The following is a 72089-nucleotide window of genomic DNA, read 5'->3' as shown; positions in this document are numbered from 1 at the left end:
TGTATGTCTTCTTCGGTGAGGTGTCTGTTCAAATCTTTTGCTCATTTTTAAATTGGGTTGTTTGTTTTCTTATTATTAAGTTTTAAGAAATTTTTTGTATATTTTGGATACAAGTCCTTTATCAAATATGTGTTTTGCTAATTTTTATTTCCAGTCCATGACTTGTTTTCTCATCCTCATGACAGCACTTTTCACAATGTAGAAGTTTTTAATTTTAATAAGATTCAACTTACCAATTTTTTCTTCTATGCATTGTACTTTCGATGTTTTACCTAAAAATCCATCACCAAATCCAAGGTTCTCTAGATTTTCTCCTGTTATCATCTAAAAGTTTTATAGCTTTTGCATTTAACATTTAGGTATATGTTGGATTCAGTTGCTAACATTTTGTTAAGGATTTCTATATCCCAGTTTTTTTTTCTTTCTTGTAACCATTTACCTGGCTTTGGCATTTGGGTAATATTGGCCTCATAGAATGAGTTTCCTTCTCTCTGCTTACATTATCCATCTAGCTGTTCTTGCAGGTTGTCTACTTTTTGCATTAGAGACCTTCACATATTAGTTATATTTAAATTCCCATTTGATATTTCAAAATCTATGTCATATCTGAGTCTGATTCTCATGCCTGCCTTTTCTTTTCAGATTATGTTTTTTTCTTACCATCTATTATGACTTGTAATTTTTTTATGAAAGGCAGCTATAACGTATTGGGTAAGAGGAACTGAGGTAACTAGGCTTTTAATATGAGGTTATATGTTAGTCTGGCTAGGAGCTGACCATGTTTAATGTTTGCTGTGGCTATGGGTGCCAGAGGCTTCTGTTTCCTCTAGTTCCCTTGTTTATTTCTTTCCTCTGTTGTCTTTGGATTTCCTATGAACTCCTTAAACAGAGTCTGTGTCTCACAGTTTTCTCAGTTGTAATCCACTGTCCATAATAGAGTCCTGTGGATGTGGTGTTAAGATGCTGGGACAGGGAAGTGTTCTATAATGATTAAATCTCAATATTTTAGTGGACCTGAGTCCTTGTGTTTGATCATCAGAAGTCTTTCTTAGCCATTTTTTCTCTCTCCTTTGTGATACAAGAAAGGTGGGAGGTGGAGGTGAAGGTGGAGGCTAGACTTGTCTAATTGTCATTTCCTCAGGTCAGATAAGGCTATAGTAAAGTTGTTTCAAAGAACTACTTTGGTGAATACTCTGTGTGTATTTCAAGATGGCTACTTTTAATAGGGGCATATTTCAAAAAGATTACTTTCCCCTTCTTCCTGAAACAGGAAGGGATTTTTCTCTGATCTTCACCAGAGAGCATGGTGCGATTCCTGGAGGTAAAACCCAAAAGAGTGTGGGGCTTCACTAAGATTGGAACCCCAGGAGTTTTTAACTCTTAAGCTAGACAACACTCAGCGTCCTGGAATTTGTCAAAATTACCATTTAATATTTCCGTTAGTTACTCACCAGCTTCTGCTCCCTCCTAGTAAACTGAACTTGGCTGTGATTTTATTTGTTTGTTTTTCTAGCTTTGTGGAGGTAGCTTGCCTTGTGACCTCAGTTCTCTGACAGATCTAAGAAAAGTCATTGATTTTCTGTTTGTTCAGCTTTTCTCTTGTGAGAATGAGAGTGATGACTCCCAAGCACTTTACACATTGAAACTGAAACAGGAGGTTGCCTTTCTTTTCTTCTCTTCTCTTCTTTTCTTTTCCTGTCATTTCCTTCTTTTCTTTCTTTTTTTCTCTCTCTCTTTTTTTTTTCCTTTTTTTTTTATTATTATACTTTGAGTTCTAGGGTACATGTGCATAACGTGCAGGTTTGTTACATATGTATACTTGAGCCATGTTGGTGTGCTGCAACCATCAACTCGTCAGCACCCATCAACTCGTCATTTACATCAGGTATAACTCCCAATGCAATCCCTCCCCCCTCTCCCCTCCCCATGATAGGCCCCGGTGTGTGATGTTCCCCTTCCCGAGTCCAAGTGATCTCATTGTTCAGTTCCCACCTATGAGTGAGAACATGCGGTGTTTGGTTTTCTGTTCTTGTGATAGTTTGCTGAGAATGATGGTTTCCAGCTGCATCCATGTCCCTACAAAGGACACAAACTCATCCTTTTTTATGGCTGCATAGTATTCCATGGTGTATATGTGCCACATTTTCTTAATCCAGTCTGTCACTGATGGACATTTGGGTTGATTCCAAGTCTTTGCTATTGTGAATAGTGCTGCAATAAACATACGTGTGCATGTGTCTTTATAGCAGCATGATTTATAATCCTTTGGGTATATCCCCAGTAATGGGATGGCTGGGTCATATGGTACATCTAGTTCTAGATCCTTGAGGAATCGCCATACTGTTTTCCATAATGGTTGAACTAGTTTACAATCCCACCAACAGTGTAAAAGTGTTCCTATTTCTCCACATCCTCTCCAGCACCTGTTGTTTCCTGACTTTTTAATGATTGCCATTCTAACTGGTGTGAGATGGTATCTCATTGTGGTTTTGATTTGCATTTCTCTGATGGCCAGTGATGATGAGCATTTTTTCATGTGCCTGTTGGCTGTATGAATGTCTTCTTTTGAGAAATGTCTGTTCATATCCTTTGCCCACTTTTTGATGGGGTTGTTTGTTTTTTTCTTGTAAATTTGTTTGAGTTCTTTGTAGGTTCTGGATATTAGCCCTTTGTCAGATGAGTAGACTGCAAAAATTTTCTCCCATTCTGTAGGTTGCCTGTTCACTCTGATGGTAGTTTCTTTTGCTGTGCAGAAGTTCTTTAGTTTAATGAGATCCCATTTGTCAATTTTGGCTTTTGCTGCCGTTGCTTTTGGTGTTTTAGACATGAAGTCTTTGCCCATGCCTATGTCCTGAATGGTACTACCTAGGTTTTCCTCTACGATTTTTATGGTGTTAGGTCTAACATTTAAGTCTCTAATCCATCTTGAATTAATTTTCGTATAAGGAGTAAGGAAAGGATCCAGTTTCAGCTTTCTACTTATGGCTAGTCAATTTTCCCAACACCATTTATTAAATAGGGAATCTTTTCCCCATTTCTTGTTTCTCTCAGGTTTGTCAAAGATCAGATGGCTGTAGATGTGTGGTATTATTTCTGAGGACTCTGTTCTGTTCCATTGGTCTATATCTCTGTTTTGGTACCAGTACCATGCTGTTTTGGTTACTGTAGCCTTGTAGTATAGTTTGAAGTCAGGTAGCGTGATGCCTCCAGCTTTGTTCTTTTGACTTAGGATTGTCTTGGAGATGCGGGCTCTTTTTTGGTTCCATATGAACTTTAAAGTAGTTTTTTCCAATTCTGTGAAGAAACTCATTGGTAGCTTGATGGGGATGGCATTGAATCTATAAATTACCTTGGGCAGTATGGCCATTTTCACAATATTGATTCTTCCTATCCATGAGCATGGTATGTTCTTCCATTTGTTTGTGTCCTCTTTTATTTCACTGAGCAGTGGTTTGTAGTTCTCCTTGAAGAGGTCCTTTACATCCCTTGTAAGTTGGATTCCTAGGTATTTTATTCTCTTTGAAGCAATTGTGAATGGAAGTTCATTCATGATTTGGCTGTCTGTTTGTCTGTTACTGGTGTATAAGAATGCTTGTGATTTTTGCACATTAATTTTGTATCCTGAGACTTTGCTGAAGTTGCTTATCAGCTTAAGGAGATTTTGGGCTGAGACAATGGGGTTTTCTAAATATACAATCATGTCATCTGCAAACAGGGACAATTTGACTTCTTCTTTTCCTAACTGAATACCCTTGATTTCTTTCTCTTGCCTGATTGCCCTAGCCAGAACTTCCAACACTATGTTGAATAGGAGTGGTGAGAGAGGGCATCCCTGTCTTGTGCCAGTTTTCAAAGGGAATTTTTCCAGTTTTTGCCCATTCAGTATGATATTGGCTGTGGGTTTGTCATAAATAGCTCTTATTATTTTGAGGTACGTTCCATCAATACCGAATTTATTGAGCGTTTTTAGCATGAAGGGCTGTTGAATTTTGTCAAAAGCCTTTTCTGCATCTATTGAGATAATCATGTGGTTCTTGTCTTTGGTTCTGTTTATATGCTGGATTATGTTTATTGATTTGCGAATGTTGAACCAGCCTTGCATCCCAGGGATGAAGCCCACTTGATCATGGTGGATAAGCTTTTTGATGTGTTGCTGAATCCGGTTTGCCAGTATTTTATTGAGGATTTTTGCATCGATGTTCATCAGGGATATTGGTCTAAAATTCTCTTTTTTTGTTGTGTCTCTGCCAGGCTTTGGTATCAGGATGATGTGGGCTTCATAAAATGAGTTAGGGAGGATTCCCTCTTTTTCTATTGATTGGAATAGTTTCAGAAGGAATGGTATCAGCTCCTCCTTGTACCTCTGGTAGAATTCAGCTGTGAATCCATCTGGGCCTGGACTTTTTTTGGTTGGTAGGCTATTAATTATTGCCTCAATTTCAGAGCCTGCTATTGGTCTATTCAGGGATTCAACTTCTTCCTGGTTTAGTCTTGGGAGAGTGTAAGTGTCCAGGAAATTATCCATTTCTTCTAGATTTTCCAGTTTATTTGCATAGAGGTGTTTATAGTATTCTCTGATGGTAGTTTGTATTTCTGTGGGGTCAGTGGTGATATCCCCTTTATCATTTTTTATTGCATCAATTTGATTCTTCTCTCTTTTCTTCTTTATTAGTCTTGCTAGCGGTCTGTCAATTTTGTTGATCTTTTCAAAAAACCAACTCCTGGATTCATTGATTTTTTGGAGAGTTTTTTGTGTCTCTATCTCCTTCAGTTCTGCTCTGATCTTAGTTATTTCTTGCCTTCTGCTAGCTTTTGAATGCGTTTGCTCTTGCTTCTCTAGTTCTTTTAATTGCGATGTTAGAGTGTCAATTTTAGATCTTTCCTGCTTTCTCTTGTGGGCATTTAGTGCTATAAATTTCCCTCTACACACTGCTTTAAATGTGTCCCAGAGATTCTGGTATGTTGTATCTTTGTTCTCATTGGTTTCAAAGAACTTCTTTATTTCTGCCTTCATTTTGTTATGTACCCAGTAGCCATTCAGGAGCAGGTTGTTCAGTTTCCATGTAGTTGAGCGGTTTTGATTGAGTTTCTTAGTCCTGAGTTCTAGTTTGATTGCACTGTGGTCTGAGAGACAGTTTGTTATAATTTCTGTTCTTGTACATTTGCTGAGGAGTGCTTTACTTCCAATTATGTGGTCAATTTTGGAGTAAGTGTGATGTGGTGCTGAGAAGAATGTATATTCTGTTGATTTGGGGTGGAGAGTTCTATAGATGTCTATTAGGTCTGCTTGCTGCAGACATGAGTTCAATTCCTGGATATCCTTGTTAACTTTCTGTCTTGTTGATCTGTCTAATGTTGACAGTGGAGTGTTGAAGTCTCCCATTATTATTGTATGAGAGTCTAAGTCTCTTTGTAAGTCTCTAAGGACTTGCTTTATGAATCTGGGTCTCCTGTATTGGGTGCATATATATTTAGGATAGTTATCTCTTCCTGTTGAATTGATCCCTTTACCATTATGTAATGGCCTTCTTTGTCTCTTTTGATCTTTGATGGTTTAAAGTCTGTTTTATCAGAGACTCGTATTGCAACCCCTGCTTTTTTTTGTTCTCCATTTGCTTGGTAAATCTTCCTCCATCCCTTTATTTTGAGCCTATGTATGTCTCTGCATGTGAGATGGGTCTCCTGAATACAGCAGACTGATGGGTCTTGACTCTTTATCCAGTTTGCCAGTCTGTGTCTTTTAGTTGGAGCATTTAGTCCATTTACATTTAAGGTTAAGATTGTTATGTGTGAACTTGATCCTGCATTTATGATATTAACTGGTTATTTAGCTTGTTAGTTGATGCAGTTTCTTCCTAGCCTCGATGGTCTTTACATTTTGGCATGTTTTTGCAATGGCTGGTTCCGGTTGTTCCTTTCCATGTTTAGTGCTTCCTTCAGGGTCTCTTGTAAGGCAGGCCTAGTGGTGACAAAATCTCTAAGCATTTGCTTATCTGTAAAGGATTTTATTTCTCCTTCACTTATGAAACTTAGTTTGGCTGGATATGAAATTCTGGGTTTAAAATTCTTTTCTTTAAGAATGTTGAATATTGGCCCCCACTCTCTTCTGGCTTGGAGAGTTTCTGCCAAGAGATCTGCTGTTAGTCTGATAGTCTTCCCTTTGTGGGTGACCCGACCTTTCTCTCTGGCTGCCCTTAAGATTTTTTCCTTCATTTCAACTTTGGTGAATCTGGCAATTATGTGTCTTGGAGTTGCTCTTCTCGAGGAGTATCTTTGTGGCGTTCTCTGTATTTCCTGGATTTGAATGTTGGCCTGCCCTACTAGGTTGGGGAAGTTCTCCTGGATGATATCCTGCAGAGTGTTTTCCAACTTGGTTCCATTTTCCCCCTCACTTTCAGGCACCCCAATCAGACGTAGATTTGGTCTTTTTACATAATCCCATACTTCTTGCAGGCTTTGTTCATTTCTTTTTCTTCTTTTTTCTTTTGGTTTCTCTTCTTGCTTCATTTCGTTCATTTGATCCTCAATTGCTGATACTCTTTCTTCCAGTTGATCGAGTTGGTTACCGAAGCTTGTGCATTTGTCACGTATTTCTCGTGTCATGGTTTTCATCTCTTTCATTTCGTTTATGACCTTCTCTGCATTAATTACTCTAGCCATCAATTCTTCCACTTTTTTTTCAAGATTTTTAGTTTCTTTGCACTGGGTATGTAATTCCTCCTTTAGCTCTGAGAAGTTTGATGGACTGAAGCCTTCTTCTCTCATCTCGTCGAAGTCATTCTCCATCCAGCTTTGATCCATTGCTGGTGATGAGCTGCGCTCCTTTGCCGGGGGAGATGTGCTCTTATTTTTTGAATTTCCAGCTTTTCTGCCCTGCTTTTTCCCCATCTTTGTGGTTTTATCTGCCTCTGGTCTTTGATGATGGTGACGTACTGATGGGGATTTGGTGTAGGTGTCCTTCCTGTTTGATAGTTTTCCTTCTAACAGTCAGGACCCTCAGCTGTGGGTCTGTTGGAGATTGCTTGAGGTCCACTCCAGACCCTGTTTGCCTGGGTATCAGCAGCAGAGGCTGCAGAAGATAGAATATTGCTGAACAGTGAGTGTACCTGTCTGATTCTTGCTTTGGAAGCTTCCTCTCAGGGGGGTACTTCATCCTGTGAGGTGTGGGGTGTCAGACTGCCCCTAGTGGGGGATGTCTCCCAGTTAGGCTACTCAGGGGTCAGGGACCCACTTGAGCAGGCAGTCTGTCCCTTCTCAGCTCTCAACCTCCGTGTTGGGAGATCCACTGCTCTCTTCAAAGCTGTCAGACAGAGTCGTTTGCGTCTGCAGAGGTTTCTGCTGCGTTTGTTATTGTTTACTGTGCCCTGTCCCCAGAGGTGGAGTCTACAGAGACAGGCAGGTTTCCTTGAGCTGCTGTGAGCTCCACCCAGTTCGAGCTTCCCAGCGGCTTTGTTTACCTACTTAAGCCTCAGTAATGGCGGGCGCCCCTCCCCCAGCCTTGCTGCTGCCTTGCCGGTAGATCACAGACTGCTGTGCTAGCAATGAGGGAGGCTGCGTGGGCGTGGGACCCTCCCAGCCAGGTGTGGGATATAATCTCCTGGTGTGCCCGTTAGCTTAAAGCACAGTATTGGGGTGGGAGTTACCCGATTTTCCAGGTGTTGTGTGTCTCAGTTCTCCTGGCTAGGAAAAGGGATTCCCTTCCCCCTTGCGCTTCCCAGGTGAGGCAATGCCTCGCCCTGCTTCAGCTCTCACTGGTGGGGCTGCAGCAGCTGACCAGCACTGATTGTCTGGCACTCCCTAGTGAGATGAACCCAGTACCTCAGTTGAAAATGCAGAAATCACCGGTCTTCTGTGTCGCTCGCGCTGGGAGTTGGAGACTGGAGCTTTTCCTATTTGGCCATCTTGCTCCGCCCCCCTCTCTCTCTCTTTCTTTCTTTCTTTCTTTCTTTCTCTTTCTTTCTCTCTTTCTTTCTTTCTCTTTCTTTCTCTCTCTCTTTCTTTCTTTCTTTCTCTTTCTTTCTTCCTTCCTTTCTTCTCCCTTCTCTTCCCTTCTTTCTATTCTTCCTTCTTCCTTCTTTTTGAAGCAAATATAGCAAACTATTAATGTCTGTTCAATCTCAATGATTCATATTCTCCTAAATTCAGGCTAGAGGCAATGGTAGTGACATTCTTTTGAAGACAATCCGTGTTCATTGATAAGTGAATTTACATTCCAGTCTTACTTTACAACTACTGAGATAAAATGGGCTTCAGTTTTTATAACAATATCTACTCAGCCAAATCAGCAAGAGAGCACACAGACCTCCAGAGCTCATTACTAGTTCTTTGGAGCCTTAGAAAAGCATTTTAAGGCATTTGATTATCTAACACTGAAGTGTCTTTGGTGGGAAGACAGTTCTTCGAAAGCCATTCCCCGTGTGTCCTATTCACCTGCCTTCCTTCCAGGAAGCAGCCAGTAAAGTTAATGAGAGTTTTCAATGAGTTAGACTTGGAGAAAAAGGCCCCTAGTTAACTAATCATGTCTACACAGTGTTCAAGTTGAAGCACCCTATTAAATCAACACACCCAGATTTTTAATTTAAGATTTTTCTTATCACTATTATTCAACATTATGATAATAGTGACAATAACTAAGTTAGCCTCTTCAGCATATAATTCTAATAATGTTTGGTTTTATGTATAAATGGTTTAACCACACCTACTGCTAAAATTTTTATTTTATCTTATTCATAAGGAAAATTTATGTTTTATTAATGATTTACATCTTGCTAGGATCCTGTAGACTAACTTTGCATTCACAATATTTGGTTTTTGACCAAATAGTTTGCCATGAGTTTAGATTTCCCTAAAAATAAGTTACCTTCCAGCTACAGCTGCTACTGAATGTTAGATTTCTCTCCTTGCAGTGGCCAGATTTTGCCATATGCCCTTCAGCTAGAAGTGGGATAGGATTTGGTGCCCTTATTAGTTTTCTAGAGCTGCCATAACAAAGTGCCACAGACTGACTGGCTTAAACAACGACATTTATTTACTCAAAATTCTGAAAGCTATGTGTCCAAGATGAAGGTGTCAGCAAGGTTGCTTTCTGCTGAGGCCTCTCTCCTTGGCTTGCAGATGACCATCTTCCCCCTGTGTCTTCACTTGGTCTTCTGTCTGTGTGTTTGTGCCCTAATCTCTCCTTGTAAGGACACCTGTCATATTGGAATTGGGCTCATTCTAATGATCTAGGTTTAACTTAGAGACCCAATCTCCAAATATAGTCACATTCTGAAATACTGGGGGTTAGGACTTCAACATACAAATTGTGAGTACGGAGACACTATTCAGCCCATAAAGTTGCTGGAGGCAGTGAAGAGTGGAAAAGAATTTTTTTTTGAAAGTTTGTCCAGAATTTGTTCCTTCCAGTGGGTTCTTGGTCTTGCTGACTTCAAGAATGAAGCCACAGAGCCTTGCAGTGAGTGTTACAGTTCTTAAAGATGGTGTGTCCGGAGTTTGTTCCTTCAGATGTTCAGATGTGTCTGGAGTCTCTCCCTTCTGGTGGGTGTATGGTCTTGCTTGACTTCTGGAGTGAAGTCGCAGACCTTCACAGTGAGTGTTACAGCTCTTAAAGGTGGCACATCCAGAGTTGTTTGTTCCTCTTGGTGGGTTCGTGGTCTTGCTGATTTCAGGACTGAAGCTGTAGACCTTCACAGTGACTGTTACAGCTCATAAAGGTAGTGCAGACACAAAGAGTGAGCAGCAGCAAGATTTATTATGAAGAGTGAAAGAACAAAGCTTCCACAGCGTGGAAGGGGACCTGAGCAGGTTGCCGCTGCTGGTTCAGGTGGCCAACTTTTATTCCCTTATTTGGCCCCTTCCACATCCTGCTGATTGGTCCATTTTACAGAGTGCTGATTGGTCCATTTTACAGAGTGCTGATTGGTCTGTTTTTACAGAGTGCTGATTGGTGCACTTACAAACCTTTAGCTAGACACAGAGTGCTGATTGGTACATTTTTACAGAGTGCTGATCAGTGCATTTACAAACCTTTAGCTAGACAGAGTGCTGATTTGTGCATTTTTACAGAGTGCTGGTTGGTGCGTTTACAAACCTTTAGCTAGACACAGAGCGCTGATTGGTGTGTTTACAATCCTTTAGCTAGACAGAAAAGTTCTCCAAGTCCCCACCAGACCCAGAAGCCCAGCCGGCTTCACCTCTCAATCCCCTCTTTAAACAGGACACCCCAACTGTTGTTGGGAACTGGATGATGACCACTCTAGCTACTTCCTGCTGGATAGGCGCAAAGAAAGGGCCTTGCAGTTGTAGTGTCCTCCAGAGGGGAACTCTTTAGGCCAGTGAAAGAGCCAGCGGGTCAGTCCAGGGGTCCTTGGTAGAAGTTGTTAGCTGAGCTCTTTTGGGGTTCCATTTGTAAGACCATCTGTAGCTTGACGGCCTCGATTCTAGAGGAAACAAATTTGACAAGGAGGTTAAAAATACAAGGTCCGAAGGTAAGTAATAGCAAGATGGCTGTCACAGGACCTAGAAAGGGGAGAAGCCATGTTGCCCAACTCCAGAGGTTGGTATAAGAGTTTGAAAGGCATTGTCTGATTTCAGGAGCCTTTTCCTGTAAATGCTGGGTGGCATCTCATACTATCCCTGACTGGTTAGTGTAAAAATAACACTCTTCCCCTAAGAAGGTGCAGAGTCCTCTCTTCTCAGCAGTGAGGAGGTCCAGGCCTCAGCAGTTTTGGAGAGTCACTGCTGCCAAAGAGTTTATTTGGGATTTAGAGTAAGGATAGATTTCATTATTTCTTGCAAACTGTCTGAGAAATCCTTTGAGAGTGTGTGGTAGTAGGATACTGTAGTAGATAAACTGGCTATTCGGGTTCCTGTAGCAGTGGCCATTTCTAACCCTGTAAGTAGGGGTATTAGTTGTATGATCCTGTGCTGATGGACTTGAGCTTTGAGGGGCACTGATAGGGTCTAATTTCCATAAGATTGGAAGTTAGGATAATATGTATTACACTGTTAACTTTTAGCAAACTTTACTTTTGTTGAAAACCTTGTAAGTTTGGGATTTTAATTATTCTTTGCTATTAATAAGACCTTGTTCAGTCCATATTAACTTAAACTTGGTATAGATTGCTCCTTCCTGATTCTGTAAGTACTTTAAGATTTGGCTGAGTGCAAACAGCTTGCACGTTTGAGCAGACCAATTATTAGGCAATTTTCCTAACTCTGCTTCTACAAGAGTTTCCTTATCACTTACTGATACCCATTGTCTCTTTTTCCTTAATTGCCTGGGAGGAAACATCTATCATCCTATACTGAAGGGAGTTCCTCCTATGTCTTGTCAGACCTTCAGATTTAGATCCCCTGTTAGGAAACCTGCTGGGTTAAGGATTTTTGATAGCAAGGCTATGGGTTGTCAGTGGCCTCAGTGCTTTTGGGCTATGTCCTTGTTTACACTGACAACAAGGTGGTATTGGAGTGTTATATGGTTACAGAGAAGACCTTCAATTATCAATTATAGGTTTCAAATTTACCCTGGCTTTTAAAGGAATAGGGTACACTGTTTTTTCTTTACTACTTCTCTCTCTCTCTTTCTCTCTCTCTCTCTGACTTCCTGTCTCTTTCTCTCTTCCCTTTCTTCTGGTCTTTCCCTGCCTCTGCCAGCTGCTTACGCTGCTGTTCTCCCCTCGCCTTCCCCTTCTTGATGGCTTCGGCAGTGTAAGACTGCCACCTCCTTGGGTTTTTGCACCGTGTGCAATAACTCCATGATTTCCTTCTGGTATTAACGGGGTTTCCCCAGAGGTTAGGAACTCACCTTCTTTCCCATATTGCAGCATGGGCATGTAGGATTATATAAGCATACTTGCTATCTGTATACACATTTATTCTTCTTCCCTTTCCCAGTTCTAAGGCTCAGGTAAGTGTCACTAGTTCTGCTAACTGGGCACTGGTCCCTGGGGGATGAGGCTTACTTTCAAGTATGATTACATCACTAACTATGGCATAACCTGCCCTTTGCATCCCACTCTCCACATACGAACCTCCATCAGCATATAGGTTAAGGTCAGGATTAGCTAAGGGGAATTCTAAGAGATCATCTCAGGCGGGGTATGTCTGGACTATAATTTGTTGGCAGTCATGCTCGATTTGTTCCCCATCCTCTGGGACAAAAGTGGCAGGGTTGAGGGCCATGCACATACGTATTTGAAGCACCAGTCCCTCAAGGAGTAGCTCCTGGCATCTAAGTAGGCAGTTGTCTGATAGCCATAAACTTCCTTTGGCACCTATTGTGCCATTTACATCATGAGTAATCCAGACAGTGAGATCCTTTCCTTGTATTATTTGGATAGCCTCTGACACTAAGATGGCCACCACCACAACTACCTTTAAACCATGAGGCCAGCCTTTTGCTACTACATCAATTTCCTTACTTAGGTATGCCACTGGTTGTGGGGTTGTCCCATGAGTCTGAGTAAGGACTCCAAGAGCTATCCCTGCTCTCTCTGTGACATATAAAGAGAAGTTATATGTGGCAAGGCTTAAAACTGGAGGTTGAATTTGTTCCTTCCAATGCCCAGACTTCAGGTTTGATTTCCTCCTCAAGCAGGGGACAACAAATGGGTACCTTGTTCCCAATATCCATGTAGATAATAGTTCCAGCTTTGGCTAATATAGCCCTCCCTAATAAGGGTGTGGGGCTTTCAGCCATAACAAGAAAGGCATGTGAAAAGAGCAAAGTCTCCCAATTACTCCTCTCCTGAGGAGGTAGGAGAAATACCTGGTTACAGGCTGTCTCAGGATTCCTCAGATGGTAATGGACCTTGAGGACAGTCATCCAGGACAGGACATTAACACTGAGAAGGCCATGCCAGTGTCCAGGAGGAACTCAATTTCCTGGCCTTCAAAGGTTATACATACCCAGGGCTCAGTAAGGGTGATGACATGAGCTGGCACTTGCCCTGGGCACCCTCAGTCCTGTTGTTGGATCATTTGGTTGGGGGCTTCTGGGCCAGGGAACCATTGCACTCTGTGGCAGTGTACCTTCCAGTGATTGCCTCGGCATAGCAGACACGGACAAGGGGGCGGTTTTTTTCTCATTGGACAATCTTTTTTAAAGTGCCTTTGTAAACCGCACTGATAACAAGCCCTACTGGGTGATCGGCCTGCTCCATTTTCTGTCGTCTCTGAACCACCAAGGTTGGTTTGTCTGAGGGCCATGACTAGGGCTGTGGCCTTTCTCTGATCTTGCTTTTCCTTTTGGGCCTGTTCTTCTTGGTCCCTATTATAGAACACCAAGGTTGCCAGGTTTAATAATGCCTCCAGAGTTTGTTCAGGGCTCAGGGTTCACTTTTGGAGTTTTCTCCTGATATATGATTGGGTAATAAACCTATATTTTAGGATCCATTGACCCTCTAGTGAGTCAGGTGACAGGGCAGTATATTTTCTTAAGGTCTCCTATAGCCACTCAAGGAAGGCAGAAGGATTTTCTTCCTTTCCCTGAGTTGTGGTGGACATAATTGAATAATTTATGTGCTTTTTCCTAATTCTTCTTAGTCCTTCTAGAACACAGGTCAACAAATGTTTATGACTCCAGTCCCCATGATCTGAGTTGAGGTCTCAGTGGGGATCCATACTGGGGACAGCTTGCTGACTGGTAGTGAATTTGTCCCTTTCTTTGGCTGCCATTCTGTCATTTACTTGACAAAGATACCAGGTATCTCCAAACTCTTGGGCTACAGCTAAAGCAGCATTCTTTTCATTAAAGGCCAGGGTTTGATCTAACAATAGCATGACATCTCTCCAAGTGAGAGCAAAGGTTTGCCCTTGACCCTGTAGGATATCTATGTACCTATCAGGATCATCTGAAAACTTCCCCAGGTCTGCCTTGATCTGCTTTAAATCAGAGAGGGAGAAGGGGCCATGTACCTGGGTTGGGCCAAATTCCCCTCCCCCTACAGCTTGAAGTGGACATAACTGATAGCCTGGGGGTTTTTGTGGTCCTTTGGAGATGTCTTTGCTTATTTCCTCTGGGTGGGGGAGATTAGAGGAGGCTTATCATTAATGGGAAGGGGAGCTATAGGGAGCCTAGGATATGGGAGTAAGCTGAGAGGTCCTCCTGTGGGATGTAAATTGCAAGCTTTGCATAGTTGTGTATTCTCCTTCAGTGAAAAGAAGACTTGGGCATATGGTATTTCACTCCATTTTCCTTCCTTCTTACAGAAAAGGTCAAGCTGCAGGATAGTATTGTAATTTATACTTCCCTCAGGTGGCCATTTTTCCCCACCAGAGAGAGAATGTTGGGGCCAGGCTCTAGTGCAGAAAAAAAATGACCCACCTCTTTTTCAGGGTTTGCAGGTCAAATTGGTCCCAATGGCTTAGGATGCATTTCAAGGGTGAGCCTGTTGATGCCTGAGTGTTTCCCATTTGAAAGACAAAACCACCCACAGTCTTGGTTTGTTTGTTTCTCCCCCTGCCCAAGAACTCACAACGGTCCCTGTACCCTGCTGGTCAGAATAGTGGTGCTCACCGATGCAGCAGCAGAAACACCTCTTGTCCAAGAACCCACAATGGTCCCTGGACTCTGCTGATTGGAATAGTTGTGCTCACTGACGCAGCAGCAGAAACACTAGTTTTCCTCCTAGACCACAAGGAGGACCAAGGAATGTCGGATTTAGTGACCCTTACTGACACATTCTCAAAAACCTGCACCCTTGCCTGTCCTCCTAGACCACAAGGAGGACCGAGAAAAATCAGATTTAGTGGCCCTTACCAATGCATTCTTGAAAACCTATTAGAGTCCTAAGCACTCTCCTGTTAGTATTGGGACTTTACCCATGTCCCATAGAGATGTTATGCCCCAAAAATGAAGTGGGGGTCTCACTACATTGCCCAAGTCGGTCTCGAACTCCTGAGGTCAAGAAATTCTCCTGCGTTAGCCTCCCAAGTAGCTGGGACTACAGGTGCAAATTGGTCCCCATCCTGAGGGAGGGAAGGGATCTCCAGGGTTGGAAGAGTGATGCCTTTTGTCCTCACTTATATGACTAGGAAGGATACACTTTCTGGGGCTCCCCATATCCTAGCTTCAGAAATAGCTTTTGTTAGTCCTGCTTGTCTGAGGAGGGATCCTAAAATTGCAGATAGTCCCCCCTATGAAGAGGCTTTGGGCAAAAATTATGTCTTTCTGATTGGTGAGCCTGGGTGCCTAAAGAAGGTAGCAGAGTCCTGAAGTTTACACTAGAAATCATTCTTACAGGATAAACTAGAATAGCACCAGAGACAGGGAGTGGCTTTTAGAAGGGGGACTAGCCTCAGAGAAGAGAAGTGAGAGGAAGTTTGTCTGACAGGCATTAGGACCCAGGAGGCAAGGGTCAGTATAGATCGGAGAGATGGGTGAGTCTCGCTTGGGTGACATGACTTTGAGAGTTCCGCTCATGGCTGCAGGATCAACCAACTTGTCGTCAGGACCCCAGAGCTGAATGACTTTCCTCTGTCGACCCTCAGCTCAGCCTGGAAGTACAGGAAAAGCAGAAGCTGATTCCAGGTAAACCAACACTCCCAACTTTGAAGAGTCAGGGGTTGTTAGAGAACCCTTTCCCAGAAAACCTGACACCAATGCCTTTAATCTAGCAACTGCACTAATCACTTTAACTGACCAACAGGTGCCTGGTATTTAACCCCCAAATTCTAAGGAAAAATAGGACAGAATAGCAAGCAAAAGGGGTCCAATGGTACTCACCACTTGGCAATAGGCGATAGTCCTTTCATGGTCACCAAAATGTGTCTGGAATTGGTTCCTTCTGGTGGGTTCTTGGTCTTGTTGACTTCAAGAATGAAGCCATGGACCCTTGCGGTGAGTGTTACAGTTCTTAAAGATGGTGTGTCCAGAGTTTGTTCCTTCAGATGTTCAGATGTGTCCAGAGTTTCTTCCTTCCGGTGGGTTTGTGGTCCTGCTTGACTTGAGGAGTGAAGCCGCAGACCTTGCAATGACTGTTACAACTCATAATGGCAGTGTGGACCCAGAGTTAGCAGCAGCAAGATTTATTGTGAAGAGCAAAAGAACAAAACTTCCATAGCATGGAGGGGGACCTAAGCGGGTTGCTGCTGCTGGCTCAGGTAGTCAGCTTTTATTCCCTTATCTGGCCCCACCCACATCCTGCAGATTGGTCCATTTTACAGAGTGCTGATTGGTCTGTTTTTACAGAGTGCTGATTGGTGCATTTACAAACCTTTAGCTAGACACAGAGAACTGATTGGTGCATTTTTACACAGTGCTAATTGGTGCATTTACAAATCTTTAGCTAGACACAGAGCACTGATTGGTGTGTTTACAATCCTTTAGCTAGACAGAAAAGTTATCCAAGTCCCCACCCGACCCAGAAGCCCAGCTGGTTTCACCTCTCAAAATCAGTTTGTGTTTGAGACCATTTGCAAACATTATGTCATCCTCACAAAGTCTTATGAGGTGGGAGTTATTATTTCTGATTTACAGATGAGGAATAAGAAACACAGAACCAGGCAGTTACAAAGTGGAAGAGTCAAGATGAACACCTGGGTCTGATTGGCTTCAAAGCCCGTGTTCTGTCCACCAGCATATCCTTCATCTCTGCTTTATATCTAAAACTCTTTACTCCTCTGGGCCTTGTCTTTTACAACCTTTTCCACTGAATGACTTGTACTCTTGGCTTTGCTGCCCACTCCCCAAACCAAATCATCAACCAATAGATTTGGGGAAATAACGATGACCCATTGCCATCAGAACTGGTAATGGTCCTTGATATGGTTTGGTGTGGCCCCACCCAAATCTCATCTTAAATGATAATCCCCACAATCCCCATATGTCTAGGGAGAGACCTGGAGGGAGATGATTGGATCGTGGGGGCCCTTTCCCCCATGCTATTCTCATGATAGTAAGTTCTCACGAGATCTGATGGTTTTACAAGGCAGTTTTCCCTGCTCTTGCTTGCTCTTCTCTCTCTCACCGGTTGCCATGTGAAACATGTCTCTTCCCCTTCCACTATAAGTTTCCTGAGGCCTCCCCAGCCATCTGGAACTGTGAGTCAATTAAACCTCTTTTCTTTATAAGTTACCCAATGTCAGGTAGGTCTCTATAGCAGTGTGAGAACAGACTAACACAGCCCTTGTCCTAGAGTAACCTGAAGACTCACCCCTTCCTTCCTGCCTTTGGGTCAGCACAAACTCAGTAACCTGAGTAGCACATCTGCTTGGGCAGTTTCCCGTGATAGACCTTCTCAGTTTGGTGTGCTCCAGATATCACTTAAAGCAAACCAATCCTCAGGAATCTGGTGCCATATTCAGAAGTAGTTGCTGTGGGGATACCTGTTTTCCTTAGGCACTGTGTCCTAGAATCTCTCTTCTAAATTGGGAACATTTTCTCAGCTAGGACTCATGGTAAAATAATCTCTTAGCACAGGCCTATCCAGGGCTAAAAACATTGATGAAACATTTGTGTTGCTTCTTTTGAAACCTACAAATAGGATCAGCCTTGCATGTAGGCAGAGGAGACAGCTGCCCGTGGGATGGTTTCAGGACACCCAGGAAAATGTCCTGGGTTAAAGAACTTTGTCTCCCACTCAATGCCACTCTCGTGTCTTGTGGGTTCAGTTTGCTTTTTAATTGCCTAGATTTTTCACTCTATTATTGTGAGATAAATTATTTTTGTATTATTGAGTAATTAACTCATATTCCATTTACAATTCCCAGACTAAATCCCAAGCAATTGCTTCCTCAAAATTTCCACATTTGCAAATGAGTTAGGTTGATGTGAAAAGGGTTTAGAGCTAATCCAACCATTTGATTAATACTGATGCTGATACAAGGGCCAAAAGAGAGTCACTGAACTTCGGTTTTCAGCTCTGCCAGGCAAAAACACACATATTATTTCACATATCTATTTATGCAGGCTGTCCTCCCAGGTTGATCTGCTTCCATTTAAGGTAATTTTCTCAGAATTTGCACTGCAGAGTAAAAATAAATTTATAAAAGCTTGAGTATTTGCCATTATACAAAATAAAAATATAAATACAGACAGAAATTATTAGAACTAGAAGGGGATTTACAAACCATTTATTTCAACCTGATTTTGTGGCTGAGAAAACTCAAGTTTAGTAAAATAAAGAAATTCATTCAAGGCTTCACAATTAGTTAATGGCAGAACTAGCCATTCACTCCAAGTCCTGGCCTCTCACGACAGCACTATTTCCTACTATACACTGTGAATACTTACATAAGTTCATACATATGCTTGTTATAAGTTGTCCCTACCTCCTTTCAGAATTGGATTTAGAAAAAAACATTGTTTTTTCAGGCTAAAAATAAGTTAGGAGAAAGCTATGTCTTATTCTTTAAAGATATTCAAGTAAGTTATGATTTATGCCAGCTTTAAAAAAAGGAGGAAATGTGATATTTAAAATGGCATATGAAAATATCATCTATTTCCTAAGTTTTATTCCAATTTACAGTAAATATTTTTAAACCTCTGTGTGTAGTTCCTGTACTTCTATGATGTAGCTCTGAGTCTAAACTAACAGCTGAAAAAGAAAATACTAGGCAATAGATGCTGTGCCAAAAGCAGGATCATTTACAGAAAATGCCCTGAAACATTCTGAGGATCACTGTCAAAGGCTATGGACCTAAAGTTAGATCTGTTTTGGTTCATGGGGTCATACAGACACAAATAATGTTGCTGTTCTTCTGCCAGGTTGATCTAACCTTCAGGTAGTCTACATCATTCTTGGGAGCAGGTGCTTACTCGGATGCAAAAGACTTTTCTCAGATCCTGCCATCTCGGGTCTTGTTCATCACATTTGGAAATGATTCTTCCATCCCTTACACTTTATAGTAGCTATTACCTATGACTACCCTGCTCTGTTGATGGCACGTGCTGTCTAGTACTTATTTGTGTTCCTGTTTTTTCCTCTCTCATTAGATCAAAGATGACCATTTTCAGGTGTTTGTGCTCATTACAGGACCCAAGGCAGCACTTTAAGTGTAATATATAGCCCATAAATATTTGTTGAATAAACAAACAACTAAGTGCACTCTGCCTGAGACCAAAAAAAAAAAAAAAAAAAAAACCACATCTGTTACAAACTAACTGCAAAAGAAAATACAATATATTTAATGTGCTTGAGAATTTAAAAGTTTAAGAGGAAAGGTGTATTTCTTATAGATGTGTATGGATGGTCATTATTCTTATAATCACACTTTTCTGTCCAGTGGATGGATTTATCCATTGCTCTTGGACATTAACTTGTATTAGAGAATATAATTGACATGGAAGATGTCTGTGGGAATGCCTAGAACAGTCATGCTTCTACTGTAGCAAAAGAAAGTTAGACTGGCCCAAATTTCTTAATTTACAGGTAAGGCAATCAAGGCCTGGGAAATTACCTCTTGTCAAGGTTAAAAAGCAAGGTAATAACAAACTTCTATCTTTGCTATAGTTGTCAAATGGGGATTTTGCACCTGCATGCACTTCTGGGTTTTTTGTTTTTTTGTTTTTTTGGTTTTTTTTACCTCCATGCTTGACATTAACTTTTAGAAAATAATTAAAAATATAACTGGAGTAGTTACAGTTCCTATATGAGAGTGCCATTACCTTAGCCTAACTTTGTGAAGACTGTGCTAGTACTAACAGGGATTAAATATTGATACAGATTATTTGAGTTGGGAAAGAAAGACAGCACAGAGGGATAGGCCTGGTATTCTAATTTCTCCTGATACAGTAGATTTTTTTGCTGGGGCACAGCAGGTGTCTCACTGCATTGCCCAAGTTGGTCTCAAACTTCTGAGCTCAAGAAATTCTCCTGCGTTAGCCTCCCAAGTAGCTGGGACTACAGGCGCATGCAACTGTGCCCAGCTTATCTTCATGGCACTTTAACAGATTTCTTTCCCTTCTGGCTGGCTTTTATCCAGAGCCCGAATCCCCCTTTATAGGACTGTCACCAGCTCACATCACTCTATGCTTGGTCATGGTCCTCAATGTAAAACCTGACTCTGGGCTTCCTCTCTCATGACTGTAGCTCTCAAATGCTCCCTACCTCCTCCTTTTCTTTCTTCCCAACTCTTTGCACCATACACTCTGAATGCCATATTGCAGAAGCTTTAAAGATGTTCTAAATGCAAACCAACAAAACAAATCCTTTTCTTTCTCACAACTCAGAAAACACATGGAATATATATAAGATTCGTAAAATAATGTGCAATGCCTTCTGGTGTCTTCTCTTTTTTTAAAAAAAAATAATATTGGTTGCCAGACAATTGCATAGCCATATGCAAAAAAAAAAATATGAAGTTATATCCTTATTCATATCATATACAACATTTAACTCAAAATAAATTATAGACCTAAATGTAACTGAAAACTATAAAACTTCTTGAAGAAAACATAAGAGTAAATCTTTATGACCTTGAGTTGGGCAGAAAGCTTTTTAGATAAACTTTCTTTAAAGAATTGATAAATTTAACATCATCAAAATTAAAAATTTTTGTGCTTCAAAAGACATCATCAACAAAATGAAAAGATATGCCTCAGACTGGAAGAAAATATTCACTCACCATATATCTGTTAAATCAAATTTAGCCTAAAGCTGCCTCCTTCATATTTTAAGTTTGGCTTGCAGGTTTCCCTGTACCTCGTGAGCTATGTATTACAGTGTATCGTAGCCTGAATGGAGTTGTATGCAGACTGTGGCCACTGCTTGTGCCAATCACTGAGTGTTGGCCAATCAAAGGTGACCAACTGTTCAAACTGTGTTCAAATAAGGCAAAGGCCAAGCTGCAACCAATCCAGCTGTTTCTGTACCTCACTTCCGTTTTCTGTATGTCACTTTCCTTTCTCTGTCCTTAAATCTTCTTCCACCACATGGCTGTGCTGGAGTCTCTGAGCCTACTCTGGCTCAGGAAACTGCCCTATTCGCAAATCGTTCTTTGCCCAATTAAACTGTTAAATTTAATTTTGTTACAGTTTTTTAAAAAACATATCTGATAAAGAAATATATCAGGGACTCCCATAATTCAATAATCAGATTAAGAACCCAATTACAAAATGCACAAAAGATTTGACCATATATGAACGGTCAATGAGCACATGAAAATGTGCTCAACCATATTAGTCATGAGGGAAATTAGGACTACAATGAGATACCACTACATACACACCCACTAGAAAAACTATAATCAGAAAGACTAACAATACCAAATGGACGGTGTGAAGCTACTAAAACAATCATACATTGCTTGTGGGAATGTAAAATGGTACATCCACTTGGAAAATAATTTAGCAGTTCCTTAAAAAGTTAAATATAAGCTTTTCATATGACACAGCAATTCCACTCCTAAGGATATATTCAAGAGAAATAGGCATATATTTATACCCGAAGATTTATACACAAATGTTCATAGCAGCATTGTTTATATTAACCTCAAAATGGAAACAATCCAAATGTCTGTCAATTGGTGGCTGGATAACATAATGCGGTATATCCATACAATGGGCTATTCAGCAATAAAAAGAACCTATTGATACACAGTTAACATGGATGGACCTCAAAAACACCAGTGAAAGAAGTGAAAGAAGCCAGGCACAAAAGACTGCATATTGTGTGATTCTATTTATATAAAATATCCAGAAGGACTGGGTGCTGTGGCTCACGCCGGTAATCCAGCACTTTGGGAGGCCAAGGCAGGTTGGTCACTTTAGGTCAGGAGTTCAAGACCAGACTGGTCAACATGCTGAAACCCCTGACTGCCAAAAATACAAAAAATAGCCCCGTGTGCTGGCATATGCCTGTAATCCCAGCTACTTGGGAGGCTGAGGCGGGAGAATCGACTAAACCTGGGAGACAGAGTTTGCAGTAAGCCAAGATCGCAGCAAAAAATAAAAATAAAAAATAAAATAAAAATAAGATATGCAGAAAAGGCACACTTAAGGAAACAGAAAGCAAACCCGTGGTTGCCTATGGCTGAAAATGGAAATGGAGATGAACTGCAAATGGGCAGGAGGAAAGTTTTTGGGATGTTGGAAATGTCGTAATACTGGATTGTGGTAATGACTTTATAAGTAAATTTACTAAAAATCACTGAATTGTATACTTACAATGGGTGATTGTTATGGTGTGGAAATTATGCCTCAACAAAGCTGCTTTAAAAATTAAAAATGATGCAGGTCAAAACCTACTCAATTGATATCTTGACTCACTAAAGACTCATGAGCTGTTGTGGTAACGTTGCCTAATTACATAGTAAGGAAACTCTCCTAAGCTTCTCACTGAAAGTTCTTAAACTTAAGAAGTTAAAATTCTTAAACTTAAGATCCTTAAGCTCTCTTCATTTCTTGCCTTAACTGGAACTAAGATACCAGTTTTATCTCCCAGTGCTATGTCCAGATCTCCTGCAAACATAGGCTCATATCCTTCTGTGAAGTTCCTACAGCAGGGGTTTCCCCTCCTCTTCCCCCTTCTCGCATCTAATTAATGGCAATGTTCTCAAATGGTACTTCCTTAATCTTGCTGCCTTCTCTCTACTTCTACTCCTCAGACTTATTGTCTCTTGCCTTGATTACTGAAACAACTTTTATTTGGTTGCTTTGACTCTAATCTTCTTTACAAGAGACATGCCCTTCCAAAGCACAATCTTTACACGCTAGTCCCTGTTTAAACATTTTAATGGCTTCCAGTGCCCACAGGATGAAGTCTCAACTCCTTAGCAAGGCAAGCAAAGTGTCTGGCAGACAATGATTGATAAAATTTGTTGAAAGATAAAATGAATGTGTCTCATGTCATTGATTTTTCTTTTACTTTCGTTCTATCTTTTTGTAAGTATGGGTGTCTCCCCTACAAATGAAACTCTCCTCTACAACAAGGATTTGTGTGTTTAAACTCATTTGTCTTTCCCAGCCCCCAGCAAAATGTACTTCACACAGTGGTAATATGATGTGCATTTGTGAGTGAATACATGGAAGAGTACTTCTTGAAGAGCTCTGTTAGGACCCAAGAGTTGCTGGCTCCCCAGGATGCTCTTGGCTTTGGCGTAACCCACAAAGCAAACAAGAGGCTCCTAGTACAATATGCAAACTCACCGAATGTTCTACATTCCTGAAAATTGCCTGGGGACTCATCATTCAGGCATTGTTTTGACTTAGGAGAGTTGATGAGCTCGGTTCTGGACTCCAGTCAGCAGCCTCCTCTTGCCAGGCACTCCTAGAATCTTCCAGAGAGGAGGAGGAACACATGTAGCATTTATATTGAATGTAGAGATTTAACAGATACCATCCACATGTGTGGTACTAGTTTTTATCCCAAATGTCACTAGAAAGGCTTTGTCCGTCTCATATTAGCAAGCCTGGCAAAATGACAAATTTATGTTACAAAAAGTAGTAAAGGAAAACATTTCATCGTCCTTTCCTTTCTATCATCTTGAAAATAAACACTGTCAATGTACATCTTCTTGGTTCACTGCTAAAACAATGAAGCACCTTAATGAATTCCTCTGCTGCCTATGTCTAAAAGGATCATGTTCCTTTTATTCTAAAAATTTGGCTGAGGCATTTTTCGAAAGAAGAGCTGAATAACTATTACTTACACAAAGCTCTTACTTAAAAGAAAAAAAAATTACCATTACATTCAGCCAAATTAAGGCTGCCTTCCGTTAGGAAAGAATAGAATTCTCATAAAAAAAACTTTATATGTGATCATTTTGACTTTTATCTTGGCCTTCAAAGTAATAGATTTAATTAGATCATGTTCTTCAGAAAGAAAAAGAGTAAAATAAAATAGCAGGGATTTGTGAAGAACAAAAATTTTCATTGAACTAACTTCTCAGAGAGAATCATTTCTAAATGTTATCTTTTGGGTTACATTTTAAAATGGTCTCAGGATATTTTTATAGCTGTTTCCCTCTATACCCTGTTCCTGCTATCTCGTTGGTTTTGCTTATGCCATTGACTTATTCTGGAAAACCATTCTTTCTTTTAAAGTGCCCAGTTTAAGTGCCATTTCCTCTAGGAAGTCTGCCCGTAAAACTGCAGCTGTCTCTGAGTAAGCTTCTGAAGAACTGTTTACTGCATTTGAGCAGATAGTCACAGGGGGATAAGGATGGGGGAGGGGAACACATCAGAATCTGAGGTGTAATTTGAAAAGGATGTTACGATATATTTTAAAATTTCAAAATAACCTATTATTTGTTGTTAGGGCTAACCAAACAAATCAGTCTTCTTGAAGCAGTGAAAGGCAGCTTCTCTGGCCCTTTACCCTTCTTCAAATCAGAATCTCTAGATGGAATGTTTTAAAATTGAGTGAAACTAACATGGAGTCTACACCACACAGTGCACTTAACATGGAATAGTCAACATGTGTAAAGCTCTTAACAGTTTACAAAGGGCTCTCGCACACTTTTCAGTTGGTCCTTATTAAAATCTTGCAGGTGGGATCAGTATTACTGCTTTCCTCTTAGACAAGGTAGTTGAGTATCAAAAGTTCACCTCTGTCACGACATAAGTAGTAAGGAGAAGACCCAGGCTGGGATTCACGTTTAGTTTGCTTTCTTTTGTACCAAGTTATGATCTCTAATTTTTAATGTCTGGTGTCTCTGAATTTCTTGAGATTTTTTTCCCCCAATTTCCTCATTGTGTCTAGTACAATTATGGGTGGGTGGATGGAGTTGCTACAAAGAGATATTTAAGTATAATATATAAAGCTGTTACAGGACTAAAATTAAAGGGAAAAATGTTTTTGATTGTCCAACACCCTGTTAATATATTCTAAATTAAGAAATCTGCAGAAATCCTAAAGCTTTTTAGATGTTAATCATGATTATTCATTTGATACAGCTGGAAAAACTCAGAAGCCAAAGATTTTGATCACAGTCATAAATCAATCATAGAAGCAAAAAGAAAAAAAGTTGTTGTGATTCCTTTTCTGTTCAAGAAGAATTATTTCTCTTCTCAATACACATTTGAGCATGCTTATTTGTATTTTAAACAGACTTCTCAAATGAAAATCAACATAGTTTTTGCTAAAGACGTTAAGACAATGAGTAAACTAGTCATCAATTATCGTTTTTCACATAAATATAGACTTTCTTTCTCAGGCTTCAATGATGGAACAAAGTATAATAACTAGACTAAGAGGGTCTCTATACAATAGAAATATGCGACATTTTTGTATGGCAAAGTGGAGCACCTGTGCAATCTAGCTATAGCCTCTATGTGAATTTAGAAAGAAAGGGAACTCGTGTGGTGTCTTGATTCTAGATAGCTATCAACTGAAATTGAAGGAAATACTGCAAGTTAATCAAAACTGACTCTTCCTGAGAATAGGAAAACTGGGTCTCTTGTCAGCTGTCACTAATGAAGACAAAATAAACAATGCTTGCAGTTAATCACTGGCACATGAACTACTTGCCGTGGGAAAATACCATGTCATTCCAAGCAGCCTTCAAATGCATAAGGACTACATATATGTTTCTTCAAAGTTTGAAACTAAAGAAATTTTAAGATTTTTAAGATATTTCCCAATAAATGATTTTCCCCCATACATTTCCAGCTCCGTGAAGAATTTTTTTTTTTTTTTTGAAGCAGTGTCTTGCTCTGTCACCCAGGCTGTAGTGCAGTAGCGCGATCTGGGCTCACTGCAAGCTCTGCCTCCTGGGTTCACGCCATTCTCCTGCCTCAGCCTCCCGAGCTGGGACTACAGGTGCCCACCACCATGTCCGGCTAATTTTTTTTTTTTTTTTTTCAGTAGAGACAGGTTTTCACCATGTTAGCCAGGATGGTCCCCATCTCCTGACCTCGTGATCTGCCCGCCTCGGCCTCCCAAAGTGCCGGGATTACAGGTGTGAGCCACCGTGCCTGGCCTTCCCTGAAGAATTTAGCAAGTGATTATTGAGGCTGTACTATGTACCAGGGGCTTTCAAGTGCATTATTTTATTTTCACTCAATTGTTACAGAAATCGTGGGCCCTTGACACAACACTACATTGTTTTCAACTACCAGTGATTGGCAGAAAAAAGTAAAAAACACTGAGAAAGTTTCCATAAGGTGTGGGTTGGTTTTTTTTGTTTGTTTTTGTTTTGTGTTTTTGAGGCAGAGTCTCATTCTGTCTTCCAGGTTGAGTGCAGTGGTGCAATCTTGGCTCACTGCAGCCTCGACCTCCTGGGCTCAAGCCATCCTCCCACCTCAGCCTCCACAGGCATGTGCCACCACATCTTGCCAATTTTGTTTTTTTTGTTGTTGTTGTTGTTGTTGTTGTTGTTGTTTTAAGAGATGAGGTGTCTGGCTGTTGCCCAGGCTGTCAGTAAGATTTTTGTTGTCATTTTGCTGAAAACACAAAGAAGAAAAATCAGAACCCCAAAATTTCAAGAAATATGAAGATTATCTTCATTAGAACAAGCAGTACAAATAAAAATGCCATCAAAATAAATTCTTTTGCTCCTAAATGAGACTTTATATTTATCAAATTCCCTGCGTTTATGTCATACTAATTATTTTATTTCAGAGCTGGATGAATTAAAAGAATTACATGATAATTATTTTGAACTAGAACAGATCAAACCTCTGCAACTTCCCCAGTGTTACAGCCCTATAATTTTTCTCTCTAAATATTTTAAAAACTTACCATTAATGTTTAAAAAGGTTTTTCAAATGTCATATTTAAATACTTTCTCCCCAAGGACTACATCATCCTTCCACTATAACCAATCTGATGGCTTCTGGCCAAAATAAACTCTTTAGCAAAAATTACATTCATGTGTTTACCACGGTGTAGTTACTTAAATACTTGAATTCCAGGAAATGAAGTTTTAAAACATGTTTAGGGAAATAGTTTTTAACATTATCCAAAGGGCTCAGTTAACTTGATTTACAAAATTATGAGCAATTTCTGTTGCAAAGCAAACTTTAATTTCTGCAGAAGCTTATTGCACCAATCTCTTAAGAATAACTCTTACTATGGGTCATCCAAAATTTTGAATTGACCTAAATAATTAATACACAGCTATTTCCCAGAGACATAGCATAACTAAACTCCAAACACAATTTGGAGTCAGAATACCTGAGTTTGAATGAAAACTTCTAGTCACAACTGAGACTCTGATATATTTAGGAAATGATACTCATTTTACTGAACTGTTTGTGCTTCAGTTTCACAATCTATTTGAAAATTCTATGTAAATGGATGTTTAAAAATTATTTGCTTTACCTGGGGTGTCAACACCCACATTTGTGACTGAGCCAATAAAGGTCAAGTGCAGCAAGCAAATTATTCTTTGAAGCTCATTTTTGCCATGCTCTTAGATTAGGATTTCTGGGCTGGGGGCCGTGGCTCATGCCTGTAATCCCAGCACTTTGAGAGGCTAAGCGGGGCAGATCACCTGAGGTCAGTAGTTCGAGGCAGGCTGGCCAACCCTGGTCTACTAAAATACCAAAAAACCTGTCTATACTAAAATACAAAAAAATTAGCCTGGTGTAGTGGCATGCGCCTATAGTCCCAGCTGCTCAGGAGGCTGAGGCAGGAGAATCATTTGAGCAGGGGAGGTGGAAGTTGCAGTGAGCCAAGATCATGCCACTGCACTCCAGCCTGAGTGACAGAGCAAGACTCTCTCTCAAAAAAAAAAAAAAAAAAAAAAAGAAAAAGTTGGGGTTTCTGCTTTGCCTCAGAATAAATCAGAGCATATTCACTCCTAAGCAGTTACTGACCCCTCTGCCTGCCCCTGGCACTCTTCTGTGTGCAGACATGGCCTAACACTCATCAAGCTCACCCGTCCCCAAATATTCCCCATTGCCACCACATTCTGGCTTCTTGAATTCCTTGTGTTACACAGTCTTTCTAATATGTATTTCCAAATTAGTTAATTTAAGTAAAAGTACTTATTTTCCATGGTTTTTGAAACTAAGTTATCTGAGAATATTTTGTCATGATTACAAAAAAAGGCACTATAAGATAATCATGTATCAAATAGTAAGTTTTATTACCAAGTCACACACACACAAATAGGATAAAAAATTAGTTTTTCTACCCTAAACCCTATATGGGTAACACAAACCCCTAATGGTGCCTAAAATAGCATTGTGAAGGATGCCTCGCTGACTATCTACATCAGTCATATGGGTTTTATAGAAAATGCTGGACTTCTCTCCTGACCTGCAGAATCAGAATTTTCTGGAGCTACTTGGAAGTCTACATGTCATTTAAATTCCCTAGGGCAATGTTATGACAGACAGACGAGCATGGTAACAAGCATACAGTCAGTGCTTGAATATGTTTGGATTTGTTGAGCAAACCAGCATGTGTCATTACATTTTAACCCTTCTCCCTTTTATTTCTCCTTTTCATCCGTGACTCATCCACTGTTCCACTGTAATGCACCACTGACCCTTTGAGCCACTTTGTCCAATTCCAAAGCATGTCCTGAGCGCCACATGATAGAGGCAGGGCCTTCTTGTGAACACTGTCTTGAACTCCCTTGTTTTTATTTCCTCCTCAAGCCTCATCCCATTCTGCAGCTAAGCCTCACCATAGATGAGGCATGTGAATTGAGTTTGGGCAGGGGTGACATGAAGGGAATAAGATTGTTTGTACATAGTAGAACTGATATCTCCGCAGAAGAGGACACAGGCAAGAAAGAAGCTTCGTGAGAAATTTCAGATTCATGTTCCTCAAACAGCTTCTATGTTTTTGAGTCATGAATTCGCCAGTTTCTTCCCTTTATGCTATGTCACCAAAAATACCAACAACACATCTCCTGTAAGCAAACAAGAATGCTTTAGGCCCTTTGAGTTAAATATTGAAAAAAACAAGTGTCAAAGAATACTAACCAAAAAGTCAAGTTATTCAAAGTGAGATTAAGTTAATGACGTATTTTTCATCTCTCAGCTAATTTGGCAAACTTCTCTATAATATTGCTGGGTCTATGAGGCTCTTCCTGTTGGTTACTAATTCTAGATAAATGACAACCAGACAGGTCTTTGAGCTCTCTTCCTTCATGATTCTGAAAAACACTTTTTCAGACACCAGGGACCAAATAACGAGCATTCTGTGCTCTCTGAAGTCCTCGGCTGGACCTCAGAAGTAATCTAATGGGTAATGCCTCTGAGACCTGGACAGCCTCGTGAAAGCAGCAGCCAAGATGAATTAAGTTGATAACAACAACATACACAGTTCATTCAAGTTTGTACAACAACAATAATGGGCTAAGATTATATGTGAGTCTCTAAATTCTTGTACATTTGTTTGTGCCATCGTCTTGAAATTTTGAACTGAGTTTTCTTTGAGAAATTTGTTTGCCAGAAGAAGTCAGCCTGGGCAGAAAGGTCATCGTCTGAGTGGAGGTGGAACAGGAGAACAGCTAGTACAAAGAGCTCATAAGGTTTCTTTTCTTCCTGCCTCGATGAAAATTATAGTATGGAAACAAATGCAAATACAAAATGCAGCTGCTGTTATATGTTTTTGGCAAATCCATTAGGGATCTTACTCTTGAGCTCATTTCTAATTATTTCTGTTCTATTCTTACCCTCCTAGCTTGTTTGCCTTCCTAGTCATGACCTTGTTCCTCTTCTTCACACTGACAGGGCCATTTCCTAGGCTGATGGGACTCGGGACCGTCTTTCCCTGGTACATTTCAGGGATGATCTTCCCACCCAGAACCCAGGTCATGATCAGCATTTTAGAACTGTTTCCAGGATGGTCACTGGGAAAAGTCATTGGATTCAGCCCAATAACCTGTATGAAGTGTAGACTAAAACCTGGAGTAAGAAATAATAAAGGGGTCGCGTGCAGTGGCTCCCACCTGTAATCCCAGCAGTGTGGGAGGTCAAAGCAGGTGGATCACTTGAGGTCAGGAGTTCTAGACCAGCCTGACCAACGTGGTGAATCCCCTTCTCTACTAAAAAAATACAAAATTAGCTGTGCATGGTGGTGCACACCTGTAATCCAAGCTACTTGGGAGGCTGAGGCAGGAGAATTGCTTGAACCTGGGAGGCGGAGGTTACAGTGAGCTGAGATTGTGCCATTGCCCAGCCTGGGCAACAAAAGTGACACTCTGTCAAAAAAGAAAGAAAGAAAGAAAGAAAGAGAGAGAGAGAGAGAGAGAGAGAGAGAAAGACAGAAAGAAAGAAAGAAAGAAAGAAAGAAAGAAAGAAAGAAAGAAAGAAAGAAAGAAAGAAAGAAAGAAAGAAAGAAAGAAAAAAGGGAAGGGAAGGGAAGGGAAGGGAGGAAAGGAAGGAAAGGAAAGAAAGGAAGGAAAGGAAGGAAAGGAAAGAAAGGGAAAAAAAGAAAGAAAAGAGAGAGAGAGAGAGGAACAGGCAGACAGATTCTCAACACATACTTTAATCAATGTCCTGTATGTGTAAATACAGTTCTCCTGATGTCATATACATCATTCATGAGAATTTACGGAGGTTATTTTGTTTCTTGATCCTTGATCTACAGAATATGACTCATCACCTCAGGGCCACCAAAAGATTAATTATAAAGATTTGGAGGACCCTGGGTAGACAGATGCTTTATTTTCTCCCAAAGATGATGGAAACTGTAACAGATTTGCCATAAGGCATAAGACACTCTAGCAAGATAAGTCACAGTTGTTGGCCTTTCACTCCTTTCTCTAAATTCTAATCAACTGCTACATAAACGTATGCTCTAGGAAAATGGGACCTGTCACCTGGGCAATGACCCTTGGCTCCTTCCAATGGTCCTTGGCAGTAGAAAAGTGAAGAAACATCACTCTTGGGAGAGTACCTGAAAACCGAGAGACCAGGAGTCACAGAACTGTGGTATCCCCCAAGGAAGTTCAATCTTGAGACAGAGCAGGAGAGATTTCCTTGTCTGAGGATTTCCTTGCCATTTTCTGGAACCCAGGAAGAGCTCCGTGAGTACTTGATGCCACCAGCTATGCTCCAGAGAGGACACTGTGGCAGAATCTTCCCCAAAGAAGAAAGAGTTCACACCAGAGGCCAGGACCACTTTAGAAGGTGCATTTAATGTTCTGAATTTGGGGATACAGAAGACAGTAAAACACAAGTTTTAGAGGCAGATTGACTTGAATTCTGATTCACTACTTGCCAGCTGAGTGACTGGACCTTGAGCAAGAAATTTATTGGTATCCATTTTCATCATTTACAAAATGGAACTATTTATATCTTCTTCATAGGGTTGTTGTATAATCCATAGAAGATAACACTTATGAAAACATTTGTGGCACATCCCAGTATTGCTACTTACAACTCTATGACCCTGGGCAAGTTATTCAACTCTGTGCCTTCATGTGCTTATCTCTAATATGGATGAGATGACAATAATTGCAGTACCTGCCTCATCGGGATCTTGTGAGTATTAAATGAGATAATACATGTAAAGTACTTAGAGTTGTTTCTGGTACTTGCTGTCAGCTATTTTTAGTAATAGCAGTAAATGTTAGCTATTGGTAGGAGTAAGCATGGAATAAATTGACGTTATAATCATTATCATCATCATTATCATCATTTAGAGACCATAAAGTGGTTTAAAGAAACATTCATTACAAAATTTTGCAGGCTCGCCAGATCTGCTCATTGCAGAACATAAACCTGATCTGCCTTCCTCTTAACCAGCTTCACTCACTCATAATGTGATCAAAGTGTTTGTAAACAGAAACCTCCAGGTCAGGCCACAGGGTGCATATCTGAGACTTCTTTGTGTTTAAACTTAAGTCAAGAAACACAAAACAACTGCACAGAAGCTCCTGGGCCTTTCCAGCAACAAGAAGTTTGAAGTAGCCAGATTCCAATGAGGCTGTTCAAGCAGAGCATCGGATGACTGGCATATCATGTAAACATCAAAGAGTGAGAGGACCTTGAGGACCTTAAAGATAAAATAGATATCTTGGTGGCTGTCTCACTCAGCTTCTCACGCAGGGAGAGGTTCTTCATCGATGAGAATTCCTGTTCCATTCTTCTCTTTGGGGAGAGCTTGCTCAATGCCTGAGCCGTTGTCGGACAACTTGAGTTATTTTAAAGCTTTTTTTATATACTGAACTAAAATCGGACTTCTGGAATCTTCTACCCAATGCTTATTTCTGTCCTCTGAATATAAAAAAAAAAAAAAAAGTCAGTGCCCTCTTCCATACAAAGACTCTTCACTCTTCACAAGCTGCAAAGCTGCTCTCACGCTGCCTCTTCATTTTCTCCTCTCTAGCTCTTCTCACCATTTCTCGCCCAGTCTTCTTAGTTAGCATCATGAAAATGGGAATATCCCCTCCATGGTGGATATCTGTTATGGCTCTTCTCACCATTTCTCACCCAGTCTTCTTAATTAGGATCTTGAAAATGGGAATATTCCCTCCATGGTGTCCATCTGTTATACTTGCCAGTCTAGTATCCATTTTTCTCCCCTTCTATTCATAGGATTCCTCATTCACATGGAAACCTACCTCATGGGGCTTAGATAGATATACTCCCGTCTGCTGCCGCTACACCATCCAAACTAGGAGTGGGCATGTGGCCTACGTAAGGCCACTTTCCCCAATTGGTTCAGAGATGTGAACCAAGCCAGGTAAATAAGACCCCACCTAGGACTCTGCTGGAACTAATGGGAAAGGGGTTTTTATTCTGATGGGGCTGTGGTCCTGCTAAGTTAGTAGAATGTACAACACAGGTGAGGGCTATGCTTGCTACCATTTGGTAAGAACCTGTCTAAGAAAGACTAACACAGGAAATGAAAGTCAAGAGATTGAGAGAGGCAGATTCCTGCTTGCATTGAGCACTTGGCTCCAGCTATGACAGAAGTAGGTTTCTCTCTGGAATTTGTAAGTATGGTAGTCAACATATATTCTTTTCTGGTTTTGAATTTTATTTATGTCAGTTTTTTACTTAAAACAAAATTAATTAGCACACTGCTCTTGCCTATGCTGTGATGAGAATAGACCAGGACCTAGAGTCCAAACCTGCTCCCCTAAGCCCCTCCCTCGTAGCTCTGCAGTTCCCCTGAGATTAGGTCCCTGAGCAGTTGATGTTATCAGTTGTCTTAAATTTGGGATCCCTTGGTTGCAAGAAGAGAAACCCACGTTAACCAGCACAAGTGCTATCACATTTTATCAGTTGCCTTAGTTTGGGATTCCTTGGCTGCAGGAAAAGAAATTCACATACGTCGCACAAATAATAATATTCACAACAATGCAATCATAAATGGAGCCCTCCTTCCTTTTAAATTGGATCTGATTTATTTTGATGCAATGTCTCACCGTACTGAGATCATTTTAAATCCTGATTCCATCACCTGTTGAATTAGCTGTTTCTGGCAGATGTGTATCTTCTGCATACATTTATGAGTATGTCTTTTCTGGCTTTATATAAACCACTAATACAAAAGATGCATAAGACAAGGCCTCAGAGTCCTGTGGTCCACCACTAGGAATCTATTTAGGTTAACCTGACTATTCATTAATATCCTTTGGGTCTAGTTAGCCAGCCAGCTGCTAAACTATCTACCATTTCTCTAATTCAGCTCACATTTCACATATGGTTTCTAATCCACAAACCTATCTCAAAGGAGACTTTGAAAATACTCTTCTTAAAAGAGAAAAGTAATAACCCACCGCACCTGGCATCCACTAGACCTTCACTACTTGCCAGCGCTAATTTCTACTGAAGAACTAAAGAACATGTCATTCTGCATTGTCACTGCCTTTCCAACAAGACTGAGTTCCTTGAGCTGGCTCAGGTCAATGCCTGCAGCACGGTGGTGTTCCCTTGACCCTTTAGTTCCCACTATAGTTTTACTGAATCAAAGGATGAAAGTTTCAGAATACATCGATAAAACAGAGAATAAACCCAATAGTGCTTTAATGAATTAGGTCTTAAATGTTTTATTTTACCTTGCATATTGATATTTGAAGAGAAAAGTTTATTAATTAGAAAAAAAGAGAGCGATTAGGGGAAGGGGGACAAGAGATGGAAACTTTAGCAATAATCCAGAGAGATTAGCTTGGCGCTTTTGAAGAATTTATGACGATGGCACAGGGTTTTGTTACATCGATAGTTTTTTCCTCTAAAACAGGGGTGTCCTTAGTACTATTCTTATGCTTATAAGCCATAATTAGGAAATCGGAGGGTAATGAATGGATTAGACAGAAAGAGGAAAGACAGATAAAAATAAAGGAGACAAGCCAGGACGAAAGGAAATGAACTGCAAAGTGGCAAAAGACAGGGAAAAACTGAAAACAAAAAGCACAAAACTTGCCTTCTTTCCAGTAGGTGAATGAAATCATCCCCTTCCCGGACCACTGGCCCAGCCCCAGGGAAGATTGTGATATGATTGCCATGGGGTGGCCTCCAGAAGAGAGGAGAGGTGAACTGTTGATATAAACAGGGCATCTCACTGTTTGGATTACATAACATAGGTAACTGAAAGTGGTTCAGATGAACCGGAAACAAGGTCATATCTGTGGTCAATAGTTTGCAGTGTGTCTACCCACAAATTATTATTAGGCTTCCTGTGTGCCAGTCATTGCAGTAAACATTTTTTTAAACAAAATATCTATTTTAATTTCCATGATAACCCTGAGAAATGATATATCGCTCTCCTTTTTCTGGCAGATAAGGAACTGAGGCTTAGATATATTGAATAATTGCCTTAAGTCTATACTTAATTTGTGATGTAGCCAGAATGTGATTCCAGACATCCTTCACAGGCTCCCAGGGTCCTGAGATTTCACGGCTTGACTTACAGCTCAATAGGCACAAACAGGTTAAATGTGTTTATCATTACCTCTTTTTTAAGATGCCTACATTCTTTTTTAAAAAAAAAAAACTGTGACATTGAACACTATTTTGTTACTCAGTTTTTGCAATAAAATTTTTAATAAACTTCAAAGTTTGGTTTCTCACTTTAAAGCAAGGAACACATCCCTTTGTAACTGGACAAGATATTCATCACTCTGAGGTTCGAAGGATATTTGCTTGCTCATGTGTTGAAGGATAACGCAGCTGCCTGCAATGAACCCCTGATCACAGTCAGGGGAGGGGGATGGAGAAAGGGGCCTGATGGGAACAAACGGAACATCTGGCTGAAGAATTCAGATTTCCTTCTTTGGATTTTCCCTCTCTCAAGTGCCATTCATTGCATAACCTCTGATGATCAGTTATGATCCTTGGAAGTAAAGCCAAGTTGTTGGTCATACTGTCAATTTTTCTTCAGTACTATCATTGTATTATGAAAGCCATGATGAAGGAAAAAAGAAAGAAAAATTTAAAATGACAACTTCTCCCAGAAAGTTTGCAACTTGCAATATTTATAAAGGTTATTAGTGGGTTCTGTAACTGGATGTTACTTCATTTCTTTAATAATTAATCAAACATGAAATGAATCTATTATTATGGATAATTATTTAATGAAATCCATTAGTATAAAGTTCCAAAAAGCAGAATGCCAGCACTTCAACTGTAATTCAAAGATGTGTTTTTCCCTTAGAATCCACTTTATAGACAAGACGGTTTCTAAAAAGCAACACTTTTCACAGGAATAAAGCAGCACATCTGCTTCTAAACCCCGTTTTTCTCCTCCTCCTTCTGCAGGTTCCTACCTTCCCCTCTCTGCTTCATCACTTCTCAAAGCACTGCTACAGAAAGTTGACATTAAACTTAGAGTTGTAAGATGAGTACTGATTCTGAGACTCTGCAGGTACTAGAACTGTCCCTGGAATCTTACCCATCCTAAGAACTAGGAAAAAGTTGCTTCCAAGCATTGGAGAGATTCAGATTGTTCTTCAACTGCCTTAGAAGATAGTTTAAGGTTCCCTTTTATCAGACCCCAGAAGCAAATCAGTAATGCAGTCCCAAATTAACCTTGTCTTTTTGATTCAGTGTGAGCTGGGCCCATTGGAGTCACTGTCAACCAAGGCTCCCTGGCAAAGACAGGCCCTAACTCAGATCTGGGAGGCAAAGTTAAGACTGGAGGTCCCCCAAGCTTAGGGCTGGCCTACATTAATTGCTTGCTTAAATCTTCATTCTTTACTTGTTCTTCTTATTCTGCTCTGTTCCCTGGACACTTGTGAGGCATTGGAAATTGTACAGCAAGTAAGAACCTGTAGAGAAAAGGGACAAGGAGCCGTGGGAATAAAGTGGCCAACCACAAAATGATCATGACACTTGATGGCAAAGGAAAATGGACATCTGTACAAGAGATGAAAGAAGATTCCATCCAAGCTGTGGAAAACTTACGAGCAAGAGGAAAGTCTATGAATACAAGAAATATGGCAAGCCTGAAGCCATATCTGACACATGGAAAGTGGCCATGGCAGGCCCACAGTGGCCGAGTAGCATCCAACTGGCCAGGCTTCACTCACTCAGTCTCAGCAGCCCTGCCAGGACCATGGAAGGTAGCTAGGGACGGCTCTGCAATCAAAGCTCATTGTATTGTCAAGAAACAGAAACCCACTGAAGCTAACTCAACTGCAGAAGAGATTTATGACACTGAGATACGTCTCTGAATCTAAGGTTGGTAAACAGGATACAAATCCTGACTTCTAGGATCTGCAGAGCTTCCAGGAATAAAATTTCCATTTGTCTGTGCCAGTGTGGATTCTCCTCTTGACTTCTCACTCTATGCTTCCTCCACTCCCTTCTCTCCGCAGGTTCATTTCCTCATCAGGCTCTATGATCTTCAGAATGCTCACTCTAAGTCTGAGGTTCCCACGACTTCCCTGCTTCTAAGCACTCTTGACTGATCAAAGTCTCTGTACAAAATAGTTCGAATTTTGAGAAAACAGAAGAAGGAGAATTAATTCTTCCTGGGAGACTCAGTAAAATCTTCAAAGGAGCTGATTTACTGCTAGACTTGGAAAAACGTACTGAGTTTTTACAATAGGTAAGCATGGAACAGCCTTTTCTCAAAGCATTTTGATATTTGAATCTCCCAACAGTGCCATGAAGTGTGTTGAGCAGATTATTTAGATTATATAAATGAGAAAACTAAGTCCTACAAAAGGTAAATTAATTGACCAAGGCCATGTAGCCAGTGTTGGGTACATTCCAGACTAGATCCAAAGTTTTCTGACTTCTAATTCACTGATTTTTCTATTCGTTCATGTGTAGAGATGAAAGAATGAGTCTCTTTCATTGCCATTGATAAAATAAAAACTTCAGCCAAATTAAATTTAAAAAAGTTTAATTGAGCAATGAACGATTTGTGAATTGGGCAACCTCCCGAGCCAGAGTACGCTCAGTGCAACTACGTGGTGGAAGATGATATATGGACAGAAAAAGGAAAATGATGTATGGAAAAGGGAAGTGAGGTACAGAAACAGCCAGATTGATTACAGTACAGCATTTGCCTTATATGAACATGGTTAGAACAATTGGCTACATTTGATTGGCCAAAATTCCATGATTGGCACCAGTGTGGGCTACTGTCTGTTTACACCTCTGTTTGTTATAGTTCATGATGCACAGAGAAACTTTTAGGCTGAACTTAAAACACGTCAAGAGGCAGCTTTAGGCTAAACTTGATTTAATACCATCAATAGCCCTGGAATTGGGACTGATATTACTGTAATTTTAACTTGCCTTTCTCAAGTTCAATCTCCATCACGTCCTTTGCAAAAACTCATGTATTTGTAGAATATATCTGTCTGTCATGATGGGAAACCAATGCCATATTTAAACAATTTGATTTGGGAAGAGTTTAATAGACAGATTATTTAGAGGTGCGGGCAGGGTTTAGGGGAACCAACAAAGAATAGTGCAGGATTCCCAAACTGGCAACAGCACGGATCCATCATCACTACCCCTCAGTCTGAGGGGCAAAATGAGAGCCGAGTCACCAGAACGTCGAGAGGGTAGCATGGAGAAGCCACCTGGTCAAAGCTGTGGCTTTCACAGAAGGACGCAGCCAACCCCTGCCAACAACCGCCCTCTCTTCCAGTTTTCAGAACTCCTGCCAGTGAGCCCACTGATTCATTGGCTGATTCCTCTGGAAGCCAGAGAGTATGGGGAATCCTCATGGACATCAAGCTTCCTAAGGAAATAGAGAGAAACTGAGACTGACGAGGCAAATGAGAAACATCCAATACAGGGAATAAGGGGAGAAATTCAACATGGGAGGCCAGCCGTGGTTTCTGATCTGTTTTGTGTCAATCTCCTTTCCCACCCACACAGTCCTCTAAAACTGCACTAACACATGCACACACACACGTGCGCACACACCCCATTCTCCTTCTCCTTTCCCCTTGCTGTTTCCTTTTATATTTTGGAAATCTGACCATTCAAGTCAGTGCCCTGGGTTTTCAGCCAGGAATCCACTCCAGGTCAATGGAGCCAAATCAATTGGTCTCTTGGTCATTGCAAGTCCTGAACTGAACTCAAGGATGCATCCTGCCAAGGTGAAGGATGAGTAGCAAAGGAAGCACTTATATAATTCTATAGTATTCCAAACCCTGTCCTTTTCAAGACCTTCTTCATATTATCAGAGTGGCAGCTCTATGGGATCATTTTGAGGAAAAAATCTTGGCGATTCAGACTGAGGTTTTTCATAAGTTCTGGCTGGGTGAGCCAGTGACGCCATTGTGGACCAGCTGCAACCAATCTGCTGTCTTCCACGCTAGGACCAGGGGCTAAGGTGGGCCCACCTGAATTTGTTATGACAGATCAGTCCTTCACAGCAGTCAAAAGAATGCTCTTAGAGGGCACAACCTGGAAACATTATCTTTCTTCTTTTCTTTTTTGACTGTTAATGTAACTGGGTATCCAAAAATTTATTTTTGTGGAGAAGTAATTCCTTGATTTATTTTGCTAATGAATGAAGTTCGCCTTAATTTTCACTTTTGAAAATTTCATAGACATGAATTACATTTGTAACCTTATCCAGTGATGTTTTTCCTCTCAGAGTCTTGATAGGAAAGGCAATTTTATTGTAAGATAGAAAAGTGACAGTTTAAAAGGGATGGGAAGGTAGTGGTATTTATTATACATCATGATTAATTTTACAATAGCTGATACTTTAACAACTGTGGGCCCATTAGAGTAAACCAAAATATTATTATTATTATTATTTGAGATGGAGTTTCACTTTTGTTGCCCAGGCAGGAGTGCAATGGCACGATCTCGGCTCACCGCAACCTCTGCCTCCCATGTTTGAGCGATTCTCCTGTCTCAGCCTCCCAAGTAGCTGGGATTACAGGCATGCACCACCACACCCAGCTAATTTTTGTATTTTTAGTAGAGACCGGGTTTCATCATGTTGGTCAGACTGGTGTTGAACTGACCTCAGGTGATCCGCCTGCCTCGGCCTCCCAAAGTGCTGGGATCACAGGCGTGAGCTGCCACACCTGGCCGAGTAATCCAAAATGATGTTCAAATGATACTGAAATGATGTTTCTTAAATCAGAGGTCTTAACTCAATGGCGGGCAGGTGGGATGATCCTAGAGAGTTATCTGGTGTGACTAAAGGTGTTTCCCCATCCCTTACCTCATGGCTGAGTTATCTGGTGTGACTAAAGGTGTTTCCCCATCCCCTACCTCATGGCTGCCACCCCAGAGCCCCTCATACCCCTTCTGGCCAGTTATTCCTCCCAGGGGAGGTTGCCCATTCATGTGAGACTTTCCTCAGTCCCGTCTCATTGCTTTTTACTTCTCCTGCCATAGGCAACAAGGAGTTCAGTTGTCCTGGGATTATTTTATCCTAGAGACATCTCAAAACAGTGCAAGGAGGACTCCAGGAGTTTTTAAGGTAGAAGAACAAAATCTCCCACAATAGGGCAATATTTTGCAGAAAAGGAGATTTTCAAAGGGAAGAAGGAAGTTGATTATTTGGGAAACAGAATGTCTGGTTTTTATCTTCCCTGCCTTGCCTTCTAAATTCTTTTTTCTTGGCTGAACTTTTAGAAGTTGGGAGGAAGTTTGGAGTAAGTTTCTAATGTGTCAACTGGCAAAGTTTAAGAGCTTCACAGAACAATGGCTAGCTCTAGTCTAATGATCTCTGCTATATGAAGGTTTGAATGTTAAGTCAGATATAGGCAAAACTGTGAAGTAGGAAGTTTTCTCTTCTCCCAGCTCCTCTTCCGTCTCATCATGCTGGCTAGTTTCTCAGAACACATCCTTCTGTACCTCTTATTCCTAGCCCATGGTATCCCTTAGTCACAACCCTTGCATTTTTGAACCCATCAAAACAATCAATTCACTTGACTTCAATTCTCACGGTATCCAACCAAAGGAAGTTAGCTAGTTCTCACAGATAGGAGCAGAGAACTAAGGAGTTAACAGGTAACTAGGCAGGTAATGTATTTGTGTTTAAACTGGGGCATCTTGGAGACTTTGCTCAAATATAGAGAAATTACAGGCAATTTGGAGACCGTTAATGTGTGACAGGGCAGTTGTGTTCTGGGGAGACAAGCCTTTTGGGAGCCTTCCATTCTTGTTATTTCTACCTCAGTTCTGCTTCTTTTACACAGGGTTGACGCTTACAGTTTAACTGCAGGAATGGTTGGGAGGTGGGGTCAGAACCTCCAGACCTGAGACCCAAATGTGGGAGAATTTTGTAGCTGTTTGGTTTTGTTTGTTTGGTCTTTGAAACGCACAAGCCAGACGCCACTCAGTAAGATCCAAGATTAGTGGCACTGCTTGCTGCCTGATGACTAAGGCAATTAAATAAGTCTCGGTGCTGGCACAGCACCGCAATAACAAATCCCATAGTGTCAAATGCCTCTGCCAGATGGATTGCTCAAACCTTTGGAAGCATTCTCAAGTACACATAGTTAATCACTGCAGGCCCAGTTCGTGGAAAAATGACATGGTACTTGTGTGGGCGGAAGGTTCCTGTCACTTTCCTTGGGCCATCAATCCCATTGTCAGCTTCTATAGCCAATATTGTCCTGATTCCCCTTCTTGGGGCTCATGATATTTAAGTACTAGAAATGTGATGAATTTAGGAGACCTCATGATATTTTTTCTAAATATTTTAGATTTTTCTAGAACAAGCCTGATTTCAAATATCCTGTCCCATTGCCTTGAAAAGTCCATCATACTCATCATATTGTGTCTCAATTTTTACTTTAAAAGCAGGTCATAACATTTCTTCTATTTGGCTTATTAAAGAATGTAAGTTACTTGCCCAAGAGGGATGTATATATCGAAAAGTATGTTAAGCCTTGTGAAAACCTAATTAAATCTAATATTAAATACACTTATGCCAATAAATCAACAAGGCATTTATTTTTCCTTCAATAAGTGTTTACCACGTTCAGGGAACTTGATGAGATAGAGACTCAGCCTGCTGTGATCTCTCTCTTCAAGGAGTTTACAGTTTGATTGAAGATGAATGCACTCGTGAATGATTGTGAACAAGAAGCGTAGATAATGTGATAATTGCCTGGCCCAGATTGTTACTGTTGTAGAAGTTCAGGAAGAGGGAAACAAGTATAGGAAGAAATAGTCAAACAAGTCTTAGAAAGGGGGTGGTAGATGGCCTTGACCTCTAAGGTCTTGCTGGACTTGGGTAGACCCAGAGGAAGAGTGTCCATATAGGAAAAATACTGAAGCAAAGAGACTGTGGTGGGCATATATACCAAGATTAGGCTGCAGGGGTGGAGTGTTTGTCTGATGAGAAAGGAGACAAGAATGAAGATAGGTAAGGTTGGAATATGGAAAGCCTCAGGACAGGCAGAAGCACTCAGACTTAATGGAGTAGTCTGGGGAAAACCACTAAAAAGTTCTGAGGAAGAGTTAAATTTCAGGACCCTTAAGCTGGATAAGAAGCAGGACAAACTAAGGTCTTCCATCATGATTCAGATGATAGTAAGAAGGCCTTAGACTAACTTGGTATAAGTGACATGGAAAAGGAAAGAGAGATGTAAGTGATTGAAAAAGATCTATTAAGACTAGGTGCAAGAAGCCAGGTGCGGTGGCTCACGCCTGTAATCCCAGCACTTTGGGAGGCTGAGGCAGGCGGATCATGAGGTTAGGAGATTGAGACCATGCTGGCTAACATGGTGACACCCCATTTCTACTAAAAGTGCAAAAAATTAGCTGGGCGTGGTGACGGGCACCTGTAGTCCCAGCTACTCAGGAGGCTGAGGCAGGAGAATGGCATGAACCCAGGAGGCGGAGCTTTCAGTGAGCCGAGATCACACCACTGCACTCCAGCCCGGGCGATAGAGCGAGACTCCATTTCAAAAAGAAAGAAAGAAAGAAAAAAAAAAAGACTAGGTGCAAGAAATAAAGAAAAATGGGTCACAGTCTACTCCAAACCCAGCCACTGTGTCTGTGGCAATCACTGAATAAATCTACATTACATGGAATTGAGAGAATGTTGATGCCACTGATGGAAAGGAGACTTCAGAAAGTACTCTATTTTGGTTTGAATTTATGATTGTAAGATGATGAAGTACAAATGAAAGTATCTCTTAGATAATCAATGAGGTGCATAGATCTCAGGTGAAAGGTCATAAAAAAAAAAATCACTGGAAAGAATGTGATGCTGAAGCCATGATAAAGGCTGGACATTCCCAGGAAGGGAGCCTTTTAAACCTTAAATTTGAAGACTGGTTATATCCTACATGGAAGGTCTGGCCAGTGATGAGCAACATTACAATAGCAGAGCTGTGTACATAATCTTACCAACTTGATCAAATAGCCTTTTAGCATTGAAACACTGTGTGAGAGATAGTTTGAAAATATATTGACTTCTGCTAAATTAAAAAAATAAAATTTCAAAATTAATGGAATGTGTTTCAAACCTCCAGCCTGACGCATGAAGTGAATCAACATGGTATGTGGGCGTGGGAGGGGGTTGAGGGTTGAAAAATTACCTATTTGGTACAATGTTCACTGTTTAGGTGATGGGTACACTAGAAGCCCAAACCTCACCACCACACAATATATCCATGTAACAAACCTGCATATGTATCCCCTGAATCTATAATTTAATATATATGTGTGTGTGTATGTATGTGTATATATATACACATATATATATTTTAAAAGGCAAATATAAGCATGTTTAAAAAAACCATGGTGTGTGGCATAACTTGTATCTTCCACCATCTTTGCTTCTAGAATACTACGCCACGGTTAAGTAGGGTAGGTTTTTCTATGGAGCTCTGAAATATATTGTATTACAACTATCTTGCTATGTTGCAGTTGTTATTATCCTGATTCTTACCTGAGAAAACCAAAGATCACAAAAATTTGGTAGCTTGCTTCAGATCAAATAGTCAGTAAATGGCAGAAATAAGGCTATTACCAAGATTTTCTTGTTTCAAATGCCATGCTTTTTCTGCTATGTGATGAGAAGCCATGTTCAATGGCAATGCAGAAAAGGTGGGACCTCATCCAAAAAGCCAGATGAACAAATTCCTGCAATGCTAGGTCTCCAAGAAGAGTTTCAAGGGCACAGACTGCTAACTTCTTTTCACTATCTGTATCCCACAGGGCATATGCACATGTACACATACACATGCACACACATACACACACACACACAAATCTGCAAGGCCTCTTGGGATCAGGAGGTGAGTTATAGTCCATTGCAGGTACATAGTTGTGGGATACATGGGAAGTAATTATGCTGCTATATATTCATACTTAATAAATATTGGTGCTTTGCTATTTACAAACTTTCAAACCATTGATACAGATGAACAAAGTTCGTTTTCAGAGCAAAAGCCCACCATTTCTACTCTTCACCAACAGTTGGCACCACGATTGTGCCCAGACATTTTAATCTTGGCTTAAGTTTGTTACTCTGTGGCCAAAATCATAAACTCAAGCAGGTAAAGTAAATGAATGAAGTGAGACCAAGGTAAGGCAATAGGGAGTGAAACTGTGAACGACTGTGGAGTGTCTGCCCAGTCAAAAGTGGACAACCAAATCTCAGCTCTAGACCATTGCTATCATGCAGGTTAGAGGTCCATTATTGTAAGATATCCTGATTTTTCAAGATAGTATGAACATTAATGTGAAAATTCTGACTTTCATTTGAATGCTCTTGGTTTGTTAATTTGGCAGCTAATTCACATAGCAGCACTGTGTAGATGAAACACATGCACATCTGCAGGCCAGATTGTGTTTGTGTGTTTTGTTTTGTTTTTTGACATGGAGTCTTGCTCTGTTGCCCAGTCTAGAGTTCAGCGGCATGATCTCAGCTCATCACAACCTCTGGCTCCCAGGTTCAAGCAATTATCCTGCCTCAGCCTCCTGAGTAGCTGGGACTACAGGCATGTACCACCATGTCCGGCTAATTTTTGTATTTTTAGTAGAGACAGGGTTTCACCATGTTGGCCAGGCTGGTCTCGAACTCCTGACCTCAGGTGATCCACCTGCTTTAGCCTCCCAAAGTGCTGGGATTACTGGCATGAGCCACCGCGCCCGGCCTGTGTTTGTGTTTTTTGAGTTAGTTTACTAATATCATTAACTTCATTATTTCCAACAAGTGCAAACTAGGAAGAGTGATGAGAGTCATAAGAAGAGAGCCAAGAAAGTTAAGAAAGTCTTAACTAATGCCATCAATATGCATGTTCTCTGGAAAAGCCTAACTTTACACAGATACGGATATTTTAATTGATTTGAAAGTGATACTTTGGATTCATGAACCAATGGACTTACAGACAGCTTTTAAGATCCTTATGTGTCATCAAAAGTGCCAACAATAAACATTTATACCATGAACCTTCTTTAAAAAGGGATTCTCTTAACATATTTATATAAGGGATGCTGCTCTGTGACTCCAGGAAGGTTGAAAGCCTCTGAGATATTTTAAAAGTTACATCCAACCAGCCAGGCGCGGTGGCTCACGCCTGTAATCCCAGCACTTTGGGAGGCCGAGGCGGGCAGATTGCCTGAGCTCAGGAGTTTGAGACCAGCCTGGGCAACACAGTGAAACCCCATCTCTATTAAAATATAAAAAATTAGCCGGGCGTGGTGGCATGTGCCTGTAATCCCAGCTACTTGGGAGGCTGAGGCAGTAGAATCGCTTGAACCTGGGAGGCAGAGGTTGCAGTAAGCCGAGATTGCGCCACTGCACTCCAGCCTGGGTGACAGAGTGAGACTCCATCTCCAAAAAAAATAATAAATAAAAGTTACATCAAACATGAATTTTGAAGGCAAGATTAGTTGAGAAAAAAATAATTTTATCACTAATTAAGAGAGAGACTGGAGAAAAGATATTCTGGTATGGTGATAAAACTACATAGGATTTTTAATCAGAAGGCCTGAACTTTAATCTTAGCTCTGTTATATATATCTACCTTACCTTAAGCAAGTCTTGTAACATTTATGTATTTAATTTCATTTTTATAGAGTGGGAGTTAATAATTACTTTCCTTACAAAATTGTATTAATATGTAATAATACAATGTTTCTAAATCAAAAAACTGAACAAGCATTTTTTTTTTATTACTGTTATAATGATAATGAGGAAGAAGAAGATGATGTTGGAGAATAAATATATCAGATGAAGTGCATAAAGCAGAAATCATTTGCACTCTGTGAAAAACAAATCTTCCTCAGCTCTTTCTAGACTGAAAGAGAATACAGACTTCTCAGGGACACTGCTATGAAGGACACTAGTCCCAAAACAATGTGAGCATGGGAGAACAACTGCATCCCAAAGCAGTTCAAGCAAAACTATCCTCAGGATTGGAACACAATAAGTCCTGGACAGTGATTTATAACAGTTTACCCTTACTTTTATAATTAAAATCATTTTTGTTGCATTGAAAAAGCTTGACTAGAGAATGAGATATATGGGGGTGCATACATCTGCACTGTGATTTCCAATACAGAAAGGTGCAAATGATAAGAGGAGGCCAACTCCCATTACATTGAGGGAGAATCCAGTGCTGGGATATGGGTAGTAAATGAAGGATCCTAGTGAAGTAGGTACTATACTGCCACATTTATATTCTTTTACATTAAATTTATATATTAGGTTGGTGCAAACATAATCATGGTTTTTACCATTACTTTTAATGGCAAAAAAAGTACATTTGCACCAACCAACTGTATATATATATATATACACACACACACATATACATGTGTATATATAGAAATTTATATCATTTTATAGCTAGTCTTTGACACCATATATGTCATGATTTCTTTAGCTAATTTATTAATTTTAAAAGATTTTGAAGGAGACATCCATTTCAGCCATGACTGAATAATTAGAGCTGGATTTACCCTCCCATCATAAACTACTAGAAAATTGGCAAGATAATAGGCAAATAGCTTTGGGATATTAGGCAACAGGCAATGCTGGAATGTGATTCCTGGGAGAATAGAGACAAAAAGTGAACCCAGCTATCGGCTTGAGGGTGTTTCTGGATCATGAATCTTGGAGAGGGATTCATTTTACTCATGGAGACACAGACCAAATTATGAGGAGGCTAAACTGGCTACAACACGTAGGGCAGAGTACTGGGTGGTGTGGGGAAGTGCATGGAGAAAGAGCTCATGAAAATTTCATAAGGATCAGCACCATATTAAATGTAAATGGTTCAAACACTTTGATTAAAAGAGATTGTCAAATTGGATAAAAAAGAAAGACTCAACTGTATGCTGCCTACAAGAAACCCATTTTACACATAAAAACACAAATAGGTCAGAAGTTAGAAAGATAAAACAAGATCTATCGTACTAACATTAAAAAGTAAATAAGAGAAATATAGTTTCTATGTTAATACTAAACAAAATTAATTTCACAGCAAAGAATATTACCAGAAACAAGTTATTTCATAATGATAGAAGTTAATCAAGAGAACAAAAAAATCCTAAATGTATGTGCACTTAATAATAGATCTTTAAAATATATGAAACAGAAATGAATAAACTGCAAGGAGGAATAGACAATTTACAATTATAATTGGAGAGTTCAGCACCCCTACATGTCTTTCTCAATAATTGATCAAGTAAATAGACATAAAATTAGTAAGGATATAGAAGATTTAAACAACTCTGTCAACCAAATTGACCTAATTGATATTTGTAAGATATTCCACTGAACAACAGCAGAATGCTCATTTTTCTCAAGTGCACACAGAACATTTACTAAGACAGACCATGTTCTTGGGACAAAAAAGAAGTCTCAAAAAATGTAAAAGGGTTCAAGTCTCACAAAATGTATTTTCTGACCAAAATGGAATTAAATTATAATCCATAACAGAAAGTAATCTGGAAACAATCTTCAAATATTTGGCAACAAAATAACACACTTTTAAACAATCAATGGTCAAAGAAGAAATCAAAAGACTACAAAGTATTTTAAACCAAGTGAAGGTGAAAACACAAAATTCCCATACTTGTGTGATGCAACTAAAGCTGTAATAAAAAGTATTTAAAAAGATAAAGAAGTATTAACTGTTTTATACTAACAAATACTATACTAATAAATTTGACAATATAGATTAAATGGACACATTCCTTGAAATATAAATGGCTGAAGTTCCTATAAGCAGAAAAAAATAACCTGAATAGGACTTACATCTATTAAATAAATTGTAGTTAAAAACTTTCCCACAAAGAAAAGTCCAGGCCCATATGACTTAACTGAGGAATTCTAGCAAACATTTAAGAAAAAATGAATACCAATTTTATGCAAACCCTTCCAAGAAATTGAAGAGAAGAGATTATTTCCCAATTCCTTTTATGAGGCCAGCATTACAAACATATTGCAAGGAAAAAAACCCTGCACATATATGATCAATTCAGTTTTGACAAGGTGCCAAGATAATTCAACAAAGAGAGACTTTTTTAAAAATGTTGCCATAAAATCTGGACATTCAAGTCAAAAATAAATTAAATAAATAACCTCAACTCTTACTTCATACTATATACAAAACATAACTTGAGTTGGGTCATAGTCCTAAGTGTAAACTGTAAAACTACATAACTTCTAAAGGAAACCTAGGAGAAAATCCTTGTGATACTGGTATAGGCAAAGGTTTCTAAAGATGGAAGAAGAAATTATACTATGGCAAAATTATAAACTTTTATTCTTTGAAATACAACTCAAACAAAATATGTAAACAATCAATAAACTAGGAGATCTTTGCAGGACACATCTGTGTAAAATGACTTGTATCAAGAATCTGTAAGGATCCTTGTAACTCGGTAAAAACAAAACCAAAAACAAAACAAATGGGCAAAAATTTTAACAGATGCTTCACTGAGAAAATACGGTTAGAAAATAAGTGCTTAAAAAGATGCTCAACATCATTAATCATTCAGAAAATGCAAATTAAGAACACAATGGAAATTATTACACACTTATTGGATTGGCTAAAAATTTTTAAACAAACAATACCAAGTGTAGACAAAGATCTACACTTTCAATGTAGATGAAATTTCATATATTACCAGTGAGAATACAAAATTGGGCAGTTACCTTAGAAAACAGTTTGGCAGTATTTTAGAAAGTTCAGCATACTATTGGACCCAGCAATTCCATTTGTAGGTATTTAATTAAAAGAAACGAAAGATATATATTCACAGAAAGACATGCATGCAACTTTATAGCAGCTTTATTCATAATTTTCAAACACAGGAGTTATTTAAATGTCTAACAATCAATAAATGGATAAACAAATTGTGGTTTATCTATACAATGAAATATTACTCAGCATTAAAGAGAAACAAACTGCCAATACCACAGCATGGATGAATCTCAAATGCATATTACTAAATGAGAGAAACCAATCTGGAAAAGCTACAATACAGGGTTGTTCCAATGATGTGAAACTTCTGGAAAGGGCAAATCAGATCTATAGCTGCCAGAAGCTGGAGGTGGAGGGAAGCGATTGACTACAAAGGGCTACAAGGGGAACTTTCCAGGTAATAAAAATAGTTTATTTTTTATTGTGGTAGTCATTATAGGACTATATACATTTGTCAAACGTTATTGAATGTACACTTAAGAAGAGTTAATTACACTATTGGAAATTATATCTCAATAAACTTGACTTGAAATAAAGAAGACAATGGGAGGAAAATTGTTACTGTATAGAGTGATAGGTGCAGTCTAGGGAGCACTACAGGCTCATAAAGATTCACAGGATCTTTACCATAAGAACCATGCTTTGATCATCTTTAATCTTATATTTGAACAACCTCAGAAGCTCCTATGAAATCACATTTTCCTTTAAACCCAACCATAGTAACTTAATATACATAGTAACTTACACACCTGAAAAAATTACCCTGAAATATATAGTCTGCTGACACCTGTCTCCTCATCCATTCCAGAAAGGGAAATAGTTGAAAGTCTGTGTGACAGGAAACATCTTGAAAACAAAAGCACATTCTATGTCCCTAAAACAAAACAAAGAAAACTGCAGATAGTTACCTCTATGCGCTCACTTAGATTAGTTAAAATTCAGAAGACTGGCAGGACAAACTGGGGCTAATGTGAAGCAACTGACGCTTGCAGACATTGCTGGTGAGGACGTAAATGGAAACAACTATGGTTCTGCACGCTTCCATTTACATGAAGTTCCTTCATAGGGAAATCTAATCAACTACAGAGAGCAGGTCAGTGCTTGCCTGGGGCTGAGTGTAGAGAGGGGGTCTAACTGCAAGGGGGCACAAGGAAACTTTTGGGGTGCTGAAATGTTCTTCATTGTAGTGGTGGTTACAGGGGTGAATATTTTTGTCAAAATTACTAAACTTGACACTTAAATGGCTACATTTTATTACATAAAAATTATATCACAATAGTGTAGATTTATTTTAAGAAGACTTTTAAAGGCATCTATTTCCTGTAGTGCAGTAGACTGGATGTACTTTTTAACTCATTCAATAAATAAAAATGTAGGTTAATATTTAATGCTTACATAGTTTCAATTATGAGCTTGCTATTCACAGCTAAGACACATAGTAGGTTATTATTGTTTTTTCTTTTCCATGCATTAAAATTTTTTTTCATTTAGATTTGTGGAAATAAAAACCCACCAATGAGAACAAACAAAGACTATTTATTCAGAGCTTGCAATAGCAGGGGAATCAGCCACCATCACTTGCATTCCGGCCGAAACTCAAGGCAGGCAGAGGAGCGGGGAAATCGTTAGAGTGGTTTCAGGTGTGCCCTGGTTAGAAGCTGTTGGCAGCTGGAGGCAGGCTAACAGGAAGTGGGGCATCCTATGTGATTGGTTAAAGGAGAATATTTGGCTTTCTCTGGTCCTAAATTGGAAGCAGGAACAAAAAATAAGGAAGTTGTCAGTTATTAATCAAATCCTGGCTGATTTTATTATTATTATTATACTTTAAATTTGGGGATACACGTGCAGAATGTGCAGGTTTGTTACATAGGTATACACGTGCCATGGTGGTTTGCTGCACCCATCAACCTGTCATCTACATTAGGTATTTCTCCTAATGCTCTCCCTCCCCTAGCCTGCCAAGCCCCAGCAGATCCTGGTGTGTGATGTTCCCCTCCCTGTGTCCATGTGTTCTCATGGTTCAACTCCCACTTATGAGTGAGAACATGCAGTGTTTGGTTTTTTGTTCCTGCGTTAGGTTGCTGAGAGTGATGGTTTCCTGCTTCATCCATGTCCCTGGCTGTTTTAACTGACTGTTACAGGGACTGTTTGCCTTCATGGACCAGTTGCTAGAAGTAACAGTCAAACTTTGTACAAATCTCACTTGTAGATAACTGGCTGGTTTCCTGGGCTGGTTGCTGTAGATAATGAATTGGTTTCTGGGGCTGGTTGCTCCAAGTGGTGGGTCAGAGTTCTATTTTGGTATGTAGTCTGGCCATTGTCCGTATATTCAGTCTGTCGGGTTTCTATGACCTTATCCTGAATGTAAGCCCTAAGTCATCATCAGATATCTCAATCTCTTCTCAAGTTCTATCACTTTAATCTTCATAAGGAAAATTACTGGGGATCTTTTAGTCTGTCTCCATCTAAACACCTGTGTCCTGGGGGGCACGCTGCCCTGTCCCCTGGGGGATGTCTTTCTCCCCTTTCCTGTATGGGATCTCTTCATTCTTCCTCTCCATGCCTTCCTTTATCTTGGTTCATTCTCCTATTTTAGTGGTACATATCAACTTCTCAAGAAAAATTCCATGAGTGGTAAAACTGTGGGGAGTTTGCACTCCCAAAACTCACCTTAGCCCAACTTCACTTATAAATAACATGGATAGGTAGAAATTCTTTTAGAAAATGTTTTTCTTCAGAATATTTTCCTTCAGTATTTTAGGCATTGCTCCATTGCTTTTTTTTTTTTTTTTTTAACCTTCAAATGCTGCTGTCTTTTTATGTATGTATTTATTTATTTATTTGAGATGGAGTCTCGCTTTGTCACCAGGCTGGAGTGCAGTGGCATGATCTCAACTCACTGCAGCTTCCGCCTCCTGGATTCAAGCAATTCTCCTGCCTCAGCCTCCCGAGTAGCTAGGACTACAGGTGTGTGCCACCAAACCCTGCTAATTTTTGTATTTTTAGTAGAGACAGGGTTTCGCCATGTTTGCTAGGATGGTCTTGATCTCCTGACCTTGTGATTCGCCCACCTTGGCCTCCCAAAATGCTGGGGTTACAGACGTGAACCACCACGCCTGCCCTGACTTTCCTTTTCTTAGAGCACCTAATTTAGAAAATTTGCAATTATAAATTCTTTCTCTGCCCCCTTTGGGATATCAATCTCCTCCCAGCTTCTTGCCAGTTTTACAACCCAGGAATGTCTTTCTCAAGGACCTGGGAACCATCCCTTTGACATGTAATCACCGAGAAAGATGGCCCTCTCTGTGGATGGGTAGGAGCCTGGCTTTGATAAACACAGGCTAGCAAACACAGATGCCTAATCACACTGACCTGCCTCTCCCTACCCTCCAGTACTTTTCCACTGGCTCATTCCAGAACTTAAAAACTCTCCCACCTTTTGTTTTTGTGGAATTGTGTTCAATCTCTTTCCCTTATTGCAACAGTCTTGAATAACATCTTCCTTAACTGTTTAACTCTGGCTGGTGCAATTTTTCTTTTATGATGTTTACATTTTTTAAAAAAAATTATTTGTATCAGTAACTAATAAAAGCAAATGTTTTATCTGAAAAGACATCACATTTTTTCCTTTTTTCTTATTATACTTTAAGTTCTAGGGCACATGTGCACAATGTGCAGGCTTGTCACGTATGTATACACGTGTCATGTTGGTGTGCTGCACCTGTCGACTCGTCATCCACATTAGGTATATCTCCTAATGCCATCCCTCCACCTTCCCCTACCCCATCACAGGCCCTAGTGTGTGATGCTCCCCACCCTGTGTCCAAGTGATCTCATTGTTCAATTCCCACCTATGAGTGAGAACATGCGGCATTTGGTTTTCTGTCCTTGCGACAGTTTACTCAGAATGATGGTTTCCAGCTTCATCCATGTCCCTACAAAGGACATGAACTCATCCTTTTTTACGGCTGCATAGTATTCCATGGTGTATATGTGCCACATTTTCTTAATCCAGTCTATCATTGATGGACATTTCGGTTGATTTCAAGTCTTTGCTATTGTGAATAGTGCCGCAATAAATATACATGTGCATGTGTCTTTATAGCAGCATGATTTATAATCCTTTGGGTATACACCCAGTAATGGGGTGGCTGGGTCATATGGTATTTCTAGCTCTAGATCCTTGAGGAATCGCCACACTGAGATCACATTTTTGACACATCATCTAACTTAGTAAATGTTTCTTGAGAGGTTGTATTGTAATTGCATTATGCCAGGCCTTGAAGATACAAAAATAAGCAATACATTCAGAAAAAGGACAACTACATCCCAAAACATCTACTTTCATCATTGAATTTGATGTGTTTACTTATAACCCAGACAAAGACTAGCTTTGAGACTTCAGACAAATCCAGACCCCTCACTGTACTTCTGTCCTGCTCTCAAAAAGCAATATTGGACTACATGGTTTCTAACTTTCCTGTTTGACTCCTGGATTCTGAGAAAGTTTTGAAATAACTCAACAAGTTGTTTTTGGCAATAAAATTGCTAAAATAATTAAAAATTTTTTACTTTAAACAATTTTTTAATGTTAATAGCTTATTTTAAATGTTGGTAGAATTGGGTAAGAATAATACAGAATTAAACTAAGCATAGCTGAATACTCTGAGAGGTATTTACAAATCAATACAGGAGCCTTATCTGAAATCCTACCAATTTTTTTTTTCAGCAGGATGTAGTTTCAATGTCCGAAAATGTACCTCTGGAGAATATTACATTTTGGAGCCTGCTAAAAGTTTTTCTATAAATACTCCACCAAATGAAAGAAAACAAGCCATCAGCAATCACTCTGACGGATTTATCGAGTGGCCCAGAGTGCTGGACTCTAGTCCCAACCATTGACAGGTTATAAAGGCAGCAGAGTCATCATTCAAATGGATTTAAGTGCCCATTGTGTGTAAAGACCTTTCTTACCTCTCAAGGCTAACAAGTTAAGATGGATAACAGGAGTCTTTTAGCCTTAAAGGGTGCTTGGCGTAGCAAAATACAAACGAAGAAAAGATAACTTCACTCCAACTCCTGGCTGAGCTTATCCCAACAGTGTTGGTGGGGTTTTGGAGAACTAGAAGTAATCTGCAGGCTTAAATTCATTTTTCAATCTATTCCCACTTACTATTCGCATCACCATGGGAAGGCTTACTCAACTCCTTTAAATCTCAGAGAGTTGTTGGAAGAATCAAATGACATAGATTATGTGATACGCTTAGCACAGTGCCTGGGATATAAAATGTGTTCCAAAAGTATTCGCTGAAATTTTTAATATTAAGTAAGAGTCAATATGAGAGATAGCAACTGAAACTAGGCCTCATAAAACTTAGAAACTAGGCCTCATATAGAAAAAATTAACACCAGGTGGCTCTGGATGGGGTCCCACCCTGCCAATTCCGGGGGTCCCACCCTGCCTTGAAGTTCCCAGAATCAACAACTCCAGGAAAAAAAACCTCATAAGGTCCTGCTCTAACCAATTAGCATAAGACACCTTGCTCAGGCCATAGACAGACCCAATTACCACGCGCCTAAAGCTTTGTTTGAATTTCGCGCCCTAAGCTGTGTTTGAACTTGTATTTGCCTATATAAACAGCCTGTAACAAGCAGTCGGGGTCCCAGGGCCAACTTAGAGCTTGGGACCCTAGCGCGCTAGTAATAAATAACTCTCTGCTGTGAATCTCGTGTCGGTGATCCTTCGCGGCGACCCCTGCCCAGGAGGGAATCGACAGTTCGGTTCCAACACAACAATATTAAAGGTGGTAGTTTAGTTCACTGTGTATTTATTGTAGGGAGTCAGAATTTGCCACCTCAAAATATGCCATTGGCATAAGGATTATTTTGAGCTAAAGACACAGCAGATGCAGGAAGAGCTTTCTGACCTTCCCCTTTCTGTCTAAAAGTAGGACATAAAATTTCCCATGAGAAAGGTGCCCTTGCTGTACCAGGAAGAGCAGAGTAACTCTTGATAACCAGATTCTTACCAGCCCAGAGATGAAATCTACATAACAAACCTTAGGAAAACAACTTGTCTTTCCTCACATATTTACCTTCCCACCCCTGAAAGTCTAAACCCCTTTTCCTTATCACTTGTCTACGAGTTTGTCATTCTTTGCTAACATGCTCTATAAGCTCCAAGTTCTAATCGCCCCTTTGAGAAACCAATCACCAGATTTCTCATGAATGTATTCATGCTGCATGTGTGAATCAACTGTGTTTTTCTCTTATTCATCTGCCTTTTTTCAGTTTAATTTCCAGTGTCCCTGTCATAGAAGCCAAGTGAGGAGAGGAAGAGTTTTGTTAATCTCCCCTACATATGTGTATATGTGATAACTCTGTCTATTTAGAGGAATAATGATCTTATCTATTGATTCAGGAAGGCCCTATGGAGGAGGTAAAAAAGTCACAGGATTGATTTCAAGTAGTTTTGTTAAGGCATGTTAAAGCAAACTACATTATATGGCCTGAGAAGGACTCCGTACTTGTATATCTGAGTCCTTGTGGATGAACTGTCACCTAGCTTAATAGGCAGACAAGATTGAAAACCTAATTTAGGAGTATGTACATGTAACAATAGCTGAGTCTTGGTCTATCCCAACAGCCATACTTCAATCACTCGTAGACTGCTAAGTGTTCAAATTGTGTTCAAATAAGACAAACATCAACCTGTAACCAATCCAGTTGTTTCTATACCTCACTTCCAATTTCTATACATCACTTCCCTTTCTTTGTCTCTAAATTTGTTCTTACCATGAGACATCCCTGGAGTGTCTCTAGACCTGCTATGATTCTGGGGGCTGCCTGATTCATGAATTGTTCATTGTGCAATTAAACTCCTTTAAATTTAATTCACCTGAAGTTTTTCTTTTAACAGACAGGAGCCTGAACCATTTCCACACTGCTGGCTTCAGAAAACAAAGTCACTTTCCTTCTACAGCACCTCATCCTTGTTATGGTTTAGCAGATGGCAAGCAGCCAAACCTGTGTTCAGTTACAAGAGGAACTGTGAAATCTGGGAGCTCCCCTGGCAGTAGAGGGTTGAGCATCAAAGCTGTGTTGTGTTGAGATCTAGTCTTGCGCTCGAGTGAGTTTTCTTATCCGAACCACAAAACACAGAAAGTGATCCCGGTGACTATCTCCTGATTTTTCCAAGGATGTCACATTCTAGTATCATTCTAGAGACCTAGTTAATTCATGACATACAATGAATGCCTTAGGACACTGGGGCTTAATGCAGGTCTTAGACTTGATGTAATCACTTGGAAAGTGTTTCAGTGGCCTTTAGGAGTAATTTTCAGAGCATTGTAAAATTCTATGTATCTGTTAAAAAAGATGAGGTGAGCTTGTACATAACATGGAAGAATATCCATGATTCATTGATAAATGCAAAAGGTTAAGTCTTGAATAACAAGCAGAGAATACCCCATTTTATTTTTTTAAAAATCCTACATGCAAATACTTAAATAAAAAACAAATCCTAAAAGATTCTATATCAAATTGGGGAAAAGATTGCCCTAATCTCTAAAATAAAATAAAGTAACTTAAAATGAAATTTAACTAAAAAGTAGTGGGCAAGCAAAGATAAACTAGCACATTTTATTTTTATTGTTCAAATTTATTCAATGAGCATCCACTTCTTTTTAAATTAGGAACAGTTTCTTTAATTCTCCAGTTCAGATATGGTTTTAAAAAATTAACAATGTGGGCCGGGCGCGGTGGCTCAAGCCTGTAATCCCAGCACTTTGGGAGGCCGAGACGGGCGGATCACGAGGTCAGGAGATCGAGACCATCCTGGCTAACACGGTGAAACCCCGTCTCTACTAAAAAAAATACAAAAAACTAGCCGGGCGAGGTGGCGGGCGCCTGTAGTCCCAGCTACTGGGGAGGCTGAGGCAGGAGAATGGCGTGAACCCAGGAGGCGGAGCTTGCAGTGAGCTGAGATCCGGCCACTGCACTCCAGCCTGGGCGACAGAGCGAGACTCCGTCTCAAAAAAAAAAAAAAAACAAAAAAAAACAAAAAAAATTAACAATGTGAAAAGTGAAGGTAACTTTAACAATGCGAGTTGTGAGTGGCAGGGGAGTAGGGTAGTAAGAGACAGAAGTGGTGGAAATAAGTTTATAAGTGATTGTAGATGTATGGGGCAGCGCTGGGTAATTGGAGCATTTGCAGGCTGAAATATTGGGGGCTGGCAAGGCTCCAAGGAGAGGCTGGGACTGGACAGGTCATCTGGGAGGATGAGCTGAGTGCCTTCAAAGGCTGCCCAGCACGGCACACATAGAGCACCCATCTGCCTCTGTAGCTCTGTCCTCTGGAGGAGGTGCCACAACCAAGGTCTCCTGCCTCCCAAATCAGAGCTTATCTCACATTGATGACTGTATCCAAGTTCCCCAAATACCAGTCATTCTCATAGTATCTTTATACTGTCCTCTAATTTACTTATTTCTTTTTTTTTTTTTTTTTTTTTTGTTGAGACAGAGTCTCGCTCTGCCGCCCAGGCTGGAGTGCTGTGGCCGGATCTCAGCTCACTGCAAGCTCCGCCTCCCGGGTTCACGCCATTCTCCTGCCTCAGCCTCCAGAGTAGCTGGGACTATAGGCGCCCGCCACCTCGCCCGGCTGGTTTTTTGTATTTTTAAAGTAGAGACGGGGTTTCACCATGTCAGCCAGGATGGTCTCGATCTCCTGACCTCGTGATCCGCCCGTCTCGGCCTCCCAAAGTGCTGGGATTACAGGCTTGAGCCACCGCGCCCGGCTTACTTATTTCTTTTAGCTCAATAAATTTGGCTCTGTTTTGACTTATAATAGTCATGAAATAATGAGTTTCAATATTAATTATATTTTCTACTTCACAGTACGGTGATGCATCACTTAGTAATTGGGATACATTCTGAGAAATGCATCTTTGGGCGATTTCATTTTCATGCAATTTCTTCATCATGTGAACATCGTAAGAGTGTACTGAAGTGTACTTATGCAACCTAGAAGGTAGAACCTAGTACACACTTAGTCTATTGCTCTATCCATGGTCATGTAGGCAGTCCATCATTGACCAAAACATATAGGACACATGACTGTTTTGAATAATTTTTAAGAAGCTTTAGTCTGTATCTCATCTAAAAGCATCAAAGCATATTTTGGGAAATAACAAATTATATTATATATTAGATAATTATTGAGATCATGCTATAAAGTAGAGGAAGGCAAGTTTATTAAGTATTTAGAAAGAAAGTATCCATATTTTGAAAGTTGCTGATAATGCTGGAGAAATTATTATTAATTGGCAGTCTGAGTACAGGACACTTTTCATGTATCATGTTAAGACATAGGAATAAGATGGGAACTACTCTCCTCAAGCAAGAGTAATGGCCAGAGGTGTAACTGTCACTCCATGGTTAAAACAATTAACGCAGATACGAACTCTCCTGCTAAAGTGAATCAGGCTTAGTTGGACATTTTTGTTGGGTCTCCATGGGTTTTCTAAAGGCCACAAATCCAGGCATCAATAGGCCTGGCCACAATACAAGCAGCTGAGAGCCAATACCTCCCACCACTTCTCTGCATGTCTCTGCAAGCTTGCGAGTTTATAACTGTGCAGATACACAAGTAACAGGTAAGGTCACCAAGTCATTCATTCAGCATGGATTCATGGAGCATCGATGTGCCAAGCACTGTTCTAGAACCTGCAGATATGGTAGTGAACGCAGTAGGCGCAGATTCTGCTCCATGTCTGTGAAGGGGATGGGAGACAGGAAATGGTCAATATTTGTTCATACTCTATGTGGGATGGAGGTAAGAGCCATAAATACAAAGAAAGGCACACATTTATTTTTTATTATTTGTGCAAATTTATGGGGTACATGTGAAATTTTGTTACATGTATATAATGCATAGTGATCAAAGTAGGGTGTCCATCTCCTGGGTGCGATACATTTTTGTTTAACTATAGTCACCCTATTCTGCTATCAAACATTGAATTTATTCCTTCTGTGTAACTGTATGTTGGCAGGGCACAGTTTTAGAAAGGGATCGGTGATGCTGTTTTAGTCACAGCAATCAAGGAAGGCCTTTATGAGGAGGAAGTTGATGAAGAATGGAGCTCCATGGCTCTCTGGGAGGAAGGTCACAGGAACAGATATGCAAAGGCTCAGACAGTGGAAAATACTTCACATACCCGAGGAATCCCAGACAAGAGTGACTGGAGCAGCAAGGGCCAGAAGGAGACGGAGAGGATACGAGGTCAGAGACCAGGGTTAAGACTTAAAATTTCATCTCAGTGGGAGTGAACGTCCCGTAAGGGTTTCAGCAGCCATGTGACCTCTGAATGCAAGGGAAATGGAGCCACTCCTGCCCAGTGAGAGTTAACTGGAATTTTATGTACAGCTTACACTTGTACCGCTAAGTAGAGGTACAGAGGGGAAATTTGGGCGATAATTTAACTTTTGACTGGATGAAGGCACGGGAGAGTCAGAGCGGCTCATTTTTTCCCTAGATAATTCACTTTCACAACCATGCCTTGTAACTGGCTGAGGGCCTTATCTGTCAGAAACTTAGCCATTCGACTTTACAAATGAAATCTCATGAGCTCTCACTCCTCATCTGGAGCCTGGATCCCTCAACGGGGCCCAAGGCAGCAGGGCAACAGCATCGTGTCAGCATCATGTCAGCGTCCTGCCACCTCCCTCCACGCAGCAGAAGCAGATGGGAGAAAGAGCGGCGGCTCCTATAGAGAGGGGGCTTAACCCGTGAGCGTGAGAGGCAGTGGGGGAAGTCATTTGCTCTGTCAGAAGAGGCCCAAACATAGGGAAAATGTTGTGTGAGTATAATTTCAACTTCCACTTCCATTTCACGGCCACATGCCACTTCTTGTAGTCATAACAATGTTAAAGCTGGAACAAAATAATCGTTTAGGGAACTTCAAGTCCTATAAATGATCAAACTATGCTGAGCAGTGCTAGGATTCCACAGAGGTGACTCAGGGACACTCTGGAGAATGTCACTGGATGTGAGGAGAAGCCCGTGGGTGGACAGAGGGTCTCCTCCCTCCCAAGCCCTACCCGCTGCTTCCATCTATGCTGGATTGGGTATTTATCTAAGATTTTGCTTCAAGGAAGAGTTTTGGCACCAAAAAGGAAAAAACAACAACAACAAAAAAGCAAGTTCAGAGATTAATTAGGACTAACTATGTACCAGGCACTCCACTGAATTTTTTTACAAACATTGTCTCATTAATCCTCCAATAACCCTATGAAGTAGATATTATAGTCCTATTAATGAGAAAATTGAGACTTCGTGAAGTTAAGTAAATTTTTCATGTCTCACAGCTACTGCAAAGCCAAGATTTGAACCCAGGCCAACTCATCTGACACCTAAACCTCAACTCCTATTATCTATGCCATCCTGAAAAAAGAAAACCTATCAACCAAGGTTATTCTCATTACCATTCAAAGAAATGTCTTAAAATGTTTAGAATAGCCATTGTGTTCAACTGCTTGGGCTGACAGAACAAAGTATCACAGACTGCATGTCTTAAACAACAGAAATTTATTTTCTCACAGTTGTAGAGGCTAAGAAATCCAAGATCAAGGTGCTGGCAGATTTCATGTCTGGTGAGGACTCTCTTCCCGGATTGCAGACGGCACCTTCTCGCAATGTCCTTTCATGACCTTCCTTGTTGCACACATGTGCAGAGAGAGAGTGCTGGCATATTTTCCTCTTCTTAAAAGAGCACCAGGCCAGGCATGGTGGCTCATGCCTGTAAGCCCAGCACTTTGGGGGGCCAATGCAGGAGGATCATGAGGTCAGGAGATCGAGACCATCCTGGCTAACACGATGAAATCCCGTCTCTACAAAAAATTAGCCTGGTGTGGTGACACCTGCCTGTAGTCCCAGCTACTTGGGAGGCTGAGGCAGAAGAATCACTTGAGCCTGGGAGGCGGAGGTTGCAGTGAGCCGAGATTGGGCCATTGCACTCCAGACTGGGCAACAGAGCGAGACTCCATCTCAAAAAAAAAAATGAAATAAAAGGCACCAGGCCTATCAGATTAGGGACCCATATGTGTGACCTCATTTAATTGTATTATGTTCTCATGGTTGCTATCTCCAAGTATTGTCACATTGAGGATTAAGATTTCAACATATGAATTTTGAGGATACACAAATATTCAGTCCTTAACAGCTATAAAGGCTAATAGAATACTGACACTTATAGAGCTTTCACTATTTAACATATCTTTATGTAGTGCTTACTCTAAGCAGAGCCCTATTCTAAGTGTTTTAAAAATATTGACTCATTTAGTATTTCCAATAGCCCCAAGAGGTAGTTGCTATCAATATTTTCAGATAAGGAAAAAACTGAGGCACAGAAAAAATGATTAATTTGTTCCTTAGTGGTGAGCAGTGATGTAAACCTGTCAAATACTTCACAGAAAAAAAAAAAAAAAAAAGTATAATCATCACTCAGCCTCCCTGGGGGATTGGTTCCAGAACTCTGCAGATACCAAAATCCCTGGATGCTCAAGTCCCTGATACAAAATGGCATAGTATTTGCATGTAACCTATGCACATCCTCCTATATACTTTAAATAATCTTTAGATTACTTATAATACTTAATACACGCCAGGTGCTATGGCTCACACTTGTAATCCCAACACTTTGGGAGGCCGAGGTGGAAAGATTGCCTGAGCCCAGGAGTTTGAGGTGGCAGTAAACTATGATTGTGCCACTGCACTCCAGCCTGGGCAACACAGTGAGACCCCAACTCTAAAAAAACATTAAAATAAATACCTAATATAATGTAAATGCTGTGTAAATAGTTGTTACTGTATATTGTTTCCTATTTGCATTATTTTTTATTGTTATATTGTTATTTTGTTGTTGTTGTTTCAAATATTTTCAAGTTGGCATTGGCTGGATCTGAGGATGTGGAGCCCACAGATTTGGAGGGCTAACTGTAACTCAGGGATCAGGCTCCTTTCCCACCCATGGCTCTGCCTTCTTCAACGCATGCTTCCGACATCACCATGGAAGGGAAAATAACATGAGAAGTTCCGTGCGTCTGCTCTGGCTTCCTCTCACATTCCTCACATTGGCTAGAACTCAGTCATGTGACCACACTTACCTGTGAGAGAGGCTGGGAAATGCAATCCACTTGTGCGTCCATGACGAAAAGGAAAACGTTAGGTGAACAACTCTCAGTATCTTCTACTATAAAGACACAGTAAGTAATATAAAATATTCTTAATTTATTTGGAGAAAATAATCCAATTTATGAATTTGATTTTTTAAAATTACATGTCCAGTAGGGCTAAATGGCAATAGATGATAATTGTTTTTTTTTTTTTTCATAAATGGCATTTTCTGAGTATCCACGTGCCCCAAGACAGAATTCACATCATTTACTGCCTGTGCCAGCGCCATGGCTAGGCAATCTGTGAAAGTTTCCCCTTTGTTTTTCTTCTTTTTCCTGTGTGCACCCCTATTCTTTCCCTCTGAACCTCATTTCCTCCTCCTCACCAGTTTCATTTTCACTTTTGTGTGGTTCCACTCACCTGTTTTGGGCGTGAATGGACAGGGGCACCACAGACATCACCAGCCCCCCTCATTTTGGTGGCCCTTGAGCTGAAGGAGGAAAAAAAGCTGTTTAGTGGAGCTGAGAGAGGGCTGGGCACAGATAGTGCCTGGTTTGTCCCAGTCCCAACACTTTCCAGCTCTAATTGACCCAGGACAACTTTGCTGCTCACTTTTCCCACTGGTTAAGGTCCAGGTGTATACAGGCATATGTTGGAGATATTGTGGGTTCTGTTCAAACCACTGCAATGAAGTGAATGTCACAAAAATGCATGTCACAAAATTTTTTTTGTTTTCCCAGTATATCTAAAAGTTATGTTTACATTATACTGCAGTTTATTGTGTACAATATCATTATGTCTAAGAAAGCAATTTACATACCTTAATTTAAAAATACTTAACTGCTAAAAAATGCTAACAATCATCTGAGACTTTAACATGTTGTAAGTTTTGCCAGTTGAGGGTCTTACCACAGTGTTGATGGTGGTAATTGTTGCTGAAGGTTGGTTGGCTGTGAGGCAATTTCTTAAAGTAAGACAACAATGGAATTTGAGGCATCGATGGACTCTCTCTTCCTTTTATGAAAGATTTCTTTGTAACATGAGATCCCTGTTGATAGCACTTTACCAATATTAGAACTTCTTCCAAAATTGGAGTAAATCCTCTCAAGCCCTGCCACTTCTTTATAAGCTAAGTTGACATAGTATTCTAAATCCTTCATTGTCATTTTAACAGTGTTCACAGCTCTTCACCAGAAGGAGATTCCATTTCAATGAACAACTTTCTTTGCTCCTCCATAAGAGGCAATTCCTTATTCATTCAAGTTTGATCATGAGATTGCAGCAATTCAGCCCCACTTTCAGGTTCCACTTCTGATTCTAGTTCTCTTGCTGTTTCCACCATGTCTGCAGTGACTTCCTCCACTGAAGTCTTGAGACCCTCAAAGGCACCTATGAGGGTTGGAATCAACTTCTTTCAAACTCCAGGTAATGTCAATATTTTGACCTCTCATGAATCATGAATGTTCTTAATTGCACCTAGAATGAGAGATACTTTCCATGAGATTCAATTTGCTTTGCCCAAATCCATCACAGAAATCACTAATTTATGGCAGCTGTAAGCCTTATAAAATGTGTTTCTTAAATGATACGAGTTGCAAGTCGAAATTACTCCTTGATCCATGGGCTGCAGAATGAATGTTGTATTCACAGGCATGAAAACAACATTTATTTCCTTGCACATCTCTATCAGAACTGTTGTGTGACTAGCTGCAGTGTCAATGAGTGGTAATATTTTGAAAGACATCTGTTTTACTGAGTAGTAGGTCTCAACAGCGGGCTTAAAATATTCAGGAAATCATGCTGTAAACAGACATGCTGTCATCCGGGCCCTGTTGTTTCTTTCATAGAGCACAGGCAGAGTAGATTTAGTATAATTCTTAAGGGCCCTAGAATTTTCAGAATGCTCAGTGAGCATTGGTTTCAACTTCAAGTCACCAGCTGCATTAGCCCCTAACAAGAGAGTCAGCGTGTCCTTTGATGCTTTGAAGCCAGGCATTAGCTTCTCCTCCTATGAAACTCCTAGATGCCATTGTCTTCCAACAGAAGGCTGTTTCATCTACATAGAAAATCAGTTGTTTAGTGTAACCACTTTCATCAATGATCTTAGCTGTCTCTCCTGGATAACTTGCTACAGCTTCTACATCAGCATTTACTGCTTTCCTTTTCTCTTTTTTGTAATGGAAATGGCATCTTTCCTTAAACCTCATGAACCAATCTCTGCTAGCTTCGAATTTTTCTTCTTCAGCTTTATTACCTCTCTCAGCCTTCATAGAATTGAAGAGTTAGGGCCTTGTTCTGGATTAGGCTTTGGCTTAAGAAAATCTTGGGGCTGGTTTGATCTTTTATCCAAACCACACAAACTCTCCATGTCAGCAATAAGACTGCTTTACTTTCTTAACATTTGTATGTTCACTGGAGTTGCACTTTTAATTTCCTTCATGAACTTTTCCTTTGCATTCACAACTTGGCTAACTGATGCAAAAAGCCTAGCTTTCAGCCTATCTCAGATTTTGACGTGCCTTCCTCACTAAGCTTAATCATTCCTAGCTTTTGATTTAAGGGTGAGACTTGCAACTCTTTCTTTCACTTGAACACTTAAAAGACATTGTAGAGTTCTGAACTGGCCTAACTTCAATATTATCAGGGAATAGGTTAAACCCAGCAAAAGAGATAGAATGGGGAACAGCAGATTGGTGGAGGAGTCAGAATGCATACAACAGTTATTGAAGTTTGCCCTCTTACCTGAGCATGGTTGGTGGTACCTCAAAACAATTGCAATGGAAACATCAAAGATCACCGACCACGGATTACCATAATAGCTATAAAAATAGTTTAAAAGTTTGAAATATGGGAGAATTCAGTTATCTACAGTCAGAGCTCTGATCTCACCCTGGGACAGGGCCTCCTGTAGGGAGAGACAGCCACCATCTTTGTGGTTCAGTGAACTCAGTGGTTCCAGCTCGCCAGCTTTGGAGAGTCCAAATGGCCCAGATAAGAAAAGTCCCCCAGTGCAGCACAGCCACTTTGCCAGATTGTGGCCAGACTGCTTCTTTAGGCAGGACACAGATCCATTCCTCCTCACTGGGCAGGACCTCCCAACCAGAGCTTCAGCCACTCCAGCCAGTTTTCCATAAACAGAGCTCTAACTTCCCCCTGGAACAAAGCGCCCAGGGGGTGGGGCAGGCCACCACCTTGGTTGTTTGGACTTCTCAGTCAGTCCAGCCTATGGGTCCTGGAGACCCCATACCAATCAGGGGGCTGAAGGGATCCCCAACACAGCACACCTGCTCTACCAAAAAACAGCTGGACTGCTTATTTAAGTAAGTCCCTGATCGCGTTCCTACTGACTTGGTGAGACCTCCCAATAGGAGTCTCCAGCCACCTCTTACAGGCACATTTGGGCTGGCAAAAAGTCAGTACCCCCTGGGATGGAGCTTCCAGAGGAAAGAGCAGACTGCCATCTTTGCTGTTTCACAGGTTTCACTGGTGATACCTCTAGGTAGAGGAAAAACCAAGGCAACTAGGGTCTGGAATAGACCCCCAATAAACTGCAGCAGCCCTATGAAAGAGCAGCCTGACAGTTAAAAACAAACAAGCAGAAAACAGCAACAACAACATCAACAAAAAAGACCACACAGAAATCCCATTCAAAGGTCAGCAACCTCAAAGATCTAAGGTAGATAAGCCCACAAAGATAAGAAAGAATCGACACCAAAATACTGAAAACTCAAAAAGCCAGAGAGCCCTTTCACCTCCAAATGACCGCAACACTGCTCCAGCAAGGGCTCAGAACTGGGCTGAGGCTGAAATGGCTGAAATGACAGAAGTAGGCTTCAGAATATGGATAATAATGAACTTCACTGAACTAAAGGAGCATGTTGTAACCTAATGCAAAGAAGCTAAGAATCATGATAAAACCATACAGTACTGGTAGCCAAAATAAACAGTTTAGAGAGGAACATAACTGACCTGATGGAACTGAAAAACACTACATGAGAACTTCACAGTGCAATCACGGGTATCAATGGCAGAATAGGCCAAGCAGAAGAAAGAATCTCAGAGCTTGAAGACTATCTTTCTGAAATAAGACAGGCACACAAGAATAGAGAAAAAAGAATGAAAAGGAACGAACAATATCTCTGAGAAATATGAGATTATTTTAAAAGACCAAACCTACGACTGATTGGGGTACCAGAAAGAGACAAGAGGAATGGAACCAAGTTGGGAAACATACTTCAGGATAGTATCCAGGAGAACATCCCCAACCTAGCAGGATAGGAAAACATTCATATTCAGAAAATGCAGAGAATCCCAGTAAGATGCTCTATGAGAAGATCAACCCCAAGACACATAATCATCAGTTTCTTCAAGGTTAAAATGAAAGAAAATATGTTAAGAACAGCCAGAGAGAAAGGCCAGGTCACCTACAAAGGGAAGCCCATCAGACTAACAGTGGACCTCTCAGCAGAAACCCTACAAGCCAGAAAAGACTGGGGGCCAAAATTCAACATTTTTAAGGAAAATAATATCCAACCCAGGATTTCATCTACACCCAAATTAAGCTTTATAAGTGAAGGAGAAATAAGATCCTTTTTAGACAAGCAAGTGCTCGGGGAATTCATCACCACCAGACATGCCTTGCAAGAGTTCCTGAAGGAAGCACTAAATATGGAAAGGAAAAACTGTAACCAGCCACTACAAAAGCACACTGAAGTACACAGACCAATGACACTATGAAGCAACTACATAAACAAGTCTGCAAAATAAACAGCTAGCATCATGATGACAGGATCAAATCCACACATAATAATACTAACCTTAAATGTAAATAAGCTAAATCCCCCAATTAAAAGACACAGAATGGCAAGCTGGATGAAGAACCAAGACCCATCAGTACATTGTCTTCAAGAGACCCATCTCACATGAAAAGACACACATAGGCTCAAAATAAAGGGATGGAGGAAAATTTACCAAGCAAATGGAAAACAGAAAAAAGCAGGGGTTGCACTCCTAGTTTCTGAAAAAAACAGACTTTAAACCAACAAAGATCAAAAAAGACAAAGAGGGCATTACATAATGGCAAAGGGTTCAATTCAACAAGAAGAGCCCACTATCCTAAATATATATGCACCCAATACAGGAGCACCCAGGTTCATAAAGCAAGTTCTTATACCTTCAAAGAGACTTAGACACCCACACAATAATAGTGGGAGACTTGAACACCCCATTGACGATATTAGACAGATTATCAAGGCAGAAAATTAACAAAGATATTCAGGACCTGAACTCAGCTCTGGATCAAATAAACTTCACAGATATCTACAGAACTCTCTACCCAAAACCAACAGAGTAAAAATTCTCCTCATCACCATATGACACTTACTTTAAAATTGATCACATAATCAGAAGTAAAACACTCCTCAGCAAATGCAAAAGAACTGAAATCATAACAAATAGTTTCTCAGACCATAGCACCATCAAATTAGAATGCAAGATTAAGAAATTCACTCAAAATCACACAACTACATGGAAATGGAACAACCTGCTCCTGAATGACTCTTGGGTAAATAATGAAATTAAGGCAGAAACCAAGAAGTTATTTGAAACTAATGAGAATAAAGATAAAACATATGAGAATCTCTGGGACATAGCTAAAGCAGTGTTAAGAGGACAATTAAATGCCCACATCAAAAAGCTGAAAAGATCTCTAGTTGACAACCTAACATCTCAACTAAAAGAACTAAAGAAGCAAGAGCAAACAAACCCCAAAACTAGCAGAGGGCAAGAAATACCAAGATCAGAGCTGAACTGAAGGAGATAGAGACATGAAAAACCCTTCAAAAAATCAAGGAATCCAGGAGCTGTTTTTTTGAAAAAATTAATAAAATAGATAGACCATTAGCCACACTAATAAAGAAGACAGAATATTCAAATAACACAACCAGAAATGATAAGGGGGATATCATCACTGACCCCACAGAAATACAAACAACCATCAGAGAATACTATAAACACCTCTATGCATAAAGATAAATTCCTGGACAAATACACTCTCCCAGGACTAAACCAGGGAGGAACTGAATCCCTGAATAGAAACAATAATGAGTTCTGAAATGGAGGCAATAATAAATAGTCTACCAACCAAAGAAAGCCCAGGAGGTACAAAGAAGGATTCTATCAGAGGTACAAAGAACAGCTGGTACCATTTCTACTGAAAATATTCCAAAAAATTGAAAAAGAGGGACTCCTCCCTAACTCTATGAGGCCAGCATCATCCTAATACAAAAACCTGTCAGATTAAAAACAAAGAAAACTTCAGGCCAGTGTTCTGATGAACCTCGACGCAAAAATCCTCAATAAAATACTGGCAAACTGAATCCAGCAGTGCATCAAAAAACGTATCCACAACAATCAAGTAGGCTTCATTCCCAGGATGCAAGGTTGGTTCAACCTACAGAAATCAATAAATGTGATTCATCACATAAACAGAACTAAAGACAAAAAACACATGATTATCTCAATAGATGCAAAAAAGGTCTTTGATAAAATTCAACATCCCTTCACGTTAAAAACTCTCAATAAACTAGGTATTGAAGGAACATACCTCAAAATAATAAGAGCCATATATGACAAATCCACAGCCAATATCATACTGAATGGGCAAAAGCTGGAAGCACTCCTCTTGAAAACCAGCACAAGACACAGATGCCATCTCTCACAACTCCTTTTCAACATAGTATTGGAAATTCTGGCCTGGGAAATCAGGCAAGAGAAATAAATAACGGGTATTCAAATCAGAAGAGAGAAAGTCAAACTATCCTTTTTTGCCAATGACATAATCCTATATCTAGAAAACCCCATTGTCTCAGCTCAAAAGTTTCTTAAGCTGATAAGCAAATTTGGCAAAGTCTCAGGATACAAAATCAATGTGCAAAAATAGCTAGCATTTCTATACACCAACAACAGGCAAGTAGAGAGCCAAATCATGAATAATCTCCCATTTACAATTGTCACAAAAAGAATAAAATACCTAGGAATACAGCTAATAAGGGAAGTGAAGGACCTCTTCAAGGAGAACTACAAACACTGCTGAAAATAATCAGAGATGACACAAACAAATGGAAAAACATTCCATGCTCATGGAAAGAAAATGGCCATACTACCCAAAGCAATTTATAGATTCAATGCTGTTCCCATTAAATTACCATTGACATTCTTCACAGAATTAGAGAAAACTATTTTAAAATTTATATGGGACCCAAAAAGCTCCCAAATAGCCAAGACAATTCTAAGCAAAAATAACAAAGCTGGAGGCATCAAACTACCCAATTTCAAACTATACTACAAGGCTACAATAACCAAAACAGCATGGTACTGGTATAAGAAGACCAGTGGAGCAGAATAGACACATAGACCAATGGAACATAATAGAGTACCCAGAAATAAGACTGCACACCTACAACCATCTGATCTTTAACAAATTTGATCAAAACAAGCAATGAGGAGAGGATTCCCTATTTAATAAGTGGTGTTGGGAGAACTGGCTAACCATATGCAGAATATTGAAACTGGACCCCTTCTTTATACCATATACAAAAATGAACTCAAGATGGATTAAAGACTTAAATATAAAACCTAAAACCGGCCGGGCACGGGGGCTCATGCCGGTAATCCCAGCACTTTGGGAGGCAGACGCAGACAGATCACCTGAGGTTGGGAGTTCAAGACCAACCTGACCAACATGGAGAAACCCTATCTCTACTAAAAATACAAAATTAGCTGGGCACGGTGGCACATGCCTGTAATCCTTGCTACTCGGGAGGCTGAGGCAGGAGAATCACTTGAACCCAAGAGGCAGAGGTTGCAGTGAGCCAAGATCGTGCCATTGCCCTCCAGCCTGGGCAACAAGAGTAAAACTCCATCTCAAAAACAAGCAAACAAACCTAAAACTATAAAAACCCTAGAAGAAAATCGAGACAATACCATTCAGGACATAGGTACAAGCAAAGATTTCATGACAAAGACACCAAAAACAATGGCAACAAAAGCAAAAATCAACAATGGGATCTAATTAAACTAAAGAGCTTCTGCACAGCAAAAGAAACTATCATCAGAGTGAACAGACAACCTACAGAATGGTAGAAAATTTTTGCAATCTATCCATTTGACAAAGGTCTAACATCCAGCATCTACAAGGCACTTAAACAAATTTACAAGAAAAGAAACAAACAATCCCATTAAAAAGGACATAAACAGACACTTCTCAAAAGAAGATATACATGCAAAACATGAAAAAAAGCTCAACATTCCTGACCATTAGAGAAAAGCAAATCAAAACCCCAGTGTGATACTATCTCAAGCCAGTCAGGACGAAGATTATTAAAAAGTCAAAAAACAACAGATGCTGACAAGGTTGTGGAGAAAAAGGAGCACTTTTACACTTTTGGTGAGAGTGTAAATTAGTTCAACCTTTGTGGAAGACACTGTGGTGATTCCTCAAAGACCTAGAGGCAGAAATACCATCTGACTCAGCAATTCCATTACTGGGCATATACCCAAAAGAATATAAATTATTATATTATAAAGATACATGCAATCGTATGTTCATTGCAGCACTATTCACAATAGCAAAGACATGGAATCAAGCAAATGCCCATCAATGATAGATTGGATAAAGAAAATGTGGCACATATACACCATGGAATACCATACAGCCATAAAAAGGAATGAGATCATAGTTTTTGCAGGGAGATGAATGGAATTGGAAGCCATTGTCCTCAGCAAACTAATGCAGGAACAGAAAACCAAATATTGCATGTTCTCACTTATAAGTGGGAGCTGAATGATGAGAACACATGGACACATGGTCAGGAACAAAACACACTGGGGCTTGTCAGAGGGTGTGAGGTGGGAGGGGGAAGAGAGCATCAGGAAGAATAGCTAATGGATGCTGGGCTTAATACCTAAGTGACGGCATTTCTGGTAGTAAGACAGGCATGAGTGCAACAGGAGAGGGCTCTTTTCCACCCACTAGGAATGTCGGGTGATGGTTTGGCAGTTATCACATTGCCTTTCTAAAAGGGATGAATTGGAAGCCAGTGCCAGGAAGGAGCCATTTCCTGATGGTCAACACCTGCCCAACTAAAGTGCTAATTGGATTCCTATGCCAGGGAGAAACAACTTCCCAGCACATGCATTAAGACAAAATGGTGGAGTATGACCTTCCGAGGGCATACCGCCAGCGTAGAGAAGAAAGTCTCAGACGGTCATGCATACAACTTCCTAACCACACTGTACGTGCTCTCCTCCCACACGTAAGGAGGGCATTGTGCATGCTGGCAGCCCACCCTAAGGGAAGAACCATGGGAAAGGGGCCAGCCTAGAAAGTCCTAGGATCAAGGTTAAACAGAGCACTTGATCTGAGTGCCCACTTGGTTCTCTTCCAAGCATAGTTTTCTTCTTTCTTTCCTGTTCTAAAGCCTTTTAAAATAAACTTCCACTCCTGCTCTGAAACTCGCCTTGGTCTCCTTTTCTGCCTTATGCCTCTCCGTCTAATCTTCTTCTGAGGAGGCAAGAATTGAGGTTGCTGCAGACCCATAGGGATTCACCTCTGGTAACTTGGATACCTTCCACCAGTAACGATGGGGTGATCTGTGCAGCAAACCACCATGGCACACATTTACCTGTGTAACAAACCTGCACAACCTGCAAATGTACCCCTGAATTTAAAATAATAGTTGTAGGAAAAAAATTTTAAGTATGATCCAAAAAAAAAAGAAATACATGAGAAATTTTAAAATGTGACACGAAGACATGAAGTGAGCACATGTTGTTGGAAATATGGCGCCAATAGACTTGCTGGATGCAGGGTTGCCCCAAGCCTTCAATTTGTGAAAAACGCAGTATGTGTGCATTGCAACAAAGCAGAGAACAATAAAATGAGGTGTGCCTGTCCTTGATGATCTTATCAAGTTTGAGGGGTGAGCTCCCTGGCTTAGTCAGGGAACCGCACATGGAGGGTTACAAGCTATTTCAAAGGACTAGGGGATAAAAACCAAGCACAGAACACATGGTTTTTAAGAGCCTGCCTCATTCAAGAAGTTGCCAGAAGGAAGTGAGGACTTAAGGATAAGTAAATATTAATGGTGCTGGCATAAAAACAGACACATAGACCAGTGGAACAGAATAGAGAGGCCAGAAATCAATCCAAAATATATGATCTACTAATTTTCCACAAGGGCACCAAGAGGATATATGCCTCTTCAATAAATGATGCTAAGGTAATTGGATTTCTACATGCAAAGAAATAAAATTGGGACTTTATCTTACACCATACATAGAAATTAACTCAAAACATATAAAATACCTACATGTAAGACCTGAAACCGTAAAAATTTTAGGAAAAAAAATAGGAGACAAGCTCCTAGACATTGGTTTTAGAAATGATTTTTTAAATATTACACCAAAAGCTCAGGCTACTAAAGCAAACATAAATAAATAAATAAATAAATAA

General features: G+C 40.2%; 2 long non-coding RNA genes across 3 annotated transcripts; one reads left to right on the top strand and one right to left on the bottom strand.

The window, feature by feature from the left end:
* The first annotated feature begins 49163 nt into the window (after positions 1–49163).
* Positions 49164–63003, top strand: LOC105488995 (uncharacterized). 2 transcript variants are annotated; one of them, XR_011623437.1, is made up of 4 exons: positions 49164–49498; positions 55325–55534; positions 58455–61665; positions 62927–63003. It is a non-coding gene; the product is annotated as an uncharacterized lncRNA (long non-coding RNA). The 2 variants fall into 2 exon arrangements; XR_011623438.1 differs by lacking the exon at positions 55325–55534.
* On the bottom strand, positions 61567–62939 carry LOC112427906 (uncharacterized). Its single transcript, XR_011623439.1, has 3 exons — positions 62486–62939; positions 61997–62066; positions 61567–61652 (listed from the first exon to the last, which is right to left on the bottom strand). It is a non-coding gene; the product is annotated as an uncharacterized lncRNA (long non-coding RNA).
* Positions 63004–72089: the final 9086 nt, after the last annotated feature.

The sequence above is a fragment of the Macaca nemestrina genome, chromosome 5 (assembly GCF_043159975.1).
Source record: "Macaca nemestrina isolate mMacNem1 chromosome 5, mMacNem.hap1, whole genome shotgun sequence".
Classification (NCBI taxonomy): Eukaryota; Metazoa; Chordata; class Mammalia; order Primates; family Cercopithecidae; genus Macaca; species Macaca nemestrina.
Note: the sequence above shows the minus strand (reverse complement) of the source record. Positions and strands in the feature narration are given on the sequence as shown.